At 38.2% G+C, this 72089-nt stretch overlaps 1 protein-coding gene and 1 pseudogene across 5 annotated transcripts; both read left to right on the top strand.

The window, feature by feature from the left end:
* The first annotated feature begins 745 nt into the window (after positions 1-745).
* On the top strand, positions 746-23243 carry Smr2 (submaxillary gland androgen regulated protein 2). 5 transcript variants are annotated; one of them, NM_001252679.1, is made up of 5 exons: positions 746-819; positions 2368-2434; positions 3007-3076; positions 19506-19572; positions 22709-23243. In NM_001252679.1, the coding sequence occupies exons 4-5, from the start codon at positions 19519-19521 to the stop codon at positions 23084-23086; spliced, it is 432 nt and encodes a 143-aa protein (NP_001239608.1). In that variant the 5' UTR covers positions 746-819; positions 2368-2434; positions 3007-3076; positions 19506-19518; the 3' UTR covers positions 23087-23243. The 5 variants fall into 5 exon arrangements, with proteins under 5 accessions (NP_001239608.1, NP_001239609.1, NP_067264.2 ...); NM_001252680.1 differs by lacking the exon at positions 3007-3076; NM_021289.2 differs by lacking the exons at positions 3007-3076; positions 19506-19572.
* A 30471-nt stretch (positions 23244-53714) lies between these two features.
* Gm42622 lies at positions 53715-59217 on the top strand (annotated as a pseudogene).
* Positions 59218-72089: the final 12872 nt, after the last annotated feature.

Raw genomic sequence — 72089 nt, forward strand, 5'->3', positions numbered from 1 at the left:
TTATCCCCTTTTCCAGTTTCCCTCCCTCATGGAAACACCCTATTACATCCTCCTACCCCGTGCCTATATGAGGGTGTTCTTCCACCGACCCACCCACTCACACCTCCCCACCCTTGATTCCCCTATACTGGGGAATCTATCTAGCCTTCATAGGACCAAGGACCTCTACTTCTATTGATGCATGTCAAGGTCATCCTCTGCTACATATCAAGCTGGAGTCATGTGTACTCCTTTATTGATGGGTTATTCCTTTAGAATTCTGGGGGATCTGATTGGTTGATATTATTGGTCTTTCTATGGGGTTGCAAACCCTTTCAACTCTATCAATCCTTTTTCTAACTCCTCTATTGGGGACCCTCTGCTCAGTTCAATGGTAACATTTATGTTTAAAATCACATAGGAAATACCACTAGATTAACACAGAAGGAAAGATGTCACATAAATATTAAAAAACAACTCATCACTTTCCTTCTTAAAATTAAAAAAGGGCACCTCAGGTCCCCCTGTATTTATCTGAAACAAAATCACTTTTTGACTCACTGTACAGCATCCTAAGGAAGCCTCAACCACTTAGTGACTGAGTATATTCAGAAATGAAAAACATGCAGGGACACACTGCCAAATTGGCAAGGATGCTTCCTGTCCATAAAGGATCAGATGAAGTTGCTTTGTCTTCAGACTTTTGTTTCCTTATTGCCAATAAAATAATACAAACCATATAAGAGCTTAGAGTTCTGGTCCTCTGTATTCCACCACTCAAAAATAATTGAACAGACTGCTTCTGACCAGCACATTCACCAGCAAAGAAGCTTCTCCAAGGTAGGTGCCTGGGAATATGAAGCCCTATACTTTTAGATAAAATGTTGCCCAAACGTCAGTGGTAGAAGTTCAGTGAGCTGCTTTTAAGATATTTAAGTTTCATTCTGTGAAAATAAGTAACTACACAAAACAGTGAGTCATAAAATGTATGATCTTTTTAAAACATATAAAAATATTCATGTTGACCATGTAGGCTAGTGAATCCACCAAAGTCTGCAATTCCCTTTTCTTCTTCCTCTACCTTAGAGTTCTTTAACATTCTTAATGATGAGCTGCTCTCAGTTGTATTCTAAAGTGTATATTTACAACTAATTTTGCATGCTTTTAAGGTTCAAATGAAATATAGCTCAGGAAAAAACTAATGTGTGACGCTAGCTCATAATACATACTGAGAAACAGTTCCTAAGATTCTTCAAGGTTTGCATTGTTCAGCTCACACATTTTTTTTTACCTCTAAAGCTCCATTTCTTTAATCACAATGACTCTACATATATAAGAGGAAGTATAAGATATTAGAAAATATAAAGAAGTATTTATTGATATACAATATTGCTGATTCGGTTTTTCAATAGATTTTTTTTGTTTTGTTTGTTTTTGTTTTTGTTTTGTTTTGTTTTGTTTTTTAATAGAGGTGGGCTCTATAAGTTCCCTCTTCCTACTGTTGGGCATCTCATCTAAGGTCGCTCTATTAGATTACTGAGATCCTCTTGCCTCCCTTTTCTCTGGTGCATTCTAGAGCTTACCCTCAACCTCCTATTTTTAAGTTTCGAGTCTGAAGTTTATGTCTCTTGACTTGGGGGAACTGAGTCCATTGTTATTAATATAACAATGTTAAAGAAAAGTGATTGTTGCTTCCTGTTATTTTTGTTGTTAGAGGTGGAATTATGTTAATGTGGCTACCTTCTTTTGGTTTTGTTGAAAGAAAATTATTTTCTTGCTTTTTCTATGGTATAGTTTTCCTTCTTGTGTAGGAGATGTACATTTATTATCCTTTGAAGAGCTGTATTTGTAGAAAGATAATGTGTAAATTTTTTTGTCGTGGAACATCTTGGTTTCTCCATCTATGAAAATGGAGAGTTTGTTGGGCATAGTAGCCTGGGCTGGCATTTTTGTTTTTAGTGTCTGTATGATGTCTGCCCAGGGTCTTCTGACTTTCATAGTTTATCTTCAGAAATCTGATGTAATTCTTTGAGCTCTGCTTTTATATGTTTCCTGACCTTTTTCCCTTAATGCTTTTAATATTCTTTGTTTGTTTTGTGTATTTGGTGATTTGATTATTATGTGATGGGGGAATTTCTAATCTAGTTCAACCAATTTGGAGCTTTGTAGGCCTTATCAAAACTCAAAAATAAAAAGTAGCCCTATCATTTGAGAGTCAAATATTATGAGCTGAACAATGTTATGCCACTAGTAGTGAATCCAACATAAGAATCAGAAAATTATTTTAAGATACATTGCAAAATATACACACTGTGTGTTAGGACATTTTCCAAATAATGCTATTTCATTTAAAAAATAATGCTAACAAGTCATTGTGCTATATTTCAGACTCTAAAAAACGATGAAGGCACTGTATATGGTATTTGTCCTCTGGGTTCTTATAGGATGTTTCCTGGTGAGTATAAATTTTGTCTACCACAAACCTTCATTTTTTTAATTAACTATTATATAACATATTGTAACTTTGTTTATCAGCATTTCCTAATACATACAAGATGCAAATTACTGAAGAAATGCCAATAAAGTGCTATGACTCCCAATTTGAAAATATGTTTTAATTTGTCACAGAGATTGTAATAAATCATTAGGAAAATATCAGATAATATCAATATAGGATTTCCAAAGGGAAACATTAAGATATTCAGCAAAGTCTTCAAGACACCAAAAATAAAAATGGTGTAAAATATTTTCCTACAGTTTATGCCTAGGTAATTAAAAATAAAATTGTGAATAACCTTATATGCAATAACCAACATTTAAAATGGAATACTATGTATCTACTGTCTGTCATGAGTCAATGAACTAATGGGATAGAGAGAGCACTAGTAACATAGATGTGAAGTGACATCATATAGACCATCAATATTATGATTAAACGATATATGACATCAAGGAGGAAAGAGACAAACAGAACTGTGAGGAGCTATGAGGAGTGAATAGGGCATACTTGTATGACCTTTACTACAGAGATGTAAAGAAAGGATGGGGTCAGAAGAAAAGCAAGCACAGGAAGATCCTGGGGATCAAGATCTTTAAAGTGGGTATTATGTTAATTGATATTCATTTTCTGAGGAATGTCTTTGTTCTATATGCACTATAGTTAAAACAGATGCAAAATGGAAGGATCTCTTTAAGTTTTTTTTAAATTATTACTCATTTATTTATCTTTTTACACTCCATATTTTATTCCCACCCCAGGCATCCTCCCACAATTCACATCCCATGCCTCCCCTACAAGCCAAATGACCACTAAACCCCTGGGGCCTCCAGTCTCTTGAGGGTTAGGCCCATCATCTCTGAATGAACACAGACCTGGCATTCCTCTACTGTATGTGTGTTACTTAAGCTGGTGTATGCTGCCTGGTTGGTGGTCCAGTGTTTGTGAGATATCAGGGGTCCAGAATAATTGAGACTTCTGATCTTCCTACAGGATTGCCCTTCTCTTCACCTTCTTTCAACATTCCCTAATTCAACAACAGGGGTCAGCAGCTTCTGTCCATTGGTTGGGTGTAAATATCTGCACCTGACACTTTCAGCTGCATGTTGGGTCTTCTGTAGTGCTAGTATTACTAGGTGCCTTGTTGTGAGCACTCCATGGCCTCAGCAATAGTGTCAGGCCCTGGGGCCTCTCCTCTAGCTAGATGCCACTTTGTGCTTGTTTCTGTCCCTGCAGTTCTTTTTTTCAAGTTTTTATTAGATATATTTTTTATTTATTTTTATTAGATATATTCTTCATTTACATTTCAAATGCTATCCCATTTCCTAATTTCCTCTCTGAAAGTCCCCTATACTCTCCCCCTGCCCTGCTCTCCAACCCACCCACTCCTGCTTCCTGACCATGCCATTCCCCTGTAATGGGGCATACAATCTTCGCAAGAACAAAGGACTTTCCTCACATTAGTGGCTGACAAGGCCATCCTCTGCTACTCATGCAACTAGAGACACAAGCTCTGAAGAGGGTGGGGAACTGGTTAGTTCATATTGTTGTTCCACCTATAGGGTTGTAGATCCCTTTAGCTCCTTGGGAATTTTGTCTAGCTCCTCCATTGGGGGCCCTGTGTTCCAGACAAAAACAATTATGAGTCAGAGTGGTGACTGTGTCATGGCCCTCCTCTACCTCATTTCATGCCCTGTCATTCTGCTGGAGCTGAGCTCTATAAGTTCCCTCTCCATACTGTCGGTCATTCATCTGTGGTAACTCCCTTTGAGTCCTGAGGGTCTCTCACCTCCCTGGTCTCTGGTGCATTCTGGAGGGTCCCTCCAACCTCATATCTCTCAAAGTTGCCTGTGTTCTATTGTTTCTGATGGCCCTGAGGGCTTCAGTCTGTTCCCTCACCCAATACCAAATCATGGTCCCCTCTACATTGCATAAAGCACAAGTCCAATTGGATCAAGGACCTCAACATAAAACCAGATATAATATACTGAATCTAACAGAACAGGAAGTGGTAAAGAGCCTGGAACTCATCAGCACAGGGGGAAATTTCCTAAACAAAACTCCAGTGGCTCATGCTCTAAGATCAAGAATTGGTAAATGGGACCTCATGAAACTAGAAAGTTTGTGTAAGGCAGAGGACATTGTCAATAAGGCAAATCAGCAACCCACAGATAGGGAAAATATCTTACTAAACACACATTTGACAGAGGGCTAATATCCAAAATAAATAAAGAACTCAAGAAGCTAAGCACCAAAGAAAAACAAACAGATAAAAAAATAGGGTATCGACATAAACTGAGATTTCACAACTGAGGGATCTCTAATGACTGAGAAGCTCATAAAGAAATATTCAAAATCCTTAGTGATTAGAGAAATGCAAATCAAAATGACCCTGAGATTCCACCTCACACCAATCAGTTCAGGTTTTGTAAAAACTCATTATAATGATACAAATATAACACAGAAAAGATGAGGCATGGTGAGAGCAGGCAAAACAGAACAAAAACAAACCTCTGGGATGGTGTTGGGTGATTGTACACAGGTTTGGTTATGTACTAAATGAAGTGTGCTAGTTAAATGAAATAACATACAATTGCAGAGTTAAAACAAAAATAAAAGCAACAACAACAACAAATAGAACAAAAAGCAGGCAAGTGCCCTAGTCAACACGTAGAAGTCATCTCTTACATTACACTCTGCATGGCACAGCCTCTTGGGGAACTAAAGGAGGATCTGCAAGTAAATATGAGAGCTCAGACTGAGGTAGAAAACTGAGAGAAATTAAGTTGGTGTCAACATGGAATGTTAAAAGCCTCTACAAAACTGGAGAGGGCAGACCAAAGAAACTTGTCTAAGGATATAAGTCTGGCCATGATAGGCTCCTGGCATCTTCTACCAAAACTCACAAAATTAACCATGAAAAGGCAAGTTTTAGGGTTAGACTATATACTGTGCATGTTTTGTTTTACCTTGATTCCTTCAATAATCCATAACACCTATATTACACAGCATTCATGTTACCATGGGAAAGTTTGCTTAATGTGTGCATGGACCTACAGATGTTAAAAGAAAATTGTACATCATTATAAATGTGACTGCAAAAGGACAAGTTTTTAGGATTAACCTAAACTTTGGAATTGCTGAAGGCAATGAGTCAAATGACAAATTATGTAAAGAACTCAACAAATGAGTGAATAAATAAATGAGTATATTCTTCAAAATATCAGCTCCAGACCAGACTGACTTAGGATCAGCAGCACAGGAACAAGAGCACATACTGTCCCTCTTCTTGACATGGTCCTTTGTGTTCTATAGTCTTCCTAGCTCACTTCAAAGTCTTCACTTTAACTGAAGCAATTCTTCACCTTTTATCTTTCCAAATCACTGCAACTTCCTAAAGCATTTGTTTCTCTCAACACTTTTCAGCTCTGTTTATTTTTAATGCTGAGCCAAAGGAAAAATGTGCTCTGAATAGGACTCATGCATGATTATTATCACACACATAATCTTATGACTCTAGGAGTTGGAAACACATATGACTATCATTTTCCAAAGGGATAAAAATCAGAGATTTCTTTAATCATTCTGGAGGTGCATAATACAACCACAACATTTTTAATACAAAGACCACTTTTCAGCGTCTCTTGGGCCTATATTTGAACCACCTTTTATTGTAACTACTCAGTCTGTATATTCACATGCAATACATCAGGGCCTCCCTGATGCTAGGCTAAACATCTTTCTTTCTTCCTTCCTTTCTTTCTTTCTTTCTTTCTTTCTTTCTTTCTTTCTTTCTTTCCTCTTCTTCTTATTATTTATTTATTATTTATTTATTTATTTAACCTCATATTTTATTCCTCATGACCACCATCCAACATTACCACATGTCATACCTTCTCTTTTTTTATTAGATATTTTCTTCATTTACATTTCAAATGCTATCCCAAAAGTCCCCTATTTCCTCCTCTCAACCCACTCCCCAACCCAGACACTCCCAATTCCTACACCTGGCATTCCCCTGTACTGGAAGATATAATCTTAAGGGCCTCTCCTCCCAATGATGGCCAACTAGGCCATCCTCTGCCACATATGCAGCTAGAGACAGGAGCTCTGGGAGTACTGTTTAGTTTATATTGTTGTTCTACCTATATGGTTGTAGATACCTTCAGCTCCTTGAGTACTTTCTCTACCTCCTACATTAGGGGCCCTGTGTTCCATCCAATAGATGACTCTGACCATCCACTTCTATATTTGGCAGGCACTGGTATAGCCTCACAACAGACAGCTATATCAGGGTCTTGTCAGCAAAACTTTGCTGGCATATGCAATAGTGTCTGGGTTGGTGGCTGTTTATGCTATGGATCCCCAGGTGGGGCAGTCTCTGGATGGTCCTTCCTCCTGTCTCAGCTCCAAATGTTGTCTCTGTAACTCTGTCCATGGGTATTTTTTCCCCATTCTAAGGAGGAACAAAGTATCCAAACTTTGGTCTTTGTTCTTTCTGAGTTTCATGCGTTTTGCAAATAGTATCTTGGGTATTCTAAGTCTCTGGGCTAATATCCAATTATCAGTGAGTACATATCATGTGTGTTCTTTGTGACTGAGTTGTCTCACTCAGGAAGATATCCTCCAGATCCATCCATTTGCCTAGGAATTTCATAAATTCAATGTTTTGAATTGCCGATTAGTACTCCATTGTGTAAATGTACCAAATTTTCTGTATCCATCCCTCTGTTGAGGGACATTTGGGTTCTTTTGAGCTTCTGGCTGCTATGCACATTGTGGAGCATGTGTCTTTATTACATCTTCTGGGTATATGCCCAGGAGGGGTATTGCTGGATCTTCCGGTAAGAATATGTCCAATATTCTGAGGAACCGTGAGGCTGATTTCCAGAGTGGTTGTACCAACTTGCAATCCCACTAACAATGGAGGAGTGGTCCTCTTTCTCCACATCCTTGCCAGAATCTGCTGGCACCTGAATTTTTGATTTTAACCATTCTGATTGGTGTGAGGTGGAATCTCAGGGTTGTTTTGATTTGCATTTCCCTGATGATTAAGGATGCTGAACATTTTTTCAAGTGGTTCTCAGCCATTCGGTAATTCTCAGTTGAGAGTTCTTCATTTAGCTCTGTACCCAATTTTTAATGGGGTTATTTGATTTTCTAGAGTCTAGCTTCTTGAGTTCTTTGTATATATTGGATATTAGTCCCCTATTTGATTAATTACGATTGGTAAAGATCCTTTCACAATCTGTTGGTGGCCTTTTTGTCTTATTGACAGTGTCTTTTGCCTTACAGTAGTTTTTCAATTTTATGAGGTCCCATTTGTTATTCTCCATCTTACAGCACTAACCATTATTGTTCTGTTCAGGAATTTTTCCCCTGTGCTCATATCTTTGAGGTTTTTCCCCACTTTCTCCTCTATAACTTTTAGTGTCTCTGGTTTTATGTGGAGTTCCTTGATCCACTTAAACTTGAGTTTGTACCAGGAGAATCGAATGTATCAACTCCCATTCTTCTACATAACTGCCAGTTGAGCCAGCACCATTTGTTGAACAAGCTGTATTTTTTCATTGGATGGTTTTAGCTCCTTTGTCAAAGATCAAGTGACCATAGTAGTGTGGGTTCATTCCTGGGTTTTCAACTCTATTCCATTGATCTACCTGTCTGTCGCTGTACCAGTACCATGCAGTTTTTATCACAATTTCTCTGTAGTACAGAATGAGGTCAGGCATGGTGATTCCACCAGAGAGGGGATTTTGGGTTTTTTTTTGTTTGTTTGTTTGTTTGTTTTGTTTTTGTTTTTTGTTGTTGTTGTTGTTGTTTTAATTGTTGAGAATAGTTTTTGCTATCCTAGGTTTTTTGTTATTCCAGTTGAATTTGCAAATTACCCTTTCTAATTCCTTGAAGAATTGAGTAGGGGTTTTGATGGGGATAGTATAGAATCTGTAGCTTGCTTTCTGCAAGATAGCCTTTTTCACTATATTAATCCTACCAATCCATGAGCATCGGGGATCTCTCCATCTTCTGAATGAAGTTCTTATCTTACAGATCTTTCACTTCCTTAGTTAAAGTCACACCAAGGTATTTTACATTATTTGTGACTATTGTGAAGGATGTTGTTTCTCTAATTTCTTTTTCATCCTGTTTATCCCTTGTGTAGAAAAAAGCCACTGATTTGTTTGAGTTAACTTATATCCAGCTACTACACTGAAGCTGTTTATCAGGATTAGGAGTTCTCTGGCAGAATTTTGAGGGTCACTTATATATGCTATCATATAATATAGTGATATTTTGACTTCTTCCTTTCAAATTTGTATCCCCTTTATCTCCTTTTGTTGTCAAATTGCTCTGGCTAGCACTTCAAGTACTATATTGAATAGATAGGTAGAAAGTGGGCAGCATTGTCTGGTCCCTGATTTTAATGGGATTGCTTCAAGATTCTCACCATTTAGTTAGATGTTGGCTACTTGTTTACTTCTTTATATTGCTTTCATTATGTTTAGGTATGGGTCTTGAATTCCTGTCCTTTTCATGACTTTTAACATGAATGAGTGTCAGATTTTGTCAAATGCTTTCTCAGCATCTAACTAGATAATCATGTAGTTTTTGTCTTTGAGTTTGTTTATATTCTTGATTACATTGATGAATTTCCATATATTAAACTATCCCTTTATCCCTGGGATGAAACCTACTTGGTCATGATGGGTGATCATTTGGATGTGTTCCTGGATTCAGTTTGCGAAGATTTTATTGAGTATTTTTGCATCGATATTCATAAGGGAAATTGGTTTGAAGTTCTCTTTCTTTGTTGGGTCTTTGTGTGGCTTAGGTATCTGGGTAATTGTGGCTTACTAGAATGGATTGGTTAGAGTATTTTAGTTTCTATTTTGTGGAATAGTTTGAGGAGAATTGGAATCAGGTCTCCTTTGAAGGTGTGATTGAAGTCTGTACTAAACGCATCTGGTCCTGGGTTTTATTTGGTTGGGAAATCATTAATGACTGCTTCTATTTCTTTAGGGGAAATGAGACTATTGTGATCATTAATCTGATCCTTATTTAACTTTGGTACCTGGTGTCTGTCTAGGAAATTTTCCATTTCATTTAGGTTTTCCAGTTTTGTTGTGTATAGCCTTTTGTAGTAGGACCTGATGATGTTTTGGATTTCTTCAGCTTCTTTTTTTTTATTTTCTGATTTTGTTAATTAGTATAATATCCCTGTTCCCTTTAGTTAGTCTATTTAAGGGTTTATCTATCTTCTTGATTTTCTCAAAGAACCAGCTCCTGGTTTGGTTGATTTTTTATATATTTCTTTTTTTCCATTTGGTTGATTTCAGCCCTAAGTTTGATTATTGCTTGCCATCTACTCCTCTTGGGTGAATTTGCTTCATTTTGTTCTAGAGCTTTAAGTGTTCTGTCCAGCTGCTAGTGTGTGCTCTGTCTAGTTTCTTTTTGGCAGTACTCAGAGCTATGAGTTTTCCTCTTAGGACTGCTCTCATTGTGCCGCATAAGTTTGGGTATGTTGTGGCTTCATTTTCATTAAACACTAAAAGTCTTTAATCTTTTTCTTTATTTCTTTCCTGACAAAGTTATCTTTGAGTAGTGCGTTGTTCAAGGTTAATATTGGGTTTCTATTATTTATGTTGTTATTAAAGTTCAGCCTTAGTCCATGGGAATCTGATAAGTGTATGGGATAATTTCAACATTTTTTTGTATCTGTTGAGGCCTGTTTTGTGGCCAATTATATGGTCAATTTTGGAGAAGATACCACGAGGTGCTTAGAAGAAGCTAGATCCTTTTGTTTTAGGAAAAAAGTATTCTGTAGATATCTGTTAAATCCATTTGTTCCATAACTTCTGCTAGTTTCAATGTGTCTCTTTAATGTCTGTTTCCAGGATATGTCCATTGATGAGAGTGGGATGTTGAAGTCTCCCACAATTATTATGTGAGGTGCAATGTGTACTTTGAGCTTTACTAGAGTTTCTTTAATAAATATGGATTCACTTTTATTTGGAGCAAAGATATTCAGAATAGAGAATTCATCTTGGAAGATTTTACATTTGATGTGTATGAAGTGCCCCTCTTTGTTTTTATTTTTGTTAACTTTATGTTAGAGGTCGACTACAGCTTGTTTCTTCAGACTGTTTGCTGGGAAAATTGTTTTGCAGCCTTTTACTATGAAGTAGTGTCTGTCTTTGTGCCTGAGGTAGATTTCCTGTATGCCATAAAATGTTGGGTCCTGCTTACGTAGCTATTCTTTTAGTATATGTCTTTTTATTGGGGAATTGAGTCCATTAATGTTAAGAGAAATTAAAGAAAAGTAATTGTTACTTCCTGTTATTTTTGTTGTTAGAGTTGGGACTCTGTTCTTGCGGCTATCTTCTTTTAGGTTTGTTCAAGAATTACTTTCTTGCTTTTTCTAGGGTGTCATTTCCCTCCTTGGGTTGGAGTTTTCCCTTTATTATCCTTTGAACAGCTAGATTCATGGAAAGATATTGTGTGAATTTGGTTTTCTCATGGAATACTTTGGTTTCTCCATCTATGGTAATTGAGATTTTTGCTGGGAATAATAACCTCTGCTGGCATTTGTGTTCTCTTAGTGTCCTTATAACATCTGTCCAGGATCACAGCCACCACTCAACAGTACCACATCCTATACATCCTCTTAACTTCCCGGTCCTGATGTTGATGTCCCCATCTCTTACCCCTCCTAACTCTAAATTCCCTGGGCCTCCAGTCTCTTGAGGGTTATGTGTAACACCCCTGAATGAATACACCTGAAATTGTTCTATTGTATGTGTGTTGGGGAACCTCATATCAACTGGCATATGCTGGCTGTTTGGTGATCCAGTGTTTAATAGATCTCAGGGGTCCAGATTAATTGATAATGCTGGTCCTCCTACAGGACTTTTACTTCAAGGACTTTCACCAAGTTTATTTTGTTGGAAAATAAATTACCACAAAATAGGACTGTTGACCCTTTTTGTCATAACATAGTCTACACTTGGCATAAACATGTCCTTTTCTCAAGTAACTCAAGAGGCAGAACAGGAACCTGGAAGGCAGTTCTATCCTCATCCCAAGGACATCCTTTTCACAATTCATAAAATTCCATTCTGTATCATAGTGATGTGTGGCCCAAATTTGGTTTATTAGTGTTTAATGAAAAAGAAGTAACAAGCTTCTGAGTGGGATTTCAAATTCTAATTCGATGGATTTACTTTGACCTCACATTAGTCTCCCCAAACCAAGACCCATAATCCGCTTAGGCATACTGGAATATGTGTACTCAGTATCATGGTTTTTTGTTTGTTTGTTTGTTTGTTTTGTTTTGTTTTGTTTTATTTTTTTAATTTCTATTGATTCCCTAGCGGTTTCCCAGAAAGATTTTTTTTTTAAAGAAATATAACGAGAAATTTTCAGAAGCACAAGTAGAATTGGAAAATGTAGTAAGCACAGGAACCCATGCTCAAAAGACAAATACCATGTATTCTCTCTCTCTTACTGGACTGTAACATCAATGAGTATATCAAATTCAGAATAATTATGCGCAAGGGCCAAGGCAGCAGATAGAGGCATTAAGAAGCATCCCTGGTTTTTAAAGATCATGAGCCAGAGGCCACTCTGATCTTATGTAGGCTAACTTCCATATGCTTCTCTCCAGTACAAGAATCTTTATTATAACTTTTGTCTGCAACATTAAATCTCTAACTTTGTCTGCTTCTAGTGTTAGAGAATTTTTTAAAAGCCCATACCTGATAACCCCAGGCAAGCCCATGTCTTGGAAGAGCAGGTCTCTTAGAAGCCATCTACAATTACACCTTGTTAATAAAGTGTATATGCTAACAACTCTCTCTGAAATATCTAATTTAAAATTGTTTATTTCCTTCTATCCATAGTCTGGTGAGTGTCACAGAGCACCCAGAGGACAACATGGTCCTAGAAGAACATTAGCTCCTTCAACTCACCATCGTCATTATCATCTTTATCCTCTGCCAGATCCCAATCATGTACAATTTGGTGTACCACCCTTTTTACCCACTAGTTCAGGATTTTGTAAACCACATTCTTTATCCCTTTATGCTCCTCCCTTTGAAATAGTAATACAACCTTCAAGTATTATAGTTACTATTCCTGGTCTTATTTTAACTCTAAGTTCAGATCCTAGCCCTCAAAGAAATTGTCCTGCCCGAACTCCTCCCAGAGTAAAAGCAAATATAATACCAGGGCCAATAACTGCACAACTACTGCCAAAGCTCAAAATTCCACTGATAATTTTGGATGATAGTAGAAAATAATGAATTCCTTTTGGCAGTCAAGACAGCATAAACAAAAGCACTGTGGAATTTGGGGTGAAATAATCTTCAAAGGTTTAAGAAACATCCTTTACCAAGCATTATACAAAATGAAAATAAAGAGATGAGCAGCATTATAAAGCATCTCCTGTTGTCCTCATTGTGACTACCCTATTGACTACTGTGCTATTTGCATAAATTTAATCCTTCCAGAAAGCTAACCTTATTCCAGAAGTCATAGTATTCTTAGGGGAAATATAACTGCAATATACAATCATGAAAACAGATGAAAAGACAGTAATAGTACAACCTCCAAGATCTATAATTAAAATGTCTTCTTGAGTGTCAGCCATCAAATAATTATTAATCACAGAACATGGGGGTATATATTAAAAGTATGCCTCCACACAGCATGTTCCTAAAATTATTGAGTAGGATGTCATCATTATATTTAACACAAGAAGTATTCTACATACATGGATTCAACCAAATTTGCAAGAAAAAGACTTAAAAATATGTTGCATGTGTACAGAGCGTATTCTATTTTACCATAATACCTTCAATAATCCACATCAGCTATATTACACAGCATTCAAATTAGCATGAGAATTATCCACAAGTCAAAAGTTGTTTGTGTTGAACAATCTATAAAAGTTAAAAGAAAATTATACATCATTTTGGATGTAGCACTTGAATATGGACAGTTCTTGGCATGCACATCTGTTCTAGTAACACACCTTCACAGTTACCAAGGCACTATAGTGTTTATAACCAAACTTCCATATGAAACTTTAATTGTAAGAAGAAGCATATCCTAAGAAAATCAAAATGAGATGGGGCACATATTGCAATAGAATTGACTTTTGTTTTGTTCTGTTTCTATTCTCTCTCTAAAGATTATTCTCACTGCTGAAGAGAAAATTAAACTATCTAAATCCATACCTCATGAAAATCTAAAAGCTATGGGGAAGAAAGTGCCATGAAAGGGTCTGGGAACTCAGAACACTAACTATTACATGCTTCCTGTTCTCTTAGAAACCCAAACCCTTGTCCTTCACTTTTAGGATCATTTTGTAGATACCCTACAGATCTCCTTTTCTCTTTTGCCTCCTCTTCTCCTAACCACACAAGGAACCAGCATTGCATGTCACCCACTCACAATATTGAAGCCACTTCTGCTACAACAACTATGTTTGCCATCACAACCAATTCTGCTGCTTCTGTCAACAAATGTGGAGATGCCAATGCCATCACTCCTCCTAGCAGCATCCAGCCTGATAATTTCACAAATGCTGTGGCAGATGAGACTATCTCAACTACCAAAGATGACAATGCTCCAACTGAGGCAGAAGGCAATACCAAATATGCTTCAGATAACATCACTCCAAATTCTACAGACAGTACTCCAACTGGTAGAAGTAACATTATTGCAACTGCTAAACAAGTTACCTTCCACAATGCAACAGGGAGAGATTTCACACTTTCTGTGGGTGGCAACACTACAGGGTAGGTTTCTCTACAAGCTAAGATGGTCAGAATATCAATATCCAAGCAGACAGGACAAATTTTAGTTTTAAAAAAAACTTCCATATCTATATTTGGCAGAGCCTCTCCAGACATAGTTGTATTAGGCTCTTGTCAGCAAGTACATCTTGGTTTCAAATATAGTGTCTGGCATTACTGTCTGTACATGGGATGGATCCCTAGGTGAGGCTACCTCTGGATGGCCTGTCCTTCAGACTCTACTCGACCCTTTGTTCCTGTATGTCCTTTACACAGGAGCAATATTGAATTAAAAATTTGGAGATGAGTGGGTGACATCTTCCCTCAAACAGGGACATTGCATAACTTCCTGGTATGGTTTCTACAGGTTCTCCCTGCCTTTCAGATAATTTCTCCCTGCCCTTTGTTGGGCATTTCAGATAATTTCATACTCTTTGGGTCCTAGGAGCTTCTTGCTTTCTTGGTATTGGGGACTTTCTGGTGGCTACCTCCAGTAAAGTGGCTGGATATAAAATTAACTCAAACAAATCAGTAGCCTTCCTCAACTCAAAGGATAAACTGGCTGAGAAAGAAATTAGGGAAATGACACCCTTCACAGCATTCACAAACAATATGAAATATCTTAGTGTGACTCTAACCAAAAAAGTGACAAGTTCTGTGACATGAACTTCAAATCTCTAAAGAAAGTAAAATGAAATGCACAAATGAAAAGAGTTTCCATTTCAAAATAACTCCTGTTAAGCCAAAAGTTATCTTTAAAGTCTTCTGTTGCTCAGACTCAACAAGGACAAATATATGGCATTATCCCCTCATCAGTTCAAATGTCAAAAAGGTAAAATAGGCCTAACATTTAAGAGTCAAAGGTTATGAGCTGAACAGTATTATGCCACTAATACTGACTCCAAGATATGAATCACAAAATTATTTTAAGACACACTTTACTACATATACACCAGGTTTAAGAACATATTAAAGTAATTACAAGTAATACCATTTAAAAAAAATAATAATCCTAAGCAGCCATTGTACTCTATCAGGGGCTACCTAAGATGTATTTGGATCTGGCCTCTGGGTTTTTATAGGATGCTTCCTGATGAGTATCAGTTGTCCCTACAAGAAACCTTCATCATCTCTTATTAACTGTTACTTCAGAGTATATAACTTTATTTTTCTGAATTTCCTAATATAAACAAGCTGCAAATTACTGAGGAAATGCAAATCACATACTTTAATTCCCACTTTGAAAACCTATTTTAATTTAGTAGTTATAAATATTGCAATAAAGCATGATAATAACAGATATACCCAAGCAATTTTGCAACTGGGCTGACAGGTGTTCCATTTTAAGTGTTGATCAGTGCATGCAAGTTCATTCAGAATTTTATTAATTATCTAGGAATAATGTGTGGAAAATAATTCACATTATTTTATTTTGGATGGAACTTAATAATAAGCTGGACATTTTTGTGTTTCCCCTTGGACATCCTGATATTGATCTGAATATAATGCAGCTGCAATATTTCTTGGGTATATCTGTCAGGCCCATGAGCAAATGAGAAGTTTTCAGAACTCATCAATAACTGTACAGGCTACATGGGTTAGACAGGGAGTTCATTCCTACCTACTGCGACCTCTGGTAAAGTAAGATAAGAGCCAACTGCTGGTAAATATGGGGGATCAGGATGAAGTAGAAAATGGAGAGAAAGAAGCTGTATATCATCATAGAACATTATAAATCTCTCTCAAACCAGAGAGAGCTGACTAAAGACATGTGACAGGATTACAAGTGACTTAGAACAAGTCTGGCCATAAATTACACATGTCATCTTCTACCACTGTTCATGAAATTGACCTTGATAGGACAAGTTTTTAAGGTTATGATAAACTTTCAAATTGCTGAAAGCAATGTGTCAGATGACAAATTAAGAAAAGAACACAACAGATAAGTTAATGATTTGGCACAGACTATTTTGACTTACAATCAGTAGCACAGGAAAAAGAGCACATGTTGACATGGTCCTTTCTGTTCTATAGTCTTCCCAGAACCTGCCAACCACACTTAATGCAATAAATACTCAAATCCCTTAAATTGTCTTGCAAAGTGAATGTAGCATATACATATCTTCTTTTTATTTCTTTTTTCTTTGATATCTTCTTAATTTACATTTCAAATTTTATCCCTTTCTAGGTTTACACCCCCAATGGAGACCCCCTATCCCATCTTCCCTTCTCCTGCTTCTATGAGGGTGTTCCTCCCCTCCTATTCACCCATATACTCCCACCTCCCCACCCTCAATTTCCCTACAGTGGGACATCTAATGAGCCTTTCATAGGACCAAGGACCTCTCCTCCCATTGATGCATGAAAAGGCCATCATCTGTTGCATATACAGATGGAGCCATGTGTACTCTTTTGTAATTTACTTAGTCCCTGGGAGCTCTGGAGAGACTGGTTGGTTGATTTGTTTTTCCTGTGGTGTTGTAATCCCCTTCAACTCCTTCAGTCCTTTCTCTAACTTCTCTAGTGCGGATCCAGTGCTCAGTCTAATGGTTTGCTGCAAGCATCCATCTCTGTTTTTGTAAGGCTCTGGCATGGCCTCTCATGAGACAGCTATATCAGGCTCCTTTCACCATGCACTTCTTGACATCCACAATAGTGTCTGGGTTTGGTGACCTTATATGGGATGGATCCCCAGATGATGCATTCTCTAGATGGCCTTTCCTTCAATCTCTGATCTGTATTTTATCTCCATATTTACTCCTATATTTTGTTGTCCTTCTAAGAAGGACCAAAGCACCCACACTTTGGTCTTCCTTCTTCTCGAGAGTCATGTGGTCTGTGAATTGTATCTTGGATATTTGGAGCTTTTGGGCTAATATCCACTTACCATTGAGTGCATAGCTTGTGTGTTCTTTGCTGATTGGGTTACCTCACTCAGGATGATATTTTCTACTTCTGTCCATTTGCCTAAAAATTTCATGAACTCATTATTTTTAAGAGCTGAGTAGTACTCCATTGTATCAATGTGCCACATTTTCTATATCCATATCTCTGCTGAAAGACATCTTACAAATATGGCTGCGATGAACATAGTGGAGCTTCTCTCCTTATTACATGTTGGAGCACCTTCTGGGTATTGGCCCACTACTGGTATACCTGGGTCCTCAGGTAGTACTATGTCCAATTTTATGAGGACCAATCAACCTGATTTCCTTATCTTCTAAGAAACATTTCAAATTCTTAGTAGACCACACAAAACGTTAAGTTTGATTTTTCACAATTATAATCACCTCATTTTCACACATCTCTTAACTCTTGCCAGAGCTTCCCAAATTCCCTTCTTTGGTCTTCTTGTATCATTACTGTGACAATAATTACCCACAAAAAAGTGTAGCATAAATTGTATTACATTTTGAAAATTTATGCATGCAACAGAAAAGTATTCATGTTGATCACCTAGAATAGTAAGTGATTCCACCAAAGTCAGTCATTCCCTATTCTCCCTCCTGTAACTTACGGTTCTTTAAAATTCTTAAAGGAACTCACACAATATGTACTCACTGATAAGTGGATATTAGCCCAAAACCTAGGATACCCAAGATATAAGATACAATTTCCTAAACACATGAAACTCAAGAAAAATGAAGACTGAAGTGTGGACACTATGCCCCTCCTTAGAAATGGGAACAAAACACCCTTGGAAGGAGTTACAGAGACAAAGTTTGGAGCTGAGATGAAAGGATGGACCATGTAGAGACTGCCTTATCCAGGGATCCACCCCATAATCAGCATCCAAACGCTGACACCATTGCATACACTAGCAAGATTTTATCGAAAGGACCCAGATGTAGCTGTCTCTTGTGAGACTATGCCGGAGCCTAGCAAACACAGAAGTGGATGTTCACAGTCAGCTAATGGATGGATCACAGGGCTCCCAATGGAGGAGCTAGAGAAAGTACCCAAGGAGCTAAAGGGATCTGCAACCCTATAGGTGGATCAACATTATGAACTAACCAGTACCCCAGAGCTCTTGACTCGAGCTGCATATGTATCAAAAGATGGCCTAGTCGGCCATCACTGGAAAGAGATACCCATTGGACACACAAACTTTATATGCCCCAGAACAGGGGAACGCCAGGGCCAAAAAGGGGGAGTGGGCGGGTAGGGGAGTGGGGGTGGGTGGGTATGGGGGACTTTTGGTATAGCATTGGAAATGTAAATGAGCTAAATACCTAATAAAAAATGGAAAGAAAAAAAAAACAAATGCAAAAAAAAAAAAAACTAAAAAAAAAAAAAATTCTTAATGATGGACTACTGGCAGATGTATTCTGAAAGAGAATTATTCTAAATTATATATTTACAACTAATTTTGCTTGTTTTTTAAGCTTCATGTGAAATATAGTTTAATAAAAAACGAAATGTGACATGTGTTCAAGAAAACTAGTGAAAAACTTTTCCTATGATTTTTACAAGGTTTGTAGTGTTTACCTCCCATATGGAAGCTATCAACAGGGTTGACTAGAGGAGCTGACACATCACTGTGTGCGGTGGTATAAAAGAAGAATTCAGACCATGTGGCTCAAGAAATTTATCACAATTCTTGAGACACCTTAGAAGGAAACAGACCTAAATTACCCTGTTTGTTAATGTCCTAGTTACAATGGAACTCAGTTGCATAACAGAAAGCAGATTTGAGAAGTTTCGCTGTACACACAATGACTCAGTACTAAACTAGTCTATGTTTGAAGTCATGCCTTCATCTTTTCCTCTGTTCAATAGGAAGATCTCTCCTTTATTCTTTGTCATGAGAAAATATATGTGATCAAGTTAAAGTGCTATCATTTCAAATGTGAGTTTACAGAAACTTGATGCCACAGAACTGCAATTGTAAAATAAAACAAAATGCAAAAGTGAAAATGTCCATTTCAAAACAATTATTCTTAAGCCAAAGCTTTCTCTATTACATCCTCTGTTACTCAGACTCTTAAAGGACAAATATGTAGCACTTTTCCTTCATCTGCTCACCAGTAAAAAATTAAAATTAGCCCCATTGTTTAAGAATCAAAAGTTATGAAATAACAATATAATGTTACTAATACTGAGTTCAAGATAAAATTCAGAAAGTTATTTTAAAATACATGTAACAACATATATGCCATATCTTGGGACATGTTCCAAATAATGTCATTTCATTTTCAGAAATAATGCTAACCAGCCATTGTGTTCACTTTCAGAGGCTACTGAAAGATGAAGCCACTGTGTTTGGTCTTTGGCCTCTGTGTTCTTATAGGATGCTTCCTTGTGAGTATCAACTTATACACCAAAAACTTTCATTTTCTCTTAATAACTTTTATGTCAGACTTTTAAAATTTATATATCTGAATTTCCTAATATACACAAGATGATAATTACTGATTAATTGCCAATCAAGTGATTTAATTTCCAAATTGTAAATCTGTTTTCATTTAATAGTCACAAAGATTATAGTAAATTATTAGAATATATATATATATTAACAAGAAAATTCTGAATGGCCTTGCATGTAGATCAACATTTAAAATTTAACATCTTTTCTCTAATATCTGTTATGAGCCATTGAACTAATATAATAGAGAGAGAGCACTAGTAACATAGATGTGTCTTGAAATATTCTAGTTCATCAATAATATGAGTAACAGTTATATAGTGTATAGGAGTAAAGAGACAAAACTTTGAGGGGCCATAAGGAGTGAGCAGGCAATACGTTCCTGACATTTACTACAGAAATGCAATGAGAGAACCAGGTTAGAGAAAAGGAGGCAGTATGAAAATCCTGGAGTGCAAGATCTTTAAAGTAGGTATAATGTTATTTTATGTTCTTTTTCAAAGGAATGTCTTCAATCTCTAGGCACTGTAGTTAAGAGGAAAGAAAAAATAGAAGGCTTAGTTCAGGTTCTTTTAAAAGCAATTATAATGATACAAATAAAAATTAGGAAAGATGAGAGATGCTGAGAGCAGGCAAAACAGAATTGAGGAGCAGGTGCATACCTCTGAGATGGTGTTGGGTGATTGGAGATAAGTGGAATTGATTTCTAAGTGAAGTGTGCTAGTTACATAAAGTGACATGCAGTTACACCATCAAAAAAAAGTCAAGAACCAAGGAAACAAGAAAGAAGTCATTCTCTTAATTCATAAGTTACTTTACATGCTACATGATCTAGGACAGGGGAGCTCATTCCTACCTATTGCAACCTCTTTGTGAAGTAAGAAGGGAGCCATCTGTAGATAAATATGGGAGCTCAGCATGAGGTAGAAAACTGAGAGAAAGAAAGGTGGTATCAACTTGGATCATTATAAACATCTACAAAATTGGACAGGGCAGACCAAAGAAACATGAGAGGATTACAAGACTAGAGCCTAAACACATAAAAGTCTGGCCATAAATGGCCCATAGCATATTTTACCAATACTCACAAAATTCACCTTGAAGGGACAAGATTTTAGGGCTAACCTAAACTATGGAGTTGCTGATGGCAATGTGTCAGATAACAAATTAGGGAAAGAACTCAAGAAATAAGTGAATGAATTGGTATTATCTCCAAAATATCAGCTCCAGACCAGCTTGACTTAGGATCAGCAGCACAAGAAAAAGAGCACATACTGTCCCTCTGGTTGACATGGTCCCTTTTGTTCCCTAGACTTCCTCCCTCATTTCAAAGACTTCCCTGCCACTGAAGCAATTCTTAACCTTTTATCTATCCAAAGTACTCCAACTTTCTAATGCATTGGTTTCCCTCAACACGTTTTAGCTGTGTTTATTGTTAATGTTGAAGCTTAGGAAAAATCACTAAACTGGGGGTTAGCATAGCAAGTGAACCCTGAGGGTTCACCAAGTGATGTACTAATGCAAGCACTGCCTAGATGTCTAGACAACATTAAATCACTCTCAAGAAATGTGCTTAGAAAAAGGGCTCAGGCATGAATATCATTATCACACAACAAAACTTATGGCTCCAGGATATGGAAGTACTTACGACTGTCATCATTCAAAGAACCAAAAATCTCAGAGTTTTATTTAGTCATGCAGATGGTACAGGGTACCACCAGAGCATTTACAGTACAGAGACTACTAATCTGCCTCTCTTTGGCCTATATTTGAAACATCCGGTATTGTAACTACTCAGTCTATATAGGCACATAAAACACATCTGGATCTCCCTGATGCTAGGCTAAACATTCCTTCAAGTACAAACTCTGTAACATATTTTGAAACTAATTGGAATTAAAATCCCCCCAAAAATTATAAGATCTTTAGTGACAGAGACATTTCTCAATATTTATGGCACCTACTTCCATTTGTGATTCATTTCAGTGATTACAAGTACAAAGCTGCAGCTTGTTTGTTCATAACATTTTCTTTACATTCAATGCCATGTAAGCTTTCACTGAGAATCTGTATGCTAAGAAGAAAGGGGAAACATTTCCTCTGAGTGTTTTGAGGACTTTTACTTAAAAACATATAACAGTTCTCTGTTGAGGCAAAATAAATTATCACAAGATAGGACTGACCGTAGGGAGACTGTTTGTCAGAGCATAGTCTACACTCGGCATAAACATGTCCTTTACTCAAGTGACTCAAGAGGCAAAAGAGGAACCTGGAAGGCAGTTCCATCCTCATCCCAAGGCCATCCTTTCACACTTCATAAAATTCCATCCTGTATCATAGTGATAAGTGGCCCCAGTGTTGTTTATTAATATTTAATTAACATGAAGTAACAAGCTTCTGCAAGGGATTTTCAATTTCCAATTGGTGGATATTTGTTGACCTTACACTACTCTCCTCCAACTCAGATCCATGATCCCCTTACCCATACTGGACTAATTGTACTCAGAGTTATTCCTTTTTATTTCTATTGAACCCGCACTAGTTTTCCCTTCAAGTTGTTTTTTTTTTTTTGATATAATATGAAAATTATCAGAAACATAGGTGGAAATAGAAAGTGTACTAAGCATAGTGACCTATCCTGAGTAGTCAAATACCATGTATTCTCTCTCACTTCCTAGATTGTAATGAAAATTAGTATATCAAGGTCTGGATAATTATGAGTAAAAACAAAGACCAATATGAGTAAAAACCAAATATGAGTAAATATGAGTAAAAATGACCAAGTCAATCTGATCTCAGATACTGAAAGGTCATATGCCTGTCTCCAGTACAAGGAACTTTATTACAAGTCAAAAGACCTTTTTCTGCAACATAAAATCTCTAAATTCTTATACTTCCAGTGTTACAGAATCTTTTAAAGAAACATAGCTGATACACTCAGGCCAGCATATTTCATGGGAAAGTAGGACTTTTAGATGCCATCTAAAATTACCCTCTGTACAAAAAGTGTATATGTTAATAATTCTCCGTGAAATATCTAATTTGAAGCTGTTTATTTTCCTTCTCCCACAGTCTAGTGAGTGCCAAAGAGGCTTCAGAGGACAGCATGATCCTACAAGACCACTATCTCCTTCAAATCCTTCTTCTCATTTTTATCCTCAGCCTGATCCCAATCGTGTACAGATTTCTCAACCAGACAATATCCCCATTTTCATGTTTGAACAACCACATTCTCTTAATATTTGTGTTCCTCCTCCTCCTTTATACCTTGGAGAAGAATTTGAAAAACTACCTCCTAATACTCATATTCCTTATATACTAATACGTCCAGATATTGAACCTCCAAGCAAATATATTCAACCAGTTCCCAGAAAAAAATCAAATGCAACACCAGCTGCCAATAACTTTATAACTACTGCTACTGCCCCCAATTCTACTGATAGCTTTTGAAGGTGGTGGCAAATAAAATTATCCTTTTGGCAGTCAGAATAATATAAACCAAACCTCTGTAGAATTTTGTGAGAAATAATCTTTAAAGTCTTAAGAAACAACCTTTACCCTACCATTATAGAAAGTGAAAATAAAGAGCTGAGCAGCATAATAAAGCATCCACTGTTGTCCTCATTTTGATTACCATATCACCTACTGTACTATTTGTATGAAATGGATTCTTCCAGAAACCTAACCTTGTTCCAGAAGACAAATGGTCATTAGGAAAAATACAACTGTAATATATACTCATGAAAAGAGTGGAAAGATAATAATATATCCCCTTGAGTGGCACCCATCAAATAACTAGTACTCACAGAAGAGGGTGGTCTATATCCACACACCACTTCCTGAAAATTAATGAGTAGGATGTCATCATTATATTTGAACGAACAAGTACTCTACTTTCATGGATTCAAACAAGTCTACATGAAAAAGAGCCAAAAAAATATATTGCATGCACACAGAGCATAGTTTATTGTACCATGACACCTTCAATATCAGCTACATGACACAGAATTCATATTATCATGGGAATTATCACCAATCCAAACTTTGCTTAATGTGTGTAATAACCTATAAAAATAAAAAATATATACAACATTTTAAATGTAGTTCTTAACTATATACAATTCATAGCGTGTAAAAATGCTAGAAAGAGACCACCAAAGTTACTGAGGGAATATTGTGCTTAAAACCAAACTTTCATATAAAATTTTAATTCTAAAGAAGTATATTCCAAGATAATCAAAATGAAATGAGGCATATATTGGAATATAACTGACTTTTATTTTATACTGTTTATATTCTCTCTCTCTTAGGACTATAGTCATTTCTTTTTGTTTTGTTTTGTTTTGTTTCCAAAAAGGGATTCTATGTGTATCCCTGACTGTCCTGGAACTCACTCTGTAGATCAGGCTGGCCTCAAACTCAGAAATCTGCCTGAATCTGCCTCCCAAGCACTGTGATTAAAGACCTGTGCCACCACTGCCTGGGTATGCTCATTTTTTAAGGGAAAATTAAACTATCCAAATCCATACCTCATAAAACTCTAAATGTTTTGGGGAAACAAATGAATCTGAAAGGGTTAGGGAACTCTGAACATTCTTTATTATTGTTATTATTATTATTATTATTATTATTATTATTAGGTATTTTTCTTCATTTACATTTCCAATGCTATCCCAAAAGTCCCCCATACATTCTTTGCATGAGTCACTACCAGCTTCCTGTTCTCTTCAAAACACAAACCCTTGTCCTTCACACTTGGGCTCTTGTTTTAGATACCCTTCAGCCCTCCTTTTGTCTTCAACCTCCTTTTCTAACCACCCAAGGAACAAGCAGTGCAAGCCTCTATCTGACAATGTGTAAACTATTCCTTAAATACCATACAGCCCTCCTTTTCTCTTCTGCTCCTCTTCTAACCACCCAAGGAACAAGCACTGCAAGCCGCCATTTTACAATGTGGAAGATGCCATCAAAAGCACATCCACTGCTTCTTTCAGCAAATGCACTGATGCTGTCACTCCTACTTGCAGCCTCCAGCCTGATATTTCCACAAATTATGTGGCAGCTGAGACTATCAAAATTACCAAAGATGACACTGCTTCAACTAAGCTAGGGAAATGGAGCTAGAGAAAGCACCCAAGGATCTAAAAGGGTCTGCAGCCCTATAGGAGGAACAACAATATGAACTAACCAGTACCTCCAGAGCTCAATTCTCTAGCTGCATATTTAACAGAGGATGGCCTCGTCGTCCAACAATGGGAGGAGAGTCCCTTGGTTTTGCAAAGATTCTATGCTCCATTATAGGGGAATGCCAGGGCCAGAAAGTTGGAGTGGGTGGACTGGGGAGCAGGGGGAGAGGGGATTTTCAGAGGAAACTAGGAAAGGGGATAGCATTTGAAATGCAAATGAAGAAAACATAATAAAATAATACCTCTACCTTCTACAGACAGTCCTCTAACTGCTACTAGTAACAAAATTCCAACTGCTACAAAAATTACCTCCCACTGTGCTACAGGATACAGCATGGGACAGCTGGAGAGTTCATTGTTCTTGCTGTGCTTGGCAGCACTACAGACATCTAGAATTCCCAACAATCTAAGATAGTCAGTATATCAAACTATAAGAAGACAAGGCAAATCGAAATATAAGAAACTGCATTGTATTTGGATACTAGATTTGTGCATGCATACACACTGTATGTGTGAAGTATATGTGTGTGTGTGTGTGCCTGTGTAAAAACAGAGTCCTTGGCATAATCCATGAGAATAAAAAGAGGCAGTGCTTAGGCATGTTATCTAAGTGAAGAGCTCATCTTATACTTTTTAATTGACAAATTCTAGTCTGAAAAATTCATGTGCACTTTTTCTTTATTAAATTGTTATGTAAAGAATTGGATGTACAAGCATAATTAAGGTTTATATAAAACATGGAGTATTTATATTTATAACAAGTATAATGCATATAGATATATAAATAATTTGTTGTTTGGGGTTCCATGAATAGTTCAATGCACGTTAGTTTCACTATAGCTATTATCAGGGTAATTTTACATACAATCCAAACTACAAACTTGCAGAATCTACCTTTAGACAGTAGGCTAGAAGTGGGGTAGGAACATGTGAGAACCCTTATTAAAAGTAAGTTTAGGGATAAAAAGCTCTCTCTCTCTCTCTCTTTCTCTCTCCATCTCTCTCTGTCTCTGTCTTTCTCTGTCTCTCTGTCTGTCTCTCTGTCTGTCTGTCTGTCTGTCTGTCTGTCTGTCTCTCTCCCTCTCTCTCTCTCTCTCTCTCTCTCTCTCTCACCACTACCATCAAAAATAGCAGGAATTAACAATCACTTGAAAGTCTCTCAAGAACAATGGAATCAATTCCCCAATAAAAAGATAAAAGCTAGCAGACAAGATTTGAAAACAGTATCCAATCTTCTGGTGTATAGATGAAATATACCTCAACATCAAAGACAGGCACTAGCTCAGATTAAACGGTTGGGTAACAAAGCATTTCCAAGTAAATGGATGAAAGATGCATACTGCTGTATAATTTTAATATCTAACACAAAAGAGACCTATAGCCAGAACGTCAAGTCTTTGAAGAAAGAAATAGAAGAATATATCAAAATTTAAAAGGTCACCCATGTTCATGGATCAGGTACATTGAATTAATATAGTAAAAGTAGCCACACCCTTCCGGTCCAAGCAGCACCAGGGTAGCTAGGGCACACAGTCGTCTGACTACTGCCAGCTACCCACAAAACCCGCCAAGTGATCTTAGGACTTCTGGTGAGTGGAACACAGCATCTGCTCCAATCCAATCGCGCAGGACTTGAGACTGCATTAGTCAGGGAAGCAGAAAACCCGGTCTGAGTAGGGGCACAAGCCCCTTCCGGTCCGACCAGCACCAGGGTAGCTAGGGCGCAGAGTCGGCTGACTACCGCCAGATACCCACAACACCAGCCACGAGATCTTAAGAATTCTGAGGATTGGGATCTACCCGGTGCAGGAGTGCTTTGCCTGAGCATCAGCAGCAGACATCTCAGTTCTGGGACCCTGCCGAGTGTATCCTGCACAGACAGCTGGCCATTTTCCTGGCCAGAGGATAGGGATCTGCCCGACATGGGAGCATTTTGCCTGAGCATCAGCAGCAGACATCTTGGTTGCGGGATCCCTCCGAGTGTATCCTACACAGGCAGGTGACCATTTTCCCGTCCAGAAGATAGGGACCTGCCCGGCGCGGGAGCGCTTTGACTGAGCATTGGCAGCAGACATCTTAGTTCCGGGACCCTGCCAAGTGTACCCTGCACAGACATCTTGGTTCCAGGACCCCGCCAAGTGAATCCTGTACAGCTCTAGAGAATACCAGATGGCGAAAGGCAAACGTAAGAATCCTACTAACAGAAATCAAGACCACTCACCATCATCAGAACGCAGCACTCCCACGCCACCTAGTCCTGGGCACCCCAACACAACCGAAAAGCTAGACCCGGATTTAAAAGCATATCTCATGATGATGGTAGAGGACATCAAGAAGAACTTTAATAACTCACTTAAAGAAATACAGGAGAACACTGCTAAAGAGTTACAAGTCCTTAAAGAAAAACAGGAAAACACAACCAAACAGGTAGAAGTCCTTATAGAAAAACAGGAAAACACATCCAAACAGGTGATGGAAATGAACAAAACCATACTAGACCTAAAAAGGGAAGTACACACAATAAAGAAAACCCAAAGCGAGGCAACGCTGGAGATAGAAACCCTAGGAAAGAAATCTGGAACCATAATGCAAGCATCAGCAACAGAATACAAGAGATGGAAGAGAGAATCTCAGGTGCAGAAGATTACATAGAGAACATCGGCACAACTATAAAAGATAATACAAAACGCAAAAAGATCCTAACTCAAAACATCCAGGAAATCCAGGACACAATGAGAAGACCAAACCTACGGATAATAGGAGTCGATGAGAATGAAGATTTTCAACTTAAAGGGCCAGCAAATATATTCAACAAAATTATAGAAGAAAACTTCCCAAACCTAAAGAATGACATGCCCATGAACATACAAGAAGACCGGAAGGGACTTGTGACCCTGATCAGGCCGGGTTTTCTGCTTCCCTAATTAATTCAGTCTCAGGTCCCGCGCGATTGGATTGGAGCAGAAGGTGTGTTCCACTCACCAGAGGTCTTAAGATCCCATGGAGGGTCCTGTGGGTACCTTGCGGGTGTCAGCAGACTCCACACCCAAGGTACCCCGGTGCTGCCATGGACCAGAAGGGCTCATCTTACCCTTTTTAATTGACAAATTCTAGCCTGTAAAATTCATGTGCACTTTTTCTTTATTAAAATGTTATCTAAAGAATTCTGTGTACAAACATAGTTAAGGTTCATATGAATACATGGAGTATTTATAACAATTATAATGTATATAAAATGTAGCTATATAAATAATTTGTTGTTTTGGGTTCCTTGATAGTTCAATGCAAGGAAGTCCCACTGTAGATATTATCATGGTAATTTTACATACAAACCAAACTCCACACATGAAAAATCTGTCTAACTTTAGATAGTAGGCAAGAAGTGCGATAGGAACATTTGAGCACCCTTATTAAAAGCAAGCTTTGAAAATAACAGCTCTCTCTCTCTCTCATGCACGCACACACACACAAACACACACACCACCATCACCACCACCACCACCACCAACAACAACAACAACAAAACCACCATCACTATTACCACCACCTCCATCAAAACATAGCAGCAATTAACAATCATAGGTCCCAAAAGTCTCTCAACTACAATGGAATCAAGTCCCCAAGAAAAAGAAAAAAAGCTACCAGACTGGATGTGCAAACAGGATAAAACCCTCTGCTGCATAGATGAAATGTAAGTCAACATCAAAGACAAGCATTGCTTCAGATTACAGTGTTAGGTAACAAAGCCCTTCCAAGCAAATGGACAAAAGATGCAAACTGCTATATCATTTTAATATCTAACACAATAGAGACCTACATAACCAGAATGTCATGTCTTTGAAGAAAGAAATAGAAGATTATATCAGAATTGGAAAGATCTCCCATGTTCATGGATCAGATCCATTGAATTAATATAGTAAAAGTAGCCATTTTACCCAAAGCAATCCACAAATTCAACACAATACGCATCAAAATTCCAACACAATTCTTTACAGACATTGGAAGAACACTATTCAACTTCATATGTAAAAATAAAAAACCCAAGATATTTAAAACAACCCTGTATATTAAAAGGACTTCTGGAGATTTCAAGCTTCACAAAATATAAAAATGTATCGTATTAGGATGAAAACAGACATATAGATCAGTGGAGTAGAGTAGAAATACCAGATAAATTTGCATAACCTAAGGACACCTGAATTTGATAAAGATGCCAGATGTGTGCAATGCAAAAAGAGAAAACATCCTCAAAAAATGGTGATCGTCTGAGTAGATGTCTGCATGGAGAAGAATATGGAAATCGATCCATATCTATCACCTTTCACAAAACACAAGTGCAAATGGATCAAAGATGTCAACATAAAACAAGATTCACCGAATCTTACAGTAGAGTGCAGTGAAGAGCTTTGAATGCAATGGCATAGGAGACACCTTCCAAAACAGAACATCAATAGCACAGGCAATAATATCAACAGTTAATAAATGAGACCTCATGAAACTGAAAACCTTCTGGCAGGCTTAGGACACCATCACCAGGACAAAATGGCAACCATCTGACAGAAAGCTAATTTCCTAAATATATAAAGAAGTCAGGAAACTTGTCATCAACAACCCACAAAACATTAAACAGAAAATCCTCCACACAGGAACTTCAAATGTACAAAACATACTTAATGAAATGTTCAACATCATTAACCATCATGAAATTGCAAATCAAAAACACTGAAATTCTATCATGTACCTGTCAGAATTGCTAAGATCAAAAATCTCAACCTAAAAAGCATGGTGAGAAAGGGAAACACTCCTCCATTGTTGGTGGCAACACAAACTTGTACAATCACTTCAGATATCCATGTTCAAGTTTCCTAGAAACATGGGAAACAATCGAACTCAAGACTCACCTACAGTATTCCTGGGCATTCCTTGCTCAGTTATGCTCATAGCAGCTTGATTTGCAATAGACAGACAGCAGAAACATCAATGTTTTGCTTCAATAAAACAATAAAGAAAATGTAGTACATTTTACAGAAAGGATTATTACTTGATATTTAGAAACAATAACATCATGAAATTTGTGGGTAATTGGATGGAAATTGAAAAAAAAAATCATCCAGAGTGAAATAACCCAGACCAGAAAGACAAATCTGGCACGTGCTCATTTATATGTAGACATAACCTCTAAAGGAAAAGATAATCATGCTACAGTGTATAAACACAGAGAGGCTAAATAACAATGAGTGCTTAAGATAGGAGGCAAAGATCACCCTAGGAAGGGAGAAAAGAATTGATTGGACTTGGGGGAGGGTGCATTTAGGGGTTGAGGTAGAAAGCTAGTGCAACGGGAACTCCATGGAATGCTTTCCCCATGGAGAGTGAGCTTAGCAAAGATTCTATTCATGAAACATGGGGCCTGAAAGAGTAATCTTCTATAACTAGACAAGTACATACCTGGATGAAATGGGTCACTAACTCACCACCATAAACTTCAACCTACAGTTTATCCTGTTTGCAGAGTAGGAAGGGACTGAAGCCTAGTAAAATCATCATCAAAGGAACCAGAGAGACTTCATCTAGCAGCTAATGGGAGCTGACTCAGAATCAGACAAACATTAGGCACAGTGTTGGCACTCATACAGAGGAGGAGGATGAAGAAACATAGGAAACAGAGGGTCAGGGACATCCCACAAAAGACTGGCTTCAGACACAACTCACCAGAAATCATGGGAGCTTACATCCTGTAGGGGTCTTATCTAGGTCCTCTACACATATATTATTGATGAGTAGTTTGGTGTTCTTGTAGGAATCCTAATGATAGGGATGGAACTGTCTCTGACTCCTTTGCCTGCTTGTGAGATACTTGTCTTCCTACTGAGTTGCCTCGTTCAGCCTTCATGTGATTGTATGTGTGTTATTGTAACTTACTTTGCCTCATTTTAAGACATTTTTAATTAGATATTTTCTTCATTTACATTTCAAATGCTATCCCCAATCTCCCTATACCCTCCTCCCACCCTTTCCCATCCCACCCACACCTGCTTCCTGGCCCTGTCATTCCCTTGTACTGGGGCATATGATCTTCCCAAGACCAAGGGCCCCTACTTCCATTGATGGCCAACTATGCCATCCTCTGCTACATATGCAACTAGAGAAACAGCTCTGGGAGGTACTGGTTAGTTCAAATTTTTGTTCCCCCTATAAGGTTGTAGACCCCTTTATCTCCTTGGTACCTCTCTAGCTCCTTCATTAGGGGCCCTGTGTTCTAGCCAATAGATGACTGTGAGCATCTACTTCTGTATTTGCCAGGCATTGGCATAGCCTCACAAGGGAGAGCTATGTCAGACTCCTGTCAACAAAATCTTTCTGGCATATGCAATAGTGTCTGAGTTTGGGGGCTGTATATGGAATGGATCCCAGCGTGGGACAGTCTCTAGATGGTCCCTCCTTCCATCTCAGCTCCAAAATTTGTCTCTGTATCTCCTTCCGTGGGTATTTTGTTCCCCATTCTAAGAAGGAATGAAGTACATTTTGGCTTTCATTTTTCTTGAGTTTCATGTGTTTTGCAAATTGTATCTTGGGTATTCTAAGTTTCTGGGCTAATATCTGCTTATTAGTGAGTGCATATCATGTGGGTTCTTTTGTGATTGTGTTACCTCACTCAGGATGATATCCTGCAGATCCATTCATTTGCCTAACAATTTCATGAATTCATTGTTTTTAATTGCTAGAAAATTAAACATAGTACTACCAGAAGATCCAGCAATTCCTCCCCTGAGTATATACCCAGAAGATGTTCCAACATGTAATAAGGACACATGCTCCACCATGTTCATAGCAGTAATAACCAGAACCTTGGAAGAACCCAAATGTCCCTCAAGAGAGGAATGGACACAGAAAATGTGGTGGTGCATTTACTTAGCCTCATTTTGTTGATGTCCCTGAGAAGCCTGTTCTGTTCTGATGACATACAAGGGCTGAGTGTGCTGCCTCTGGGGGAGAGGGGAGTTTGGGGAGAAAGCGTTGAGGAAGGGGAGCAAAAAGAAACCAGTTCGGATGTAATAATATATGAGAGAAGACTAGTAAAACAACACTAAAGAAACAAAGCAAGGTCTCCCCAAATTGAATAAGGAAACACTGGCAATTCAGACTCAGAGGAACTGAGTGCACAAAGGGTGACACATTTTTATTCTTTTCATATTCCTGTTCTTTATTGTTTTTAATGTTTGTAATGGCTAATAAAATGAACTCTGAAAGATAATTTATTCTAAAGTATATATTGATAATTAATTTTGATTTTTTTGTACCCTTTATATTGAATATAAAAAAGTGAAAACTAGCCCCATCATTTTACAATCAAATATTATGAGTTGACAATATTATAGCACTACTACTAAATCCAAAGTAAGGTTCAGGAATTATTTTAAGTTATACTACATGATGCACACAACATGTGTTAGGGCATATTGTAAATAATGTCATTTTATTGTATAGCATGATGCTAAGCAACTATTGTGCCTTCATTAATGCGATACCTAAAGATGAAACCATTGTATTTGGTCTTGGGATTTTGGGTTCTTATAGAATCTTTACTGGTGTCAATTTTCCCTAACATATATCTTCATATTCTCTTATTAACTTTTATGTCAGATGTTTAATATTATTTATCTGCATTTCCTAAAATATACAAGCTACAAATTACCCCTGAAACAACACTCTACTATATTTATTTCCACTTTGAAATTCTGGTTTAATTTAATAGTCAGAGAAGAATTATGACTGCCAGTTGAAATGTCAGCTCTATAACATAATGCAAATATTACTATACAAATGAATCATTATGTGTTTCCATATTCCAGCCACTGCAGAGGTAGCTCTTCTTGACCTAATTGTAAAGTTGATTTTCATGATTTTCATGTTCTCCAAGTATAAGAAAAGAATCATGTATGGATTATCTAAGCAATGTTTTCCTTAAAATAATTAAATTAGAAAACATTCTAGTCTGACAAGCAGTTCCATACTTTAGTATAAGTAGAAAGAAGTCTTTCCATTAATTAGTTATGAGAAAATCAATATGACTACTAATTGCTGCCTTTAAATAGAGAAAGGGAACCAGGTGGTAGAAAGGATCAGGAATGGAGTAGGTATTCATAGACAGGTGTGGGGAGTGGGAGAGGTCATGAGATGGGTGGGGCCCTCTAGCCATGAGAACGAATGAAAGTCTGCATTAGGCTAAGATAGGGAGCATCTCCAGGAAGAGAGGAAAACCAGGGATAGGGGAGATGCCCAGGAATCACTGGGGGTGTCTTTAGCTATGACTCACAGCGCTGAAGATATAGAGCCTGGGGTGCCTACCTCCTGAGTCCAGGAAGAATCCCTGGTAGAACAATAGGACCACAAAACCACACACAAAACTCTCAACCCAAAATGTATCATGTGTACAAGAAGTTCAGGGATTAGGTATAGAGCAGACTGAAGGATTGGCCAACTAATGACTGGTCCAACTTGATACCCATCCCATGGAAAATCACCAATCCATGAAACTATTAATGATACTCTGTTATGCTTGCAGACAGAATTTTAGCATGGCTGACTGCTGAGAGCTTCCACCCAACAACTCATTCAGACAGATTCAGACACCCACAGCAAAATAGTAGATGGGGGTTTAGGGTCTTTTATGGGGGAATAGGAGGAAAGAATGCAACCTCCTAGGGGTAAAGGAACTCCACAGGAAGAACAACAGAATTAACTAACCTTGAAACTTGCGATTCCCAGAGACTGAAACAGCAACCAAAGAACATACACTGGCTGGACCTAGGCCTCTCTGCACATATATAGAAGATCTACAGTTTGGTTTTCATGTGGGGTCTGTACAAATGGAGTGTCCAAAGCTGTTGCCAGTCCATGGGATATGTTCTTGTAGCGTGACTGCCTTGTCAGGACTCAGTGGTAGAGTAGTGTCTAGTCTCAGAAAGACTGGAAAAGCTTGAGCTGAGGAATAGACAAGTGGTCCACACCTGATCACAGAAAAAGGAGATGAGGGATAAAAGAAGGACTGTAAAAAGGGTGAAAGGTAGGGAGACAGTGAGCAGGATGTAAAGTGAATGTTATAAATTAATTAATTAATTAATTAATTAAGAAAATTAACAATTGCTCCCTTCAATGATTGCAACTCTTATAAGAGATAACATTTGATTGGGGCTGGTTTCCACTTTCAGAGTTTCAATCCATTATCATCATAACAGGAAGTATGGAAACATCCAGGCACACAGAGTGCTTGAGAAGGAGCTGAGAGTTCTACATCTTGATCCAAAGACAAACTGGAGAGAATGTATCTTCCCCACAGGGACTAACTGCTGAAAGAAATGTGTCAGATGAAATATTATGGAAATAACTCAATAGATGAGTGAATGAATGGGCTTTGTCTCCAAAACATCAGCTCCAGGCCAACTTGACTAAGGATCAGCAGCACAGGCACAAGAGTACATACTGTCCCTCTGGTTGACATGGTTCTTTGTGTTCTATAGTCTCCACACCTCATTTCAAAGACTTCCTTGCAACTGAAGCAATTCTTCACCTGTCATCTATCCAAAGCACTCCAACTTTCTAATGTATTGGTTTCCTTCATCAATTTTCAGCTGTGTTTATTTTTAATATGAAAGCTTGGGGAAAATCCCTAAACTGGGGGTTAGGATAGCAAGTGAGACAGAGTGCACAACAAGTCCTCTACCAAGGCAAGCACTGCCTAGACATCTAGGCAACATTAAATCACTCCCAGAAAATGAGCTTTTGAAAAGGACTCAGGTATGAATATCATTATCACACAACCAATCTTATGATTCCAGACATGGAAACACATGATTTTTATTTTCCAAAGGACAAAAAAAAAAGTTTTATTTAATCATGCAGTTGGTACATGATACAACAACAGCATTTCCACTATAGAGACAACTATTTTGCCTCATTTTGTCCTATACTTGAAAGATGTTGTATTGTAACTATCCAGTCTACATAGGCACAAGAAACATATTTGGATCACCCGATGTGAGGCTAAACTGACTTCTTAAAGTACAGCACTGTAAAATGTTTTGAAACTTAATTGGAATTAAAAACAAGAACAATTCTAAACTCTAGAGTGACTAAGATATTTCCCAGGATATATGGGCACTACTTCCATTTGGGATTCATTTCAGTGACCACATCTACAAAGCCCCAGCTTAAGAGTTAGTTCATAACATTTTCTTTCCAATCAATGCCATCTAAGCTTTTACTGAGAACCTGTATGCTCAGAACAAAGGGGGAACCATTTTCTCTTGAGTATCTTTGAGGACTTTTACTTAAAAACATGTAACAAGTTTCTGTTGCTGCAAAATAAATTACCACAAATTAGGACTGTAAGAAGCCTGTTTGTCATAACATAGTATACACTTGGCATAAACATGTCCTTTTCTCAAGTGACTCAAGAGGCAGAAGAGGAACCTGGAAGACAGTTCCATCCTCATTCCAAGGCCATCCTTTTCACACTTCATAAAATGTTATTGTGCATCATGGTGCTGAGTGGCTGCAAATTGGTTTATTAATGTTTAATTAACAAGAAGTAACAAACTTCCTGTGGGATTTTCATATTCCAAATGCATGGATTTTCCTTGACCTCACACTAGTCTCCCTCAGCCAGATCCATAATCCCCTTACTGTACTGGACTATGTGTACTCCATGTCATTCCTTTTTTTTTTTTTTTTCCTATTTAACCCCCAACAGTTTCCCTGCAACTTTATTTTTCATTTTTTTTTAAAATATTTTGTTACTTTATTTTCAATATGAATTTAAAAAAAAAACACATCAGTCAACATTTGTGTATCAGGCTCAGGACAGAGCTTAGGGGTGGAATGCTTGTTTGGTACATTCAAGTTTCATGGTTCAAATGCCATACTGAAAATGAATAAAATAAAATATAAAATGTTACAATTGTCAAACATTTTCACATTTAATATCTTCATTCTGTAAACATTAAGCTGTTTTATTTTTAAAATCTAATTTTATTAGATATTTTCTTTATTTACATTATAAATGTTATCGTCTTTCCTGCTTTCCTCTCTGAAAAGCCCCCTATTCTGTCCTCCCTTCCTCTGCTGACCAACCCAACCACTCCCTCTTCCTGGCCCTGGCTTTCCCCTATACTGGGGATAGAGCCTTCATAGGACCGAGAGCCTCTCCTCCCATTGATGACCAACTAGGCCATCTTCTGCTACATATGCAGCTGCAACCATGAGTTGTAACATGTGTAATCTTTGGTTGGTGGTTTAGTCCATAGGAGATCTGGGGATACTGATTGGTTCATATTATTGTTCTTCCTGTGGGGCTACACACCCCTTCAATTCCTTGAGTACTTTCTCAAGCTCCTCTATTGGGGACCCTGTGCTTAGTCCAATGCTAGGCTGTGAGCATCAACCTCTGTATTTGTCAGGCAATGGTGGAGCCTCACAGGAGACAGCTATAACAGGCTTCTGTCAGCAAGTACTTGTTGGCATCCACAAAAGTGTCTGGGTTTGGTGATTGTCTATCAAATAGATCACCAGGTGGGGCAGACTTTGAATGTTCATTCCTTCAGTCTCTGCTCTACACTTTGTCTCTGTAACTCTTTTCATGGGTATTTTGTTCCACCTTCTAAGAAGGATCTAAGGATACACACTTTTCTGGTAGACGTGCAATCTGGTACAACCACTCTGGAAATCAGTTGGTATTTCCTCAAAAAAATGGACATAGTACTACCTGAAAACCTACTAATACCACTCCTGGGCATATACCCAGAAGATGCTCCAACATGTAATAAGGACACATGCTCCACTATGTTCATCACAGCCTTATTTATAATAGCCAGCATCTGGAAAGAACCCAGATGTCCTTCAACAGAAGAATGGATACAGAAAATGGGGTACATTTACACATTGGAATTCTACTCAGCTATTAAAAACAATGAATTTATGAAATTCTTAAGCAAATGGATGGGACTAGAAATACACATGGCATACACTCACTGATAAGTGGATATTAGCCCAGAAGCTCAAAATACCCATATACAATTCACAAAACACATGAAACTCAAGGAAAAGGAAGACCAAAGTGTGGATATTTTGGAATTTTTTAAAGAAATATAATATGAAAATTTCAGAATTACATGTGGAATTAGAAAATGTAGTAAGCACAGTAACCCATGCTCAGAAGACAAATACCATGTATTCTCTCTTACTTCCTAGACTATAATGTCAATTTGTGTATAAAGGTCACGTTAAATACGGGTAAAGGCCAAGATTGAACAAAGCGTCCATAAAAGACTCCCTGAGTTTTGTAGGTCATGAGCAAGAGGACACTCTGATCTCCTATAGCCTAATTGTTACATGCTTCTCTCCAGTACAAAGAACCTTTACTATAAATCAAACCAACATTTTCTTCAACATAAAATCTCTAACTTATTATGCTTGTAGTAATATAGAATTTTTTTTAAAGTACATAGCTGATAAACTCAGGCCAGCAAATGTTTTGGGAGAGTAGGTCTTTTAGAAGCCATTTAAAATTACAACTTGCTCAGAAAATGTATATGCTTATAATTTTCTGTGAAATATCTAAATTAAAATTGTTTATTTTCTTTCTCCCAAAATCTGGTGAGTGTTAAAAGGGACCCAGAGGAAAACATGATGCTAAAGGAACACTGGCTCCTACAAATACTCCTCCCAATCTTTTACTCCTCTCCTCCTCCTCCTCATCATCATCATCATCAATCATCATCATCATCCTTGTCTTCATCTTCTGCCATATGGTCAATGACCCCCTCCACCCTTTGGTCCAGGATTATACCAACCCCCACTGCTACATCCACTCCAGTAGTGACTCGAGGGACAGGCCTGTAAAACCTGGAAGCAGTTCTGAAGCAAAGAGTTGTATGGAAACTTAGCCTCCTAGAACCTTGGCATTCCCATAGCTAGAATGCCCCAGATTTTTCCCTGTGATATTGTGGATGGTCTTGCATGCTTTCTTAAATTATTTTACTGGATAAGAGTTAGAAATCTCAAGGCAAGCTTAGCAAAGTATACTTAGAATCTTCATTACAGTCAGGTATGGCAGACTACTTTACATATTGGAATAAAGTTGGTGAGCTCTTCTGACAAATGGAGATTCTCAACAGATACTTAAAAAAAAGTGAAAAAGTCTGCTAGAGCAAAACCCCCTGGTGTTAGCTTTAACAAGGCTATAAGAAATAGCATATCCATTTATCAGTGAGTACATATTGTGTGAGTTCCTTTGTGAATGTGTTACCTCCCTAGGATACCCAAGATAAAAGATACAACTTCCTAAACACATGAAACTCAAGAAAAATGAAGACTGAAGTGTGGACACTATGCCCCTCCTTAGAAGTGGGAACAAAACACCCATGGAAGGAGTTACAGAGACAAAGTTTGGAGCTGAGATGAAAGGATGGACCATGTAGAGACTGCCATATCCAGGGATCCACTCCATAATCAGCATCCAAACGCTGACACAATTGCATACACTAGCAAGATTTTATCGAAAGGACCCAGATGTAGCTGTCTCTTGTGAGACTATGCCGGGGCCTAGCAAACACAGAAGTGGATGCTCACAGTCAGCTAATGGATGGATCACAGGGCTCCCAATGGAGGAGCTAGAGAAAGTACCCAAGGAGCTAAAGGGATCTGCAACCCTATAGGTGGATCAACATTATGAACTAACCAGTACCCCGGAGCTCTTGACTCTAGCTGCATATGTATCAAAAGATGGCCTAGTCGGCCATCACTGGAAAGAGAGGCCCATTGGACATGCAAACTTTATATGCCCCAGTACAGGGGAACGCCAGGGCCAAAAAGGGGGAGTGGGTGGGTAGGGGAGTGGGGATGGGTGGGTATGGGGGACTTTTGGTATAACATTAGAAATGTAAATGAGCTAAATACCTAATAGAAAATGGAAAAAAAAAGAAAAGAAATCGCATAAATTGTGACTTCGGTGTGAAATTCTCTCCTGACCCCTGTCATTATTCTTAACTGTAAGCATTGCCTGGTTCCTGCCAGTACTTTGAAGGTATTTCTTTGTTTTGTGTCAGATAACTTCAATGTACCTTGCCTGCTGTGACACCCTACTCCTTTGTTTTCTGTATTATATAAAACTGATGCTAACTTTGACAAAATTATATCCAGAGACAGCACTCCCTTGTGTCTGTGTCTGTCACCACTCCATGCCAACTCCTTGCCCACCTGTCTGGAACCCTAATTTCTCTTGGATTGAGCAAGGCCAACTGAGGTCTGTCTGTGCCACACTACCTCTTCCACCCTTTGAGTTTCATTATCCTTAGATAACAGTTCCTCCACATCCTAGATGTCCAATCAATCCTACTCCTTTACCTCCTCTGATAGTAAAGCAAACCAATACCACCTGCCAATACCTTAATAAATCAACCTCCTCTCCCAAATTTCCTCATTAAATTGTGGACCTGGGGGGAAAAAAAAAACTAAATGAATTTGAAATCAGAATGAAATAACCCAAAGCACTCTGAAGTTTTGGGAGAAATAATCTTTAAATGCTTACAAAACAACCTTTACTCAAGCATTACACAAAATGAAAATGAAGAGCTGTGCTTCATTATGAAGCATATACTTGCTGTCATTATGACTACTGTACCATCTACTATGGTATTTGCATACAATTAATCCTTCCAGAAACTTAGCCTTGTTCCATGAGGTAAACTGATAATTAGGAAAATACAAAGGTAATGTACAATCATGAAAGCAGATGAAAAGATGATAAGATGTCTCCTGAGTGTCACCCATCAAATACTTATAAATCACAGAATATGGTGATATATATATATATATATATATATATATATATATATATATACACACACACACACACACACACACACATACACAGCATTTCCTGATAATTAAGGGGTGAAGTGTCATCATTATATTTACTCAAAGAGGATTCTATATCCATGGATAAAACCAACCTGGCACACAAAAGATTCAAAATATATATTGCATGTGTAATGAGCATACATCTTCTATTCTACCATGAATCCTTCAATAATCCATAGAAGCTATATTACACAGCATTCATGTGAACATGTGAATTATCACCAATCCAAAGTTTGTTCAATGTGTGTAAAAACCTATAGAAATTAAAAGAAAATCATTCATCATTTTAAATGGTATACTTAAATATGTACAATTCATAGCAGAAACTCTAGGAACAGGCCCCCAAAGTTACCAAGAGACTATATTACTTCTAACAAACTTTCACAAAACCTTTCAACTATAAAGATGAAGCAAATTCTAAGAAGATCAAAATGAGATGGGCCATATATTGGAATGTAATTGACTTTTGATTTCTTCTGCTTGAAGAAATCAAAGACAATGAAGCACTATGAAGATTACTTATGTTTCTGCAGAGCAAATTTACCTATCTGACCCAAACCTCATGAAAAACCTACATCTATGGGAAAGCAAATAAACACTAAAGTATCTGGGAACTGTAGATACTCTAAGTAATTGGCCTAAGCCACTACCTGCTTCCTGTTCTCTTAGAAACATGAACCCTTGCCATTCAGTCTTAGACTCTTGTCTTAGATACCCTTCTGCCCTCCATTTCACTTCTGCCTCCTCCCAATCACCCAAGGAACCAGGACTGTAACCACTCTCTGACAAAATGGAAGCCATTTCTGCTCCTTCAACTATGGTTGCCATCAAAACCATACCTGATGCTTCTATCAGCAAATGTCTAGATGCCAACACCATCTGTCCTCCCTCCCAACAGCCTCCAGCTTGATACTTCCAGAAATAGCATGGCAGCTGAGACTATCTCAACTACCAAAGACAACACTGCTCCAACTGAGGCATAAAGCAATACCCCATATGCTTCATATAACATCACTCCAACTTCTGTAGAAAGTACAAGTCACAATATCCCAAAGACTACACAAATTGGGAGATACAGAGCTAAGACTAATGATAAGGGCACGTTTCCCAGGTGAGAGATAGTAGCGCCCAGCAATAAAACCAAAAAGGCAAGTTGAAAATGAAAAAAAAAAAAAGAAAAAGAAAAGAAAATGAAAAAGAAACTCATTCCCACAGAAAACATTGTCTTTCCTCTGGCACTTACATTCTTTCATCTCCATCTTCTGCAGTGATCCCTGAGTCTTAGGTATAGAGCTTTGCTACTTAGGTTTCAGATGTGAGTGGGCAACACAAGACTCTTGCTCTCTGCACTGTGATCTAGATTGTTTTTCTGTAATGTTCTCCATCAGCTAAAAAATGAAATGGTTTTTGAGGATTTAGAACTTCACTGACTTTGTGTAGATGAATAAATATTAAGCATGTAGTTTGGAATTACTGTGGCTTACTAATGTGATGGTTATATGTTCTCCTAAAAAATCCTGAATTCTCTAGCCTTGGGCACTGAAAAATACCCAGTTCCAGGTGTGATTGCTCCCTTGTTGAATGAGCCATGACAGGGCTGGTCTCCCAGAAGTCTTGACACACCTGAGACCACCATAGCTGATCATATTTCTGGCCAAAGAGGGAACCACTCAGAACGGTCAGGACACAGAAACCAAGGAACAGCCAGGGACAGGATCCTTCTGGTTTCAGTCTGTGACCCAGAATTGACCCTATGCCACAGCTCTCCATAAGCAAATTCTGCCTGAAGAAAGCTGGTCTCCCAGGAGTGCTGATACACAGACTTACAGGAGGGATAAGAAACAATTAAAGGCAGCAAGACCAGCTAAAACAACACATAACCTGATGGCAAGAGGCAAGTCCAAGAACATAAGCAACAAAAACAAAGGCTACATGTTATCATCAAAACCCAGTACAAAATGAACATTCACCATGATCAAGTAGGCTACATCCCTGGGATGCCGGGATGGTTCAATATATGGAAATCCATCAACACATTCCACTATATAAACAAATTCAAAGGGTGGGGGATGATTATCTCATTAGATGCTAAAAAAGCATTTAACATAATTCAACACCCCTTCAGGGTAAAAGTTTTGGAAAGATCAGTTATTCAAGGCCCATACCTAAATATAGTAAGAGCAATATACACCAAACCAGTAGCCAACATCAAACTAAATCAGGGACTAGACAAGACTGTCCTCTCTCTCCCTATCTATTCAATATAGTATTCAAATTTCTAGTTAAAGTAATTAAACAACAAATGGAGGCCAAAGGGATATAAGTTGGATAGGAAAAAGTCAAAATATCACTATATTACAGATGATATTATAGTATACTTATGTGACCCCAAGATTTCCACCACAGAAATCCTAAATCTGATAAACAACTCAGTAAAGTAGCTGGATATAAAATTAACACAAATAAATCAGTAGCCTTCCTCTACTCAAAGAATAAAAGGGCTGAGAAAGAAATTAGGGAAATGATACCCATCACAGCAGTCACAAACAATATAACATATCTTAGTGTGACTCTAACCAAACAAGTGACAAGTTCTGTGACATGACCTTCAAGTCTCTAAAGAAAGTAAAATGAAATACACAAATGAAGAGTCCATTTCAAAATAACTCCAATTAAGCCAAAAGTTATCTTTCAAGATTTCTGTTGCTCAGACTCATCAAGGACAAATATATGGCATTTTTCCCTTATCAGTTCAAACCTCAAAAAGGTAAAATAGCCCTAAATTTAAGACTCAAAGGATATGAGCTGAACAATATTATGCCACTAATATTGACACCTAGATATGAATCAGGAAAATATTTTAAGACACACTGTACTACATATACACCAGGTGTTAGAACATGTTACAAATAATAACATTAAAAAAAAAAAAACAATAAATGATGCTAAGTAGCAACTGTGCTCTATCAGAGGCTACCTAAGGTGGAGTCACTGTATTTGGATTTGGCCTCTGGGTTCTTATAGGATGCTTTTGGTGAGGATCAATTGTCCCTAAAACAAATCTTAATTTTCTCTATGAACTGTTATGTCAAAGTACTTAACTTTATTTTTCTGCATTTCCTAATATGCACAAGCTGCAAATTACTGAGGAAATGCCAATCAAGTGCTTTAATTCCTACTTTGAAATCTATTTTAATTTATCAGTTACAAAGATTTTAATAAAGCATGAGAATAATAACAGATATACCCAAGAAAGTTTGCAACTACATAATATTCATATCAATATCAGGATGTCCAAAAGGAAACACAGATATGTCCGGCTTGTTATTAAGTTTCATCAAAATAAAATAATGTGAATTATTTTACCCACACTTTATTCCTAGAATAAGTAACAATAAAATTCTGAATGAACTTGCATTCAGTGATCAACATTTAAAATGGAACACCTTGTATCTCATGTCTGCCATGAGTCAATGAACTAATAAGATAGAGAGAGTATTAGTAAGAGATGTGTTGTGAAATAATAGTTCACAAGTAATATGAATGAAAATAATATGGCATGTTGGGAGAAAAAAAAAACAGAACAGTGAGGGGCCATGAGTAGTGAACAGGGCATATGTACCGCAGAGATGCAAAGAGAGAACAAGGTCAAAGTAAAAGCAGGCAGTATGAAGATCCTGGGGAGCAGGAGTTTAAGGTCGGGAATGATGTCAATGAATTTTCATCTTCTGAGGAGTGTCTTTAATCTCTGTGCACTATAACTACAAGAGAAGCAAAAGTAGATTATGAATCCAGGTTTTTTGAAAAGTCATTATAATGATTCAAATAAGAATCAGGAAAAATGAGAGACACTGACAGCATGCAAAACAGAACTGAGGAGTATGTGCAAACCTCTATCATGATGCTAGGTGATTGGACATAGGTTTGGTCATTTTCTAAATGAAGTGTGCTAGTTAAATGAAGTGACATACACTGACAGAGTAAAAGAAAAACTAAAAATTCAAGTCCCCAAGTAAACAGTGGGGAAGTTCTCTGAACTCATCAGTGACTGTACAAGCTACATGACCTAGACAGGGGAGATCATTCCTACCTGCTGCAATCTCTTGGTAAAGTAAGATAGGGGTCAACTGCAGGTAAATACAGGGGATCAGGATGAGGAAGAAAACCAAGAGAAAGAAACTGTATATCTACATAGAACATTATAAACCTCTCCCAAACCAGAGAAGGCTGACTAAAGAAACTTGAGAGGATTATAAGGCAGTGACTTAGAACAAGTCTGGCCATAAATTGCCCATGACATATTCTACCACTGTTCATGAAATTGATCTTCACAGGACAAGTTTATAGGGTTATCTTAAACTTTGGATTTGCTGAAGGCAATGTGCCAGATGACAAATTAGGAAAAGAACACAACAGATAAATCAATGATTTGGTCTGGAACAGTTTGATTTACAATCAGCAACACAGGAACAAGAGCACATACTGTTCCTCCAGTTGACATGGTCTGTTCTATAGTCTTCCCAGAACCTGCCAACAATACATAGTGAGGAAAAGACTCACTTACATCCCTTAAAGACTTGCATCCCTTAAAGTGCCATGCAAGGTGACTATAGCATATACAATCTTCTCTTTTTTTCTTTTTTTCTTGGATATTTTCTTTATTTTCATATCAAATATTATCCCCTTTCCTGGTTTACACCCTCCACTGGAGAAACCCTATACCATCTTCCCTCCCTTTGCTTCTATGAGGGTATTCCTTGATCTAGCAACCAAACAATCCCACATCCTGGCCTCAATTGCCCTATACTGGGGCATCAAATGAGCCTTCATAGAACCTCTCCACCCACTGATGCATGACAAGTCCATCCTCTGCTGGAGGATGTGTACTTCATTCAGCTGGAGCCATGTGTACTTCTTTGTCCCTGGGAGCTCTGGGGGGACTGGTTGGTTGATATTGCTCTTCCTGTGGGGTTGTAATCCCCTTCAATTTCTTCGGTCCTTTCTCTAACTCCTCTATTGGGGACCCTGTGCTCAGTCCAATGGTTGGCTGCAAGCATCCATACCTGTATTTGTAAGGCTCTGGCAGGACCTCTAGGGAGACAACTATACCAGGCTCCTTTCAGCATGCACTTCTTGGCATCCACAATAGTGTCTGGGTTCGGTAACTGTATGCTGGATGAATTCCCAGGTGGGAAAGTCTCTGGATGGCCTTACCCTCAGTCTCTGACTATACTTTATTTCCATATTTACTCCTGTATTTTGATTTCCTTCTAAGAAGAACCAATGCACCCACACTTTGGTCTTTCTTCTTCTTGAATGTCATGTGCTCTTTGAATTGCATCTTGGGTATTTGAAACTTTTGGGCTAATATGCACTTAGCAGTGAGTGCATATCCTGTTTGTTCTTTGTTGATTGGGTGATCTCACTCAGTATGATATTTTCTACTTCTATCCATTTGCCTAAGAATTTCATGAATTAATCATTTTTTTAAGCTGAGTTGTACTCTACTGTGAAAATGTACCACATTTTCTGTATCCACTCCTCTGTTGAGGGACATCTGGTTTCTTTCCAGCTCCCGGTTATTATAAATAAGGCTGCTATGAACATATTGGAGCTTCTGTCCTTATTACATGTTGGAGAATCTTCTGGCTATAGGCCCAGAAGTGGTATACCTGGGTCCTCAGGCAATACTTTGTCCAGTTTTCTGAGGAACCTACAAATGGATTTCCTTATCATCTAAGAAACATTTTAAATTCTTAGTAGACCACACTAAATGATAAATTTTATTTTTAACCATTATAATCACCTCATTTTCATACCTCCCTTAACTCTTGCCAGAGTTTTCCAAATTCCCTTCTTTGATCTCTGTAAAATTCATGGCCTCATTTCTGATTAGGTGTTGTAACATGTATTCCAATGTATATAAATACCACCTCCTCAGTCTATATACATGAACTCAGGGATGACTGTTTTGGATTGCTTAACCAATTGGGAGGCTCTTCCCTGAACAAAACAATTTGTCCATTCTCAGCACTCCTTAGTTGTCTGTAGTTCTTTGTCTAGGATTGAGGCTTCGTGAGCTTTCCATATTCCATGCTAACATGGCTAGTGACATCATTCTTTCCCAGGTCCTGACTAGATGTCCATGTTGATGAGACTTCATGACTGTAGCTTCTTTGATGTTTCTAAGAAACCCAATCTCACAGAAAACATTCTGTTCCTCTGGCAATTACTTAATTTCATCCCCATCTTTTGCAGTGATCCCTGAGTCTTACTTCAGAGCTGTGCTGCTTAGGTTTCAGATGTGACTGGGCAACACACAGGCTCTTGTTCTCTGCACTGTGATCTAGATTGGTTTTCTCTAAAGTTCTTTATCCAAAAGGAAATATTTTGATGAGGGGTGACAACTTCACTGATCTGTGAGTAGACAAAGAAATATTAAGCATAGAGTTGGTGATTACTGTGGCTTGCTAAAGTGGTGGTTATAGTTTCTCCTCCAAAATTCTGAATTCTGTAGTCTTGGTTAGTGACACAGATACAGTCCCAGGCATGATTGCACTGTTGTAGAATGGGCGTCAAATCCATCAAAGCTCTTGGTTACCAAGGCATAGGTAGCACTATTGCACACCCAGAGTTACAATACCATGGTAATCATTGATGTGATTCATAGGCATCCTAGATGGGTAAGCATGTTGGTTGCTCTTCTCCCTTGGACTCTTTCATGCTAAATAGTGGAATTTTGAAAGATAGTCCCCAGGAAGTTAGCTCTTGGGTCACATCATTTTCATAACCTAACATAGAAAAAGTATGGTGAAAATAGCTGTGCTGTTATCCAGATAAAACTGTCAAGAAGAAAGACTCTGTGTAAATAATTAAAATCTTCAAAATACTTGTAATACTGACAACCATAGAACCCATGAAAACAGACTCTACACATGTGGAGAATGGGGTTGTATATAAAATTATGATGATAATAGCTACAATGACAAAATAAAAATTTACAATTGCCTTCAAAAATATCATAGTCTAAAAAAGGTATATGTTTTTAAAACCATGGAAAGAAAATGATAAGTTCTTACATGTCTAAATAAATTTCTTTATGACTATGGCAAACAAGATTTCTTTATCTATTGCAATATTTTCAAGAATTACTTAAATAAAATTTGGTACTATTTGTTTTGTGGGGTTTTTAAAAGGTATTCTAGCAGGCAATGTGTATTTCATAGGAGTGTGTATGTACATAACAGATGTAAAAACTATCTTCTGAACCTATGTATGACCTTAATCCTTTTCATAGTGTCCCACATGTTCCTAATGTTTGTGTGTGTGTGTGTGTGTGTGTGTGTGTGTGTGTGTGTGTGTGTGTGTGTGTGTGTGTATGGATGTTCATAGGCACATTTGTATACTTTTAACAACAATAAACAACAAATAATGAACGGAGAAGCAGGGAAACACGCACTAGAAAGGAGAGGGAAAGGGTTGTTGTACTGTAGTTCTAATGCTGATTATGAAATTTTCAAAAAAAATTTATACAAAATTTAGAATAAATCCAGAAATAGTGCAAAAGAGTGACATTCAGAGAAGTGAAATTGTTTGATTTATGTAGCAGGTTAAAAGATAAACTGAATGCTTTTTTATATTCATAAGTTTAAGATATTCAGGTAATACTACATGACCACTTTTAGCTTGCTATAAAGTAAACTAATTCTGGTATGAATATTATGGGGGATTTTACTTATGACTTTTAATAGGAAGGAAAGATGGTACTCATAAATAATTACTATGATTGTACTTGGTCGATAATATGAATTTTTACCTGATTTCATTGTTGTGCTAGTTTTGGGTGCTGGGACATTGCAACATCATTTGAACATTTCATTGTGGGGATATTCCACTAAATCTGGAGAAGACATCAGAGGTGTAGGTTGTCACTGATCTGCCAGCTCTACCCCTAAGCACATCTTACAAGGTGAGAATGTATAATCCAGGCAATGGGATCTTTTGTTCTTCCACAGAATTGTAAGCATCCTATTACTTGTAAAGCATGATAAATATTTAGGAAAGCATTAACCAAGAAAATAATTAATATGTATGAATAATGCAAAATAATAACATTTCTATAAATCTCCAAATGAAAATAACAGTTTTGTTTCTACATATCAACAGAAATACATATCTGACCACAGGGCAAAAGCCATCAAATATCAAATGTCACTGCACTGTTGTTTCTAAATGTGCTAATAAAACTATGCTAGGAAAATATCATCATCTACTACATAAGTTTCTATCAAAGCAATAGCATGATTCTACTGTTCTATGGATTTCCTGAGATGGGGGGCATCAGCTCTATGAAAGTATTAGTCTGTAGAATATTAGGTCCAAGGTTTGAAAGCCATGAATTAGTGATCATGTCTCCCTTTGTCAAGATGTACTTCTCTCTTTTTGGTTCATTAAACAATAAGAGAGATTTGTGTGCATGAAATATTGGAGTCATTTTGGCACAAAATTTAGGGAGTAAAGAACCACTGTTTGACTGCCTTTAAGGGCCACTGTATTACATAGAACCCATACCTGACATTGCTAAAGTGGTCTAGTATCTAGGATTAGATAGGTCACGGCCCTAAGAAAAATTTCAGTACTAATATTCTCACAAAAGTACATTGCTATAAACAAACTCATAAAACCACATACAGCTATACCAATACATAAGTACCTCATTCAGTCATCATGAAAAAAGGCCTCTTCTTACTGTAGATTTGAAGTAAAACATAGACCTATAACAGAACAATGCACAAAGAACTTTGGAGCACTCAGTCCTAAGTAGGGTGTCTTCATCAAAGCCGCCACCCACCCCCATCACACCCATGCAGAAAGATTGCAAAAGTCCAGAGGAGATTGTTGATTCCAAGGAAACAGGGTCTTCTGTATCCATCAAGGCTGACACACAAGAACTCAAGGCAACACATGCAATGCCTACACAGGTGCAAGACAGGGAGTGCACATGGGCCTCCATCACTACCAGAAAGCTATCTGCAATTAATACATAATTGGTATTTTCTTGAGAAGAGTCTCACTGTGTGTATTAGCCACACTTCAGGGCAGGCTTCATCCCCAGATGTAGATTGACAAAACAAAACTAACTCAATGGCATTTTGTAAAGTTTTGGTTTCATTCAGTTTTGTTTAGGATTGTTTGCTTGGATTTGATCTAGTTTTGATTTTGTCTGCTATGTCTTTGGCCTGTTTATTTTCCAAGTACTTTATTGAAAATCTCAAACCAGAGACCAAGTTGTTTGTGTATGCTTGAGTGTGTGTGTGCTTATGTGTATTTGGATTGTTTGAAGTCATTTAGCTGCATTCATGACTACTCAGAAGACATTAGTTCTGAGACTACCAAGACCAGAGGTTGTTACCCTAAGGGTTAGTATCATGTGAGGTCACATATCAGATATCCTGAATAGTACATATTTACATTATGATTTATAGCAGTTATGAAGTATGAAAATAACTTATGTTTGCATATCATCAAAACATAAGAATGTATATGAAAGCGTCTCAGCATTAGAAAAATTGAGAACCACAATCCTAGACTATAGAGGTTCATTCAGCCTGAGCAACATATTGACACACTGCTCCAAATTTAAAACAGAAAAATGTCATCTCAAAACCACAAAAACATTAGGTCCACTGGAAGTACAATGCTCTGGGTTTACTCCCAGCACTAAACACAAATGGCTATTCTCAGCTTTGAGAAACATGAGAATAATTCATGAGACCAGATGTGTAGCAACCTGCAAGTTCAAACTTAAAATAAAGCTTCATTATTACAGGTTAAACCTTAAAACTGAAGCCCAGATAATCTGAGCAGATGAGGAATTCATTTTAGAAACTAAGTATGTTAGTAGCATGGAACTCTGAAAGAAGGAGAGAGAAGGAGAGAGGCATAGAGAGACAGAGAAAAAAAGTCTGGGTATTACTTAGCAATAGAGCAATGTGTATTCAATGTGATTTTATGCTCTTTCTCACTTTTCTTACTAAATACTCACATATAATCATAAAAAAATTCAACATTGCAAATGTAGTACTTCCCACAGAGCAATTTTTATTGGATATTTTCTTTTTTATATTTCAAATGTTATCCCCTTTCCCAGTTTCCATCCATCCTGGAAACATTCTAACACATCCTCTCACCCCCTGCCTCTATGAGGGTGTTCCTCCAACAACAAACTCACCTCCCCACCCTTGATTCTCCTATACTGGGGAGTCTATTGAGCCTTCATAGGGTCAAGGACCTCTACTTCTATTGATGCATGACAAGATCATCTTCTGCTACATATCAAGCTGGAGTCATGTGTACTCCTTTAATGATGGCTTAGTCCTTGGAAATTCTGGGGGAAGTGGTTGATATTGTTATTCTTCCTATGGGTTTGCAAAACCCTTCTACTCATTCAGTCCTTTTTCTAACTCCTCTATTGGGGACCCTCTGCTCAGTTCAATGGTAACATTTATTTTTAAAATTGCATAGGAAATACCATGAGATTAATACAGAAGGAAAAATGTCACATAAAGCAATCAACAAACCACTCATCTCTTTTTTTCTTAAAATTAAAAAAAAAGTACACCACAGGTCCCCCTGTATTTATCTGAAACAAAACCACATTTTGACTCACGGTACAGCTTCCTAAGGAAGCCTCAACCACTTAGTGACTGAGTATATTCAGAAATGAAAAACATGCAGGGACACACTGCCAAATTGGCAAGGATGCTTCCTGTCTTTAAAGCTTCAGATGAAGTTGCTTTATTTTCAGACTTCTGTTTCTTTATTGCCAATACAATAATGTAAACTATATACGAGCTGAGAGTTCTGGTCCTCTGTATTCCACCACTCAAAAATAATTGAACAGACTGCTTCTGACCAGCACATTCACCATCAACGAAGCTTCTCCAAGGTAGGTGCCTGGGAATATGAAGCCTTATACCTTCATATAAAATGTTGCCCAAACGTCAAAGGTAACACTTCAATGGGCTGCTTATAAGATATTTTACTTTCTTTGCTGTGAAAATAAGTAACCACACAGAACAGTGAGTCAGAAAAGGTATTACATTTTGAAAACTTAGCAAGCAACAAAAACAGTATTCATGTTGATCATGTAAGATAGTGAATCCACCAAACTCTGCAAACCCCTTTTCTCCTCCCTCTACCTTAAGTTCTTAAACATTCTCAATGATGGGCTGCTCTCAGATGTATTCTGAAAGAGATTTATTCTAAAGTGTATATTTACAACTAATTTTGCATGTTTTTAAACTTCGTATGAAATATAGCTCAGGAAAAAACTAATACGTGACATTAGCTCATAATACATAGTGAGAAACTGTTCCTAAGATTCTTTCAAAGTTTGCATTGTTTAGCATCCACATTTTTTTTACAGCTAAAGTCCTGTTTCTTTAATCACAATGACTCTACATATAGAAGAGAAAGTGTAAGGTATAGAAAATATAAAGATGTGTTTACTTGATATACAATCATAGTGATTACATATTCAGGTTATTTTACTAATCATGAAAACACACTATTATACAATTTTTTATAATTTAGATTATTTTTATACTCCATATCCCATTCCTCACCATCCCCCACTCCATCTCCATGTGGATGGCCCCACCCCTACCCCACCTGACCTCTAAAAACGCTGGGACCTCCAGTCTCTTTAACGGTTAGATGCATCATCTCTGAACGAACACAGACCCAGAAGTTCTACACTGTATGTGTTTTGGAGGCCTCATATCAGCTGGTGTATGCTGTCTGTTTCATGATCCAATGTATGAGAGATCTCAGGGATCCAGATAAATTGAGACTGCTGGTCCTCATACATGGTTGCCCTCCTCCTCAGCTTCTTTCAGGTTTTCCTAACTCACCAAGAAGGGTCAGCTGCTTTTGTCCATTGGTTGGGTATAAATATCTGCATCTGACTCTTTCATCTACTTGTTAGGTCTTTTGAAGGGCAGTCATAATAGATCCCTTTTTGTGAATGCTCCATAGCCTCAGTAATAGTGTCAGGCCTTGGGACCTCACCATGAGCTGGATCCTACTTTGGGCCTGCCTCTGGATCTTTTTCCCTCAGCCTCCTCTCTATTTCCATCCCTGTAATTCTTTCAGACAGGAACAATTAGGGGCCAGAGATGTGACTGTGGGATGTCATCACCATGCCTCACTTGATGTTCTGTCTTCCTGCTGGAGGTGGGCTCTATAAGTTCTCTCTCCCTACTGTTAGGCATTTCATATAAGGTCCCTCCCTTTGATTACTGAGATTCTCTTACCTCCCTGGTTTCTGGTGCATTCTGGCAGGTCCCCTCAGCCTCCTATTTCCTGAGGTGTCCTGTTTCCATTCTTTCTGTTGGCCCTCGGGGCTTCAGTCCTTTTCCATCACCCAATACCAGATCAGGATCCTCTCTCTCCCCAACCAGCCCTGCCATCCACTTTCCCTCCCAGGTTCCTTCCTCCCTCCCTACTTATGATTGCTTTTTTTTTTCTCCCTCTCTCCCAAGTGGGACTGACTGTGGCATCCTCACTTTGTCCCTTTGGCTTGCTGACCTTTTTGAGTTCTGTGGGTTGTATATTGGGTATTCTGCACTTTTTTGGGGTTGTATTTGTGAAAAGATATTGTGTAACTTTGGTTTTGTCATGGAACATCTTGGTTTCTCCATCTATGATAATTGTGATTTTGCTGGGTATAGTAGCCTGGGCTGGCACTTTTGGGTTTTGGGTCTGTATGATGTCTACCAAGGATCTTCTGGCTTTCATAGTATCTGTTGAGTAGTCTGGTGTAATAATTCTTTGAAGGTCTGATAGAACTCTGCACTAAAACCATCTTACTTCTTGTTTTTGTTTTGTTTTTTTGGTTTTTTGTTTGTTTGTTTGTTTTGTTTTGTTTTTCAAGACAGGGTTTCTCTGTGTAGCCCTGGCTGTCCTGGAACTCACTCTGTAGCCCAGGCTGGCCTCAAACTCAGAAATCTTCCTGCCTCTGCCTCCAAAGTGCTGGGATTAAAGGCATGTGCCACCACTGCCCGGCTCCCTTACTGCTTTTAATATTCTTTTGTGTGTGTGTGTATTTGGTGATTTGACTATTATGTGATATGTGGAATTCCTTTTCTAGTTCAATCTATTTGGAGCTCTGTAGGCTTCTTATATGTTCATGGGCATCTCTTGAGGTTAGGGAAGTTTTCTTCTATAATTTTATTGAGAATACTTACTGTCCCTTAAAGGCGGGATTCTTCATTCTCTTCTATACCTAATATACTTAGGTTTTGTCTTCTCATTGTGTCCTGGATTTCCTGTATGTTTTGGGTTAGGACATTTTTGCATTTTGCAATTTCTTTGACTGTGGTGTGAATGTTTTAATGGTATCTTCTGCACCTGAGATCCTCTATTCTATGTCTTATAGTCTGTTGGTAATTCTCGCATCTAGGACTACTGATCTCTTTCTTAGGTTTTCTAACTCCATGGTTGTCTCCCTTTGTCATGTCTTTATTGTTTCTACTTCCATTTCTAAATCTTGGATGGTGTTGTTTAATTCCATACCCTGATCAGGATTAGCTCCAGGATATAGATCAGAATCACAATTTTAAAGTAAAAAGAAATGCAAAGTTAAAAGATGTCTATGGAAAAATATCTACTGTTGAGCCAAAAGCTTTGTTTTTCTAAATCCTCTTTTGCATAGACTCTTCAAGGACAAATATGTGCAATTTTTCTCTCATTGGCTCAAAGCTCAAAAATAAAAACTAGCCCCATTCTTTGAGAGTTAAATATTATGAGCTGAACAATATTTTTGAGTCCAACATAAGAATCAGAAAATCATTTAAAGATACACTGAAAAATGTACACAGCATGTGTTAGGACATGTTCCAAATGATGCCATTTCATTTAAAAAATAATGCTAACCAACCATTGTGCTAACTTTCAGAGTCTACAAAAACATGAAGCCACTGTATTTGGTCTTCAGCCTCTGAGTTTTTATAGGATGCTTCCTGGTGAGTATCAATATTCCCTACCATAAACCTTCATCTTCACTTACTGACTTTTATATAAGACATTGTAACTGTATTTAACTGCATTTCCTAATATATACAAGCTGCAAATTACTGAAGAAATGCCAATCAATTGCTATGACTTCCAATTTGAAAATCTGTTTTAATTAAATAGTCACAGAGATTATAATAAATCATTAGGAAAATATCAGATATACCAAAAAAAGTTTACAAGTGCATAATATCAATATCAATACAGAATGTCCAAAAGGAAACACAAAAATATTCAGCAAAATCTTTGGTACATCAAAAATAAAATTAGTGTGAAATATTTTTCCTTTACTTTATTCCTAGGTAACTAAAAATAAAATTCTAAATAACTTTATTTGCAATGACCAACATTTATTATTATTGTATCTAATATCTACAATGAGATAATGAACTAATAGGATAGAGAGAGCACAAGTAAGATAGAAGTGTATTGAAATAATTTAGTCCATCAATAATATGAATAAAAGCTATATGGCATTGAGGAGGAAAGAGACAAAAAGAACTGTGAGGAGCTATGAGGAGTGAATAGGGCATATGTGTCTGACCTTTACTACAGAGATGCAAAGAAAGGATGGGGTCAGAAGAAAAGCAAGCACAGGAAGATCCTGGGGATCAAGATCTTTAAAGTGGGTATTACGTTAATTGATGTTCACACTATAGTTAGCACAGATGCAAAAATAGAAGGCTCAGTTTACTTTTTTTAAATTTTTTTAATTTATTTTTTTCACATTCCATATTATATACCACACCTGGACACCCTCCGACTGTACCATCCCTCGCCTCCTCCCCAAGCCACCTGACCTCTGAACCCATGGGGCTTCCAGTCTCTTGAGGGTTTGGAGCATCATCTCTGAATAAGCACAGACCCGGCATTCTTCTACTGTATGTGTGTCATATCAGCTGGTGTATGCTGCCAGGTTGGTCATCCAGTGTTTTAGAGATCTCAGGAGTCAAGAATAATTGCTGGTCCTTGTACATGATTGTCCTTCTCTTCAGCTTCTTTCACCCTTCCCTATTTCAACAACAGGGGTCAGCAGCTTCTGTCCATTGTTTTGGTGCAAATATCTGCATCTAACTCTTTCAGCTGCTTGTTGCATCTTCTGTACTACAGTCATGCTAGGTCCCTTTTTCTGAGCAATCCATTGCTTCAGTAATAGTGTCATGCCTTGGGAGCTCTCCTTGAGCTAGATCCCGCTTTGGGCCTATCACTGGACCTTGTTTTCTAAATCTTCCTCTTGATTTTCATCCCTGTTACTCTTTCAGACAGGAATAATTATGGGACAGAGTGGTGACTGTGGGGTGGCCCTCCTCTTTCTCATTTGATGTATGTCTTCCTGCTGGATGTGGGCTCTATAAGTCCCCACTCCCTAATGTTGGGCATTTCATCTAAGGTCCCTCCCTTTGAATCCTGAGAGGCTCTCACCTCCCTGGTCTCTGATGCATTCTGGAGGGCCCCTCCAACTTCCTATCTCCTGAGGTTTCCTGTTTCTATTCTTTCTGATGTCCCTCAGAGTTTCAGTCTTTTCCCTCACCCAATAGCAAATCAGGTTCTCCTCTCCCTTGCATAAAGCTTAAGTCCAAGTGGATCAAAGACCTCAAAATGTAACCAGATCTACTGAATTTAATAGAACAGGAAGTGGTAAAGAGTCTTGAACTCATCAGCACAGGGGGAAATATCCTAAACAGAACTCCAATCATTCATGCTCTAAGATCTATAATTCGTAAATGGGAGCTCATGAAACTGGAAAGATTCAGTGAGGTAGAGGACATAGTCAATAAGACAATCCAGCAACCTACAGATTAGGAGACAATTTTCATTAACCCCACATTTGATAGAAGGCTAATATCCAAAATATATAAAGAACTCAAGAAACTAATCACCATAAAAATAAACAACCCAATCAAAAATGGGGTATAGAACTAAACCAAGATTTTACAATTAAGGAATCTTGAATGGCTGAGAAGCACCTAAAGAAATGTTCAAAATTCTTAGTGATCAGAGAAATACAAATCAAAATGACTGCGATTCCACTTTACACCAATCAGTTCAAGTTTTGTAAGAACTCATTATAATGATATAAATAAAACACAGAAAAGATGAAGGAAAGTTAGAGCAGGCAAAACAGAATTGAGGAGTAGGAGCAATCCTCTGGTATGGTGTTGGGTGATTGGACATAGGTTTGGTTATTTACTAAATGAAGTGTGGTAGTTAAATGAAGTAACATATAGTTACAGAGGAGGGAGGGAGGGAGAGAGAGAGAGAGAGAGAGAGAGAGAGAGAGAGAGAGAGAGCATTACAAAAAAAGCAGTCAAGTCCCCTAGTCAACAATAAAGAAGTCATTCTATTAACTCATAAGTGACGTTACAGTCTGCATGGCTTAACCTCTTGGTGAATGAAAAGAGGAGCCATCTGCAAAAATGAGGGCTCAGGATGAGGTAGAAATCCAAGAGAAATAAAGTTGGTGTCAACATGGAATGTTAAAAGCCTCTACAAAACTGGAGAGGGCAGATCAAAGAAACTTGAAAGGATTACAAGGCAGTGTCTTAGGATTCAAAAGTCTGGCCATGAAAGGCTCATGGTATCTTCTACCACAGCTCATAAACCTGACCATGAAATGGCAAGTTTTGGGGGTTAGACTGTATGCTGAGCATGTTCTATTCCACCTTGATTTCTTCAATAATCCATAGCACCTATATTACACAGCATTCATATTACCATGGGAATTATACCAATACAAAGTTTGTTTAATGTATGCACGAACCTACAGAAGTTAAAAGAAAATTGTACAACATAACAAAAGTGACTGTGAGGGAAATATTTTTAGGGTTAACCTAAACTTTGCAATTGCTGAAGGCAATGTGACAGATGACAAAATAGGAAAATAACTCAACAAATGAGTGAATAAATAAATGAGTATATTCTCCAAAATATCAGCTCCAGACCAGCTTGACTCAGGATCAGCAGCACAGGACCAAGAGCACACACTGGCCCTCTGGTTGACATTGTCCTTTGTGTTCTATAGTCTTCCCACCTCATTTCAAAGACTTCCCTGCAACTGAAGCAAGTCTTGATCTTTCATCTATCCAGAGCACTCCAACTTCCTAAAGCATTTGTTTCCCTCAACACTTTTCAGCTGTGTTTATTGTTAATGCTGTACCTAAGGAAAAATATGCTTTGAATAGGACTCAGGCATGATTATCATTATCACACACATAATCTTATGGCTCTAGAATGTAGAAACAGGTATGACTATCATTTCCAAAGTGATAAAATAACAGAGATTTCTTTAATCATTCTGGTGGAACATAATATAACCACAACATTTTCACTACAGAGACAATTATTTGGCATCTCTTTGGCCTATATTTGAAACATTTCGCATTATAACTACTTAGTGTACATACAATTGAAACACATCTTAACTACCTGATGCTAGGCAAAACATTTCTATATTCTTATTTATTTGTTCATTCATTTATTTATATATTTATTTAACATGAATATTTTATTCCCCACAACCACCATCCAACAGTACCATATCACATATCTCCTCTTCACTCCCCTATCTCCATGTGTATGTCCCCAGCTCCTATTCCACCTGAATTTTAAACTCCCTGGGGCCTCCAGTCTCTTGAAGGTTAGGTATATCATCTCTGAATGAACACAGACTCAACAATCCTCTACTGAATGTGTGTTGGGGGCCACATATCAACTGGTGTATGCTGCCTGTTTGGTGATCCAATGTTTGAAAGATCTTAGGTGTCCAGATTAATTGATAATGCTAGTTTTCCTACAGGGTAGCCCTTCTTCTCAGATTCTTTCACACTTCCTTAATTCAACAATAGGGGCAGATGTGTCTGTATTATTTCTTAAAGTATAGACTCTGAACAGTTTTTGAAACTTAATTGGAATTAAATCCCAGGACTACTCTAAGCTCTTTCATGACATGGTATCTCCCAGTTTGTATGGCAACTACTTCCATTTGGGATTGATTTCAGTGACCACATCTATAAAGCCCCAGCTTGAGAATTTGGTGATAATATTTTCTTTCCATTCAATGCCATCTAAGCTTTCACTGAGTCCCTATATGCTCAGAACAAAAGGGGAAACATTTTCTCAGAATGTCTTTGAGGACTTTTACTTTGAGGACTTTTAATGAGTTTCTTCTGATGCAAAATAAATTGCCACAGAATAGGACTGTGTGGACATAGCATACTCTACACTTGGCATAAACATCTCCCTTTCTCAAGTGACACAAGAGGCAGAGAAGAACCCAGAAGGCAGTTCCATCCTCATCCCTAGGACATCCTTTTCATGGTTCATACAAATCCATCCTGTATCATAGTGCTGAGTGGCAAAAATTTGCTTAATTAATATTTAATGAACAAGCTTCTGAGTGGGATTATCATATACTAATTCGGTGGATTTACCTTGACCTCACATTAGTCTCCCCCCAACCAAAACCCCTAATCCCCTTAGGCATACTGGACTATTTATACTCAGTATCACTTTTTTTTATTTCTATTGAATCCGCACCAGTTTCCCATAAAGTTTATTTTTTGATTTTAAAAGAAATATAATAAGAAAATTTCAAAAACACAAGTAGAACTGGAAAATGTAGTAAGCACAGTAACCCATGCTCAGAAGACAAATACCATGTATTCTCTCTCTTACAGGACTGTAAGGTCAATGAGTACAACAAATTCAGAATAATTATAGGTAAAGCCCAGGACAGTAGAAAGGGGCATTGAGAAGCATCGCTGGTTTTGGGGAGATCATGAGGCAGAGGACACTCTGATGTTAAATAGCCTAACTGTCATATGCTTTTATTCAGTACAAGAACCTTCATTATAAGTCAAAGGACTTTTTTCTGCGATATTAAATCTCTAACTTCATCTTTGTCCATTGTTAGAGATTGTTTTAGACCATAGCTGATAACCCCAGCCCAGCCTATGTTTTGAGAGAGTAGGACTCTTAGAAGCCATCTACAATTACACCTTGCTCAGGAAGTGTATATGCTAAAATTTCTCTTTGAAATATCTTATTTAATGTTGTTTATTTTCCTTCTCCCACAGTCTGCTGAGTGTCACAGAGCACCCAGAGGACAACATGATCCTAGAAGACCACTAGCTTCTTCAATTCATCATCATAGTCATCATCCTCAGCCAGATCTCAATCGTGTACAATTTGGTCTACCACCCTTTCTACATACTAGTTCAGGATTTCATAACCCACTTTCTTTCCCCCTTTATGGTCCTCAATATGACCTCCTCATTGTTTAGTTAAAATACCTGGTCCTATTTTCAACTAACTCCAGATCTTAGCCCTCAAAGAAATCCTCTTGCCCAACTCCCTCCCACAGTACAAGCAAATATAATACCAGGGCCAATATCTGCATAACAACTATAACTGCTCCAAATTCTACTGATACTTTTTGTTAATAGTTAAAAATAATAAATTCCTTTTGGCAGTCAGGATAGCATAAAACGAAGCACTGTGGAATTTTGGGGGAAATAATCTTTAAAGGCTTAAAAAAACAACCTTTACCAAGTATTATACAAAATGAAAATAAAGAGATGAGCAGCATTATAATGCATCTACTCTTGTCCTCATTGTGACTACCATACTGTCTACTGTGTTATTTGCCTAAATTTAATCCTTCTAAAAACCTAACTTTGTTCCAGAGGTATATTGTTCTTTAGGGGAAATAAGACTGTAATATACAATCATGAACACAAATGAAAAGACAATAAGATGTCCCCTTAAGTGTCACCGATCAAAAATTACTAATCACAGGACATGGTGGTATGTATTAAAATTATTCTTCCACATAGCATATTACTGAAAACTATTGAGTAGGATATCATCTTTATATTTAACCCAACTAGTATTCTACATCCATGGATTCAACCAAATTTTCATGAGAGTTTAAAAAGTATTACATGTGTACAGAGCATATAATATTTTAACATAATTCCTTCAATAATCCATCACAGCTATATTACACAGCATTCAAATTATCATGAGAATTACCCACAAGCCAAAGTTTGTTTAATGTGTTGAAGAACCTGTAAAAAGTTAAAAGAAAATTATACATCATTTTGAATGGAGCACTTGAATAGGGACAATTCATAGCATGCACAACAGTTCTAGTAACACAACTTCAATGTTACCAAAGCACTATAGTGCTTATAACCAAACTTCCATATGAACGTTCATTTATAAGAAGAAGCATATCCCAAGAAAATCAAAATGAGATGGGGCATATATTGCAATAAAATTGACTTTAGTTTTGTTTTTTCTTTTTTTTTTTTCCATTTTTTATTAGGTATTTAACTCATTTACATTTCCAATGCTATACCAAAAGTCCCCCATATCCACCCACCCCCACTCCCCTGCCCACCCACTCCCCCTTTTTGGCCCTGGTGTTCCCCTGTACTGGGGCATATAAAGTTTGCAAGTCCAATGGGCCTCTCTTTCCAGTGATGGCCGACTAGGCCATCTTTTGATATATATGCAGCTAGAGTCAAGAGCTCCGGGGTACTGGTTAGTTCATAATGTTGTTCCACCTATAGGGTTGCAGATCCCTTTAGCTCCTTGGCTACTTTCTCTAGCTCCTCCATTGGGAGCCCTATGATCCATCCATTAGCTGACTGTGAGCATCCACTTCTGTGTTTGCTAGGCCCCGGCATAGTCTCACAAGAGACAGCTACATCTGGATCCTTTCAATAAAATCTTGCTAGTGTATGCAATGGTGTCAGCGTTTGGATGCTGATTATGGGGTGGATCCCTGGATATGGCAGTCTCTACATGGTCCATCCTTTCATCTCAGCTCCAAACTTTGGCTCTGTAACTCCTTCCATGGGTGTTTTGTTCCCAAATCTAAGGAGGGGCATAGTGTCCACACTTCAGTCTTCATTCTTCTTGAGTTTCATGTGTTTAACAAATTATATCTTATATCTTGGGTATCCTAGGTTTGGGGCTAATATCCACTTATCAGTGAATACATATTGTGTGAGTTTCTTTGTGAATGTGTTACCTCACTCAGGATGATGCCCTCCAGGTCCATCCATTTGGCTAGGAACTTCATAAATTCATTCTTTTTAATAGCTGAGTAGTACTCCATTGTGTAGATGTACCACATTTTCTGTATCCATTCCTCTGTTGAGGGGCATCTAGGTTCTTTCCAGCTTCTGGCTATTATAAATAAGGCTGCTATGAACATAGTGGAGCATGTGTCCTTCTTACCTGTTGGGGCATCTTCTGGATATATGCCCAGGAGAGGTATTGCTGGATCCTCCGGTGGTACTATGTCCAGTTTTCTGAGGAACCGCCAGACTGATTTCCAGAGTGGTTGTACAAGCTTGCACTCCCACCAACAATGGAGGAGTGTTCCTCTTTCTCCACATCCACGCCAGCATCTGCTGTCACCTGAATTTTTGATCTTAGCCATTCTGACTGGTGTGAGGTGGAATCTCAGGGTTGTTTTGATTTACATTTCCCTGATGATTAAGGATGTTGAACATTTTTTCAGGTGCTTCTCTGCCATTCGGTATTCCTCAGGTGAGAATTCTTTGTTCAGTTCTGAGCCCCATTTTTTAATGGGGTTATTTGATTTTCTGAAGTCCACCTTCTTGAGTTCTTTATATATGTTGGATATTAGTCCCCTATCTGATTTAGGATAGGTAAAGATCCTTTCCCAATCTGTTGGTGGTCTTTTTGTCTTATTGACGGTGTCTTTTGCCTTGCAGAAACTTTGGAGTTTCATTAGGTCCCATTTGTCAATTCTCGATCTTACAGCACAAGCCATTGCTGTTCTGTTCAGGAATTTTTCCCCTGTGCCCATATCTTCAAGGCTTTTCCCCACTTTCTCCTCTATAAGTTTCAGTGTCTCTGGTTTTATGTGAAGTTCCTTGATCCACTTAGATGTGACCTTAGTACAAGGAGATAAGTATGGATCGATTCGCATTCTTCTACACGATAACAACCAGTTGTGCCAGCACCAATTGTTGAAAATGCTGTCTTCTTCCACTGGATGGTTTTAGCTCCCATGTCGAAGATCAAGTGACCATAGGTGTGTGGGTTCATTTCTGGGTCTTCAATTCTATTCCATTGGTCTACTTGTCTGTCTCTATACCAGTACCATGCAGTTTTTATCACAATTGCTCTGTAGTAAAGCTTTAGGTCTGGCATGGTGATTCCGCCAGAAGTTCTTTTATCCTTGAGAAGACTTTTTGCTATCCTAGGTTTTTTGTTATTCCAGACAAATTTGCAAATTGCTCCTTCCAATTCGTTGAAGAATTGAGTTGGAATTTTGATGGGGATTGCATTGAATCTGTAGATTGCTTTTGGCAAGATAGCCATTTTTACAATGTTGATCCTGCCAATCCATGAGCATGGGAGATCTTTCCAACTTCTGAGATCTTCCTTAATTTCTTTCTTCAGAGATTTGAAGTTTTTATCATACAGATCTTTCACTTCCTTAGTTAGAGTCACGCCAAGATATTTTATATTATTTGTGACTATTGAGAAGGGTGTTGTTTCCCTAATTTCTTTCTCAGCCTGTTTATTCTTTGTATAGAGAAAGGCCATTGACTTGTTTGAGTTTATTTTATATCCAGCTACTTCACCGAAGCTGTTTATCAGGTGTAGGAGTTCTCTCGTAGAATTTTTAGGGTCACTTATATATACTATCATATCATCTGCAAAAAGTGATATTTTGACTTCCTCTTTTCCAATTTGTATCCCCTTGATCTCCTTTTGTTGTCGAATTGCTCTGGCTAATACTTCAAGTACTATGTTGAAAAGGTAGGGAGAAAGTGGGCAGCCTTGTCTAGTCCCTGATTTTAGTGGGATTGCTTCCAGCTTCTCTCCATTTACTTTGATGTTGGCTACTGGTTTGCTGTAGATTGCTTTTATCATGTTTAGGTATGGGCCTTGAATTCCTGATCTTTCCAAAACTTTTATCATGAATGGGTGTTGGATCTTGTCAAATGCTTTTTCTGCATCTAACGAGATGATCATGTGGTTTTTGTCTTTGAGTTTGTTTATATAATGGATTACATTGATGGATTTTCGTATATTAAACCATCCCTGCATCCCTGGAATAAAACCTACTTGGTCAGGATGGATGATTGCTTTAATGTGTTCTTGGATTCGGTTAGCGAGAATTTTATTGAGGATTTTTGCATCGATATTCATAAGAGAAATTGGTCTGAAGTTCTCTATCTTTGTTGGATCTTTCTGTGGTTTAGGTATCAGAGTAATAGTGGCTTCATAAAATGAGTTGGGTAGAGTACCTTCTACTTCTATTTTGTGAAATAGTTTGTGCAGAATTGGAATTAGATCTTCTTTGAAGGTCTGATAGAACTCTGCACTAAACCCATCTGGTCCTGGGCTTTTTTTGGTTGGGAGACTATTAATAACTGCTTCTATTTCTTTAGGTGATATGGGACTGTTTAGATGGTCAACTTGATCCTGATTCAACTTTGGTACCTGGTATCTGTCCAGAAATTTGTCCATTTCATCCAGGTTTTCCAGTTTTGTTGAGTATAGCCTTTTGTAGAAGGATCTGATGGTGTTTTGGATTTCTTCAGGATCTGTTGTTATGTCTCCCTTTTCATTTCTGATTTTGTTAATTAGGATTTTGTCCCTGTGCCCTTTAGTGAGTCTAGCTAAGGGTTTATCTATCTTGTTGATTTTCTCAAAGAACCAACTCCTCGTTTGGTTAATTCTTTGAATAGTTCTTCTTGTTTCCACTTGGTTGATTTCACCCCTGAGTTTGATTATTTCCTGCCGTCTACTCCTCTTGGGTGAATTTGCTTCCTTTTTTTCTAGGGCTTTTAGATGTGCTGTCAAGCTGCTAGTATGTGCTGTCTCCTGTTTCTTCTTGGAGGCACTCAGAGCTATGAGTTTCCCTCTTAGAAATGCTTTCATTGTGTCCCATAGGTTTGGGTACGTTGTGGCTTCATTTTCATTAAACTCTAAAAAGTCTTTAATTTCTTTCTTTATTCCTTCCTTGACCAAGGTATCATTGAGAAGAGTGTTATTCAGTTTCCACGTGAATGTTGGCTTTCCATTATTTATGTTGTTATTGAAGATCAGTCTTAGGCCATGGTGGTCTGATAGGATACATGGGACAATTTCAATATTTTTGTATCTATTGAGGCCTGTTTTGTGACCAATTATATGGTCAATTTTGGAGAAGGTCCCGTGAGGTGCTGAGAAGAAGGTATATCCTTTTGTTTTAGGATAAAATGTTCTGTAGATATCTGTCAGGTCCATTTGTTTCATAACTTCTGTTAGTTTCACTGTGTCCCTGTTTAGTTTCTGTTTCCACGATCTGTCCTTTGAAGAAAGTGGTGTGTTGAAGTCTCCCACTATTATTGTGTGAGGTGCAATGTATGCTTTGAGCTTTACTAAAGTGTCTCTAATGAATGTGGCTGCCCTTGCATTTGGTGCGTAGATATTCAGAATTGAGAGTTCCTCTTGGAGGATTTTACCTTTGATGAGTATGAAGTGTCCCTCCTTGTCTTTTTTGATAACTTTGGGTTGGAAGTCGATTTTATCCGATACTAAAATGGCTACTCCAGCTTGTTTCTTCAGTCCATTTGCTTGGAAAATTGTTTTCCAGCCTTTCACTCTGAGGTAGTGTCTGTCTTTTTCCCTGAGATGGGTTTCCTGTAAGCAGCAGAATGTTGGGTCCTGTTTGTGTAGCCAGTCTGTTAGTCTATGTCTTTTTATTGGGGAATTGAGTCCATTGATATTAAGAGATATTAAGGAAAAGTAATTGTTGCTTCCTTTTATTTTTGTTGTTAGAGTTGGCATTCTGTTCTTGTGGCTGTCTTCTTTTTGGTTTGTTGAATGATTACTTTCTTAGTTGTTCTAGGGCGTGATTTCCGTCCTTGTATTGCTTCTTTTCTGTTATTATCCTTTGAAGGGCTGGATTCGTGGAAAGATATTGTGTGAATTTGGTTTTGTCGTGGAATACTTTGGTTTCTCCATCTATGGTAATTGAGAGTTTGGCCGGGTATAATAGCCTGGGCTGGCATTTGTGTTCTCTTAGTGTCTGTATAACATCTGTCCAGGCTCTTCTGGCTTTCATAGTCTCTGGTGAAAAGTCTGGTGTAATTCTTATAGGCCTTCCTTTATATGTTACTTGACCTTTCTCCCTTACTGCTTTTAATATTCTATCTTTATTTAGTGCATTTGTTGTTCTGATTATTATGTGTCGGGAGGAATTTCTTTTCTGGTCCAGTCTATTTGGAGTTCTGTAGGCTTCTTGTATGATCATGGGCATCTCTTTTTTTATGTTTGGGAAGTTTTCTTCTATTATTTTGTTGAAGATATTAGCTGGCCCTTTAAGTTGAAAATCTTCATTCTCATCAACTCCTATTATCCGTAGGTTTGGTCTTCTCATTGTGTCCTGGATTACCTGGATGTTTTGAGTTAGGATCCTTTTGCATTTTGTATTTTCTTTGACTGTTGTGTCGATGTTCTCTATGGAATCTTCTGCACCTGAGATTCTCTCTTCCATTTCTTGTATTCTGTTGCTGATGCTCGCATCTATGGTTCCAGATCTCTTTCCTAGGGTTTCTATCTCCAGCGTTACCTCGCTTTGGGTTTTCTTTATTGTGTCTACTTCCCCTTTTAGTTCTAGTATGGTTTTGTTCATTTCCATCACCTGTTTGGATGTGTTTTCCTGTTTTTCTTTAATGATTTCTACTTGTTTGGCTGTGTTTTCCTGCTTTTCTTTAAGGGCCTGTAACTCTTTAGCAGTGCTCTCCTGTAATTCTTTAAGTGACTTATGAAAGTCCTTCTTGATGTCCTCCATCATCATCATGAGAAATTTTTTTAAATCTGGGTCTAGATTTTCGGTTGTGTTGGGGTGCCCAGGACTAGGTGGGGTGGGAGTGCTGCGTTCTGATGATGGTGAGTGGTCTTGATTTCTGTTAGTAGGATTCTTACGTTTGCCTTTCGCCATCTGGTAATCTCTGAAGCTAGCTGTTTTAGTTGTCACTGTTAAGAGCTTGTTCTTCAGGTGACTCTGTTAGCCTCTATGAGCAGACCTGGAGGGTAGCACTCTCCTTAGTTTCAGTGGGCAGAGTATTCTCTGCAGGCAAGCTCTCTTCTTGCAAGGCAGGTACCCATATATCTGGTGTTCGAACCAGACTCCTGGCAGAAGTTGTGTTCCACTCACTAGAGGTCTTAGGATCACGTGTGGAATCCTGTGTGGGCCCTTGCGGGTGTCAGGCGACTCAGCTGGCAAGGTAGCCCGGGGCTCGAGTGGAGTGGAAGGGGTTTGTGCCCCAGATCAAGCCCGGGTAGCCTGCTTCCCTATGTACTGCAGTCTCAAGTTCCGCGCGATTGGATTGGGGCAGGCGCTGTGTTCCACTCACCAGAGGTCTCAGGGTCCCGTGGGGAGTCCCGTGTGGGCCCTTACGGGTGTTGGGCAAGACTCTGCTGGCAAGGTAGCCCAGGGCTCAAGTCTCGAGTCGAGCGGAAGGGACTTGTGCCCCAGATCAGGCCCGGGTAGCCTGCTTCCCTATGTACTGCAGTCTCAAGTTCTGCGCGATTGGATTGGGGCAGGCGCTGTGTTCCACTCACCAGAGGTCTTAGGATCCCGTGGGGAGTCCCCTGTGGGCCCTTGCGGGTGTTGGGCAAGACTCTGCTGGCAAGGTAGCCCGGGGCTCGAGTCTCGAGTCGAGCAGAAGGGACTTGTGCCCCAGATCAGGCCCGGGTAGCCTGCTTCCCTATGTACTGCAGTCTCAAGTTCTGCGCGATTGGATTGGGGCAGGCGCTGTGTTCCACTCACCAGAGGTCTCAGGGTCCCGTGGGGAGTCCCGTGTGGGCCCTTGCGGGTGTTGGGCAAGACTCTGCTGGCAAGGTAGCCCGGGGCTCGAGTCTCGAGTCGAGCAGAAGGGACTTGTGCCCCAGATCAGGCCCGGGTAGCCTGCTTCCCTATGTACTGCAGTCTCAAGTTCTGCGCGATTGGATTGGGGCAGGCGCTGTGTTCCACTCACCAGAGGTCTTAGGATCCCGTGGGGAGTCCCGTGTGGGCCCTTGCGGGTGTTGGGCAAGACTCTGCTGGCATGGAAGCCCGGGGCTCGAGTCGAGCGGAAGGGACTTGTGCCCCAGATCAGGCCCGGGTAGCCTGCTTCCCTATGTACTGCAGTCTCAAGTTCCGCGCGATTGGATTGGGGCAGGCGCTGTGTTCCACTCACCGGAGGTCTTAGGGTCCCGTGGGGAGTCCTGTGTGGGCCCTTGCGGGTGTTGGGCAAGACTCTGCTGGCAAGGTAGCCCGGGGCTCGAGTCTCGAGTCGAGCGGAAGGGCAGTTTTGTTTTTTCTATTCTCTCTCTAAAGACTATTCACACTTCTGAAGAGAAATTTAAACTATCTAAATCCACACCTCATGAAAACCTAACAGCTATGGAAAAGCAAGTGACTTGAAAGGATCTGGGAACTCAGAACACCAACTGGTACCTGCTTCCTGTTCTCTTGAAAACACAAACCCTTGTCCTTCACTCTTACGCTCATGTCATAGATACCCCAGAGTTCTCCTTTTCTCTTTTACCTCCTCTTCTCCTAACCCCCCAACAATCCAGCACTGCAAGCCACCTGCTCATAATGTGGAAGCCACTTGTGCTACTACAACTATGGTTCCAATCACAACGACTCTTTCTGCTTCTGTCAGCAAATGTAGAGATGCCAATGCCACCACTCCTCCTAGCAGCATCCCCCCTAATACTTCCACAAATGCCATGGTAGCTGAGACTATCTCAACTACCAAAGATGACACTGCTACAACTGAGGCAAGAGGCAATACCACATATGTTTCAAATAACATCATTCCAACTTCTACAGGCAGTATTCCAACTACTACAAGTAACAATACTCCAACTGCTACACAAATTACCTTTCACAGTGCAACAGGTGGAGATTCCATCACACTTTTTGTGTGTGGCAGCACTACAGGGTAGGTTTCTCTAAAATTTAAAGCTTTTAGTATGCCAACATACAAGCAAACAGGGAAAATTTTAGTTTAAAAAAACTTCCACATCTAGCTATATTAGGGTCTGGTCAGCAATTTCAAACAACCAGACCCCTCAGAGCTCCAAGGGACTAAACTACAAACCAAAGAGTACACATGGAGAGACCCATGACTACAGCTGCATATGTAGAAGTGGATCTTCTTATCTGGCATCAGTGGGAGGATAGGTGTTTGTCCTGTGAAGGTTCGATGCCCCACTGTATATAGGGTGGTATATTAGGGTAGTGAGGTGGGAGGGGGTGGGAAGATGAGGGAGCACCCTCATAGGAGCAAAGGGAGATGGGATGGCATAGGGGGTTTCCGAGGGGAAACCAGGAAAGGAGATAACATTAGAAATGTAAATAAATAAAACACCCAATAAAAATCCAACATATATTCTAACTAGATTTATGCCTACATACACAGGATACATTTGAGGTATATGTGTTCATATATGCTTTTGTGACAACATATTCCTTGGTAAAATTAATGAGAAGAAAATCACAGTCTTTGGCACATTATGTAAGTGAGGAGCTCTCCTTAGACTTTCTATGTGAAAAATTCTAGTCTTTAAAATTGATAGCCACTTGTTATTTATTAGATTCTTGTGTAAAGAATTGTATGTGCACACAAAATTAAGGATTATATAAACATATAAAGAATTTCTATTTATTTTTATATTTATAACAATTATAATATATAAAGGATAGTTATATAAGGTACCTATAAGCATTTCACACTAACACAAAAGAATGTACCTTTTTATCAGTAACTTACAGAATATCCTCAAAATTGACCACATACTCAGTCACAAAGCAAGTCTCAACAGATACAAGAAAATATTAACGTACTCCAAACTTATAGAAAGTGAACTTTACTGAAAGACTACTTGGTCAACAAATAAATAAGAAAGAAGTTAATGGCTTCCTAAAATACAATGAAAATTAATACAAAATATACCCAAAATATTGGATCACAAAGGAAGGTGAACTAAGAAATTTTACCCAATTCATTTTTTAAGGTCACAGTTTCTATGATACCCAAACTACACAAAGGCTCAACAACAAAAAATGAAGGAAAATTACAAACCCATTTCTCTTGTGAGCATTAATACAAAAATCCTCAATAAAGTACTCATAGACTCAGTATTTTATACATGAAATATCATCCATTAAAAAATCTTAAAAATCATGATAAATAGGCTGTATTCAGAAATGCAGGGATGTTTCAACCTATGACAGTTTGTTACTATAATTCCTCATATAAAGAAACTTAAGAGGGGAAAACCACATCATCTCATAAGAGGCTGAAAAGTCTTTGACAAAATCCAACACCCAAGAGAAAAATCTTGGAGATACTGGGGATACAAGAAACATAACTAAACGTGAGAAATGCAATTTGTAATAACCAAAGGCAAATATCAAATTAAATGTGGATAAACCCTAAGCAGGTCCACTAAAATCTGGAATAACACAAGGTTGTTCACTCTTTGCATATCTATTCAATTTTGCACTTGAAATTTTAGCTACAGTAGTAAGAAGGCTAAAGGAGATCAAGTAGATGAGAAATGTAATGAAGAAATCAAAGTATTATTTGCAGCTGATATAATAACATATATAAGTGACAGAAAAATTCTACCACATAATTCCTACAGCTGATAAACACCTTCAGCAAAGTGCCTGAATATAAGATTAACTGAAAAAAAAAGTCAGTAGCCTTCTTAAATACAAATGACCACTGTGCTAAGACAGAAATCAGAAAACATCACACTTAAAAATAGGTACAAATAAAATAAAATATCTTGGAGTGAAATACCTATATAACCAGAATTTCAAGACTTTGAAGAAAGAAATTGAAGACTAGAATAAAAATGCAAAGATGCCCCATATTCATGGATCAGATCTGGAGAATTAATATAGTAAATCAGCCATTCTTCCACAAGAAATGTAGAGATTCAAAACAGTCACCATGTAAATTCAAACATAATTCTTTACAGATCTTGAAAGAACAATATAGGACTATATGTGGTGAAACAAAATGCCAGGATATGTAAAATAATCCTGTACAAAAAAATAACTTTTGGAGATTTCAAGATGCAGGTAATAAAAATGCATGGTATTAGCATTAAAACAGAGAGGTAGATCATTGGAATAGAGGAGAAGACCCAGACATAATTCCATAGACCTAAGGATACCCAAGGATAGAATTTGATAAAGATGACAGATCTTTGCAATGAAAATAAAGAAAACATTTTCAATAAACTGTGATGTCTGTATGGAGAAGACAAGTAGATCTATATCTATCACCTTGCACAAAACTCAAGTGCAGATGGATCAGAGACATCAATATAAAACAAGATGCATGGAATTTAACAGGAGAAAAATAGTGAAGAGCATTGAACACGTTGGCATAGGAGAAACCTTCCAAAACAGAACACCAATAGAACAGGCAGGAAGGTCAGCAGTTAATAAATGGGACCTCATGAAACTAAAAAGCTTCTGCAAGGCTAAAGACACCATCAATGGGACCAAATGGCAGACATCCTACAGAAAGCTAATTTCCAAAAATATATAAAGAACTCAAGAACCTAGACATCAGCAAACCACAAAATGCTAAACAGGGTTCTCAACAGAGGAATTTCAAGTGAACATGAACATTAAAGGTAATGCTCAACACTATTATCCATTCAAATCAAAACCACTCTGACATTCTATCAGTTACCTGTCAGAATAGATAAGATTTAAAAAAACAAAAACAAAAACTCAATGACAGCTCATGCTGGCAAGCATGTAGAACAAGGGGAAAAAATCCTCCAACACTGATGTAAGTGCAAACTTATACAACCACTTTATTTACCAATATGGTGGTAGCTCAGAAAATTGGGAAACATCTAACTCAAGACTCAACTATAGCATTCCTGGGCATATATGCCAAGGATGGTCTGTCCTGATACAAGGACATGTGCTCAGATAAGCTCATAGAAACTTGATTTGTGATAGCCAGAGAGTAGAAACCAACTGTTGTTCTTCAACTAAAGATTGAATAAAGAAAATGAATTACACTTACACAAAGGAGTATTAATTGGCAGTTAAAAATAATTACACCATAAATTGGAATGTAAATGGATGGAACCAGAAAAAATCATCCAGAGTAAGTTAACCCAGACCTGAAAGACAAATATGGTATGTACTCACCTATGAGTAGACATTTGCAGGGCAGTGGGCTATGCACAGTCTAGTCTCCAGTGGAGCTGAGGTTTGAAATCTGGTAAATTCAGATGTGTGGTCATAATTTTGACCTACATGGGATGGAAGGCAATTTCTCATGTCTCCTAGACCCCTGGCTCCTGTACAAATTACCACCCCTTCAGCCCCCACAGGAGAGGCTCTTGGCTTTTTTTTCTTTTGGGTATTTATTTCATTTACATTTCCAATGCTATACCAAAAGTCCCACACACGCTCCCCGACACACTCCCCCACCCACCCACTCCCACTTCTTGGCCCTGGCATTCCCCTGTACTGAGGCATATAAAGTTTGCACGACTAATGAGCCTCTCTTTCCACTGATGGCCGACTAGGCCATTTTCTGATTCATATGCAGCTAGAGACACGAGCTCCAGGGGTACTGGTTAGTTCATATTGCTATTCCACCTATAGGATTGCAGATCCCTTTAGCTCCTTGGGTACTTTCTCTAGCTCCTGCATTGGGGGCCTTGTGGTCCATCCAATAGCTGACTGTGAGCATCCACTTCTGCGTTTGCTAGGCCGCGGTCATAGTCTCACAAGAGACAGCTCTATCTGTGTCCTTTCAGCAAAATCGTGCTAGTGCATGCAATGGTGTCAGCGTTTGGAAGCTGATTATGGGATGGATCGCTGGATATGGCAGTCTCTAGATGATCCATCCTTTCTTCACAGCTCCAAACTTTGTCTCTGTAACTCCTTCCATGGGTGTTTTGTTCCCAATTCTAAGAAGGGGCAAAGTGTCCACACTTTGGTCTTCATTCTTCTTTAGTGCAGAGTTCTATCAGACTTTCAAAGAAGATAGAATCCCAGTTCTTCACAAACTATCCCACAAAATAGAAACAGAAGGTACTCTACCCTACTCATTCTATGAAGCCACAATTACTCTGATACCTAAAACACAAAAAGTCCCAACAAAGATAGAGAACTTCAGACCAATTTCCCTTATGAATGTCGATGCAAAAATCCTCAATAAAGTTCTCACTAACCAAATCCAAGAACA

The sequence above is a fragment of the Mus musculus genome, chromosome 5, assembly GCF_000001635.26.
Source record: "Mus musculus strain C57BL/6J chromosome 5, GRCm38.p6 C57BL/6J".
NCBI classification, from domain to species: Eukaryota; Metazoa; Chordata; class Mammalia; order Rodentia; family Muridae; genus Mus; species Mus musculus.

Coding starts and splice junctions, on each gene's coding strand:
- Smr2 (XM_030254268.1), top strand. CDS start 2,381: ATGAAGGCACTGTATATGGTATTTGTCCTCTGGGTTCTTATAGGATGT. Junction 2,435..12,372: donor TTCTTATAGGATGTTTCCTG/GTGAGTATAAAT, acceptor TTCTATCCATAG/TCTGGTGAGTGTCACAGAGC.